At 45.1% G+C, this 72,089-nt stretch overlaps 1 protein-coding gene across 1 annotated transcript; it reads left to right on the top strand.

Annotated features, from left to right (window-relative positions):
• The first annotated feature begins 27,636 nt into the window (after positions 1 to 27,636).
• On the top strand, positions 27,637 to 67,130 carry LOC137539154 (chymotrypsinogen B-like). Its single transcript, XM_068261651.1, has 7 exons — positions 27,637 to 27,693; positions 39,296 to 39,399; positions 43,530 to 43,609; positions 47,338 to 47,416; positions 50,405 to 50,585; positions 60,887 to 61,020; positions 66,957 to 67,130. The coding sequence occupies exons 1-7, from the start codon at positions 27,642 to 27,644 to the stop codon at positions 67,116 to 67,118; spliced, it is 792 nt and encodes a 263-aa protein (XP_068117752.1). The 5' UTR covers positions 27,637 to 27,641; the 3' UTR covers positions 67,119 to 67,130.
• Positions 67,131 to 72,089: the final 4,959 nt, after the last annotated feature.

Here is a 72,089-nt window from a genome sequence, read left to right as displayed (position 1 = left end):
GCAGCGCTCGGACAGCACGCTGGAAGGGGGGCAGGACAGCACTTCCAGGGCGTACTGCGCCAGCTCGCTCCAGATCTCCATGCGCTTGACCCAATACTCCATGGGATCAACAGGGGCATCGCTGTCAAGCCCGCTGTACGACCCCATGTAGTCAGCCACCATGCGGGTCAGGCGCTGGCTGTGACCGGAGGAGGATGCTGCTGCATGCATCTCCTCTCTAGTCACTGCTGCCGGAGCCTCTACAGTCCTGTAGAGCTCGTGGCTGAGAGACAGCAGGTCTGTGGGGCGCTTGCTGCTGCTGGATGCAGGCACCTGCTGCTGCCTCTGTGCTGGCTGCTGGACAGTGGGGGTGGAAGGCTGGGGGAAGGCTTCCTCCAAGCGCTCAACAAGGGCCTGCTGCAAGCTCCTTATTTGTTGCGCTGGGTCTCCTCCTGCAGGCGGCAGGAACTGGCTCAACTTCCCCTTGAGGCGTGGGTCCAACATCATGCTGATCCAGATGTCCTCCCTCTGCTTCATCTGGATCACCCTGGGGTCCCTGCGCAGGCACGTCAGCATGTGCGCTGCCATTGGGAAGAGGCGGGCCACGTCTGCTGGCACATCGACGTCAGTGCTGTCCTCATCCTCCTCCTCTGCCGCCTCATCCTCTCTCCACCCCCGCACCAACTCAGCTGCGCTGTGCTGATCCCCCTCATCAGCAGCCAGGTCAGGGACCTCCACCAAGTCCTCCTCCTCCTCCCCCTCAGAGGTGGACTGCGCAGCTGGTTGCCGCTCCTGCTGGTCCAAGGCTGCCGCTCCCTGTTCCAGCAAAGCATCGAGGGCCCTGTTCAGCAGAGAAACCAGGGGCACCCACTCGCAGACCATAGCATGGTCCCTGCTCACCATGTTTGTGGCCTGCAGGAAGGGAGCCAGCACTAAGCACACCTGCTGCATGTGCCTCCAGTCATCATCGGGGACGATGGACGGGAAGTTGCTGGTCTTGTCCCTTCTCAGAGCTGCGGAAACAGTGGCCAGGGCAAGGTACTGTTTGACAGCGCGCCTCTGTTCAACCAGACGCTCCAACATCGCCAGGGTGGAGTTCCAGCGAGTCGGAACGTCAAGGATCAGCCGATGGCGTGGCAGATCCAGCTCCTTTTGCACGTCTTCCAGGCTCGCACAGGCTGCAGCCGAGCGCCGGAAGTGACGCACAACATTCCTTGCCGTTTCCAGCAGTTCGCCCATCCCCTGGTAGGTGCGCAGGAACTTCTGCACCACCAGGTTCAGCACGTGGGCAAGACAGGGGATGTGGGTCAGGTTTCCCCTGTCTATTGCGGCAACCAGATTGGCCCCATTGTCGGCCACCACCTCTCCGACTCTGAGGCCTCTGGGGGTCAGCCAAATCCTCTCCTGCTCCTGGAGTTTGGCCAACACATGGGTTGCCGTCAGCTTGGTCTTCCCAAGGCTGACCAAGTGCAGCAGCGCTTGGCAGTGGCGGGCCTTCACGCTGCTGCTGAGGCGGGGGGTTTGGCCAGGTGTGCCGGAGGATGGCAGAGGATCGGAGGAACCTGCTGCAGTTCCCCTGAGCCTGCGGGGTGGCACCACCCACTGTGTTGCTGCTGCTGCTGTGCCCGCTGCTGCTCTCCCATCCTCACCCCCTTCCACCAAGCTGACCCAGTGGACAGTGAAGGACAGGTAGCGGCCTGTCCCGAAGCGGCTGCTCCAGGAGTCCATGGTGACGTGGACCGTTTCACCAACCGCGTGCTCCAGCCCTCGCTCCACATTGGCCATCACAAAGCGGTGCAGTGCAGGAATGGCCTTGCGGGCAAAGAAGTGTCTGCTGGGGAGCTGCCAGTCTGGGGCTGCGCAAGCAAGCAGCGCACGAATGTCGCTCCCCTCCTGCACGAGCGTGTACGGCAGGAGTTGGGAGCACATGGCCCGTGCCAGCAAGCCGTTCAGCTGCCGCACGTGACGGCTGCTGGGAGGCAGAGCCCTAACCACCCCCTGGAAGGACTCGCTCAAAAGGCTCTGGCGTGGCCTTTTGCTGACACGGGAATCAGCAGACACAGCAGAGGAGGCCACTGAGGACTGGCTGCCAGAACAGGCCTCAGTGTCGGCGGCAGGAGTTGCAGAGGGGGGAGGAGCAGTGCGTTTCCGCACTCCTGCTGGTGCTGCTGGAGGAGCAGGAGGGCGGGTGGCTGCTGTTGCTGCTGCTGCTGCTGAAGGCTGTGCAGTGATGGGTGTGGTGCCACTGCCAGCAGCAGATGCCTTCAGCCTCTGGAACTCCTCATGCTGGTGGAAATGTTTAGCCGCAAGGTGGTTGATGAGCGAGCTGGTGCTGAACTTTAAGGGGTCTGCACCTCTGCTCAACTTCCGCTGACAGTGGTTGCAAGTGGCGTACTTGCTGTACACAGTGGGCATGGTGAAAAACTGCCAGATTGGTGACAGAAACTTCCCCCTATGGCATGGAAGCGCTGCTGCCTGTCTCCCTGTGGTGGTTGGGGGGGGGGGGCTTGGGTGCGGCTGGGGGTGGTACTGGCTGATGCTGCTGCTGCTGCTGCTGAGCCTGAGACACCAGCAGGCTGTGGGACGCTGCCAATGCTTGCAATGATGCGCCTCCTTGCAAGGCCCACAAGCGCATCCTCCTCCTCCTCCTCAGAGCTGCTGAGGACGACATCCCCTGGAGGTGGTGGCACCCAGTCTCTGTCTGTCACCGGGTCATCATCATCCTCCCCCTCCTGAAACATGTCCTGCTGGGATGAGGACCCCCCAAACTCCTCTCCTGATGCATGGATGGGCTGCTTGACTGTCGCCACAGTCTTGCTGTCCAATCCCTCATCCCCCAAAGTGCCCATCAGCATCTCCTCCTCAAGATCGCCAACAACAGCAGACAATTTACTCATGATGCCTGGGGTCAAAAGACTGCTGAATGACAGGTCGGCGAGTGACGGTGAACTGGCCTCCTCCCCAGACCCTGCTGGGCGGCTGCTGCGAACAGGGGTGGTGGTGGTGGTGAGGGTGGAGGCCTCGGATGCAGAGCTGATGGCGGGCTGCTCATCCTCCGTCATGAGTTGCACCACAGTGTCTGCATCCTTTTCCTCAATGGGACGTTTCCGACCCGGCTGGAGGAAAATGGGAGCAGGTGCTACACGCTGCTGCTGCTGTGTCTCTGCAGCGTGAGTTGCAGATGCTCCTGCTGGGCGGCGCCCAAGGCGTCCACGGCCAGTGGCTATGGGAGGAATGTTAGCCACTGACGCTGCTGCTGCTGCTGCGGAACTGTGCATGGTGGCGCGCCCGCGGCCGCGGCTTGCCACAATGCTGCTCCCTCTCCTCCTGATTCCCTTGCTGCCCTTCCCCTTGCCCAAACCGCGCTGGCTGCCACTTCCAGACATCTTAAATGTTTTGGGCGTATAGACAAAAGTTTTGTAAAAGGGCGGGTGAAAAGTGGGGTACTTTAATGGAGTGGGTTGGTTGGTGAGGTGACTGAGTGAGTGTCCCCTAGTACAGTAAGTAAGTAGTAACAGTCAGGAAGTACAACTAGCAGTTACAATAATCAGTAGTAATCACAAGTAAATTTAGTGTGTGTACACTCAGACAGTGAGTGCACGCACGCAGGAGCTAGTAGCCTATGAACACAGTGACTGAGTGTCCTAGACTCCTAGTACAGTAAGAGTAAGTAGTAACAGTAAGTAGAACTAACTAATTACAATAATCAATCAGCGATCAGAAGGAAATGGAGTGTGGGTGTGTGTACACTCAGACAGTGAGTGCACGCACGCAGGAGCTAGTAGCCTATGAACACAGTGACTGAGTGTCCTAGACTCCTAGTACAGTAAGAGTAAGTAGTAACAGTAAGTAGAACTAACTAATTACAATAATCAATCAGCGATCAGAAGGAAATGGAGTGTGGGTGGTGTGTGTACACTCAGACAGTGAGTGACCGCACGCAGGAGCTAGTAGCCTATGGACAGTGACTGAGTGTCCTAGACTCCTAGTACAGTAAGAGTAAGTAGTAACAGTAAGTAGAACTAACTAATTACAATAATCAATCAGCGATCAGAAGGAAATGGAGTGTGGGTGGTGTGTGTACACTCAGACAGTGAGTGCACGCACGCAGGAGCTAGTAGCCTATGAACACAGTGACTGAGTGTCCTAGACTCCTAGTACAGTAAGAGTAAGTAGTAACAGTAAGTACAACTAACTAATTACGATAATCAATCAGCGATCAGAAGGAAATAGAGTGTGGGTGGTGTGTGTACACTCAGACAGTGAGTGACCGCACGCAGGAGCTAGTAGCCTATGGACAGTGACTGAGTGTCCTAGACTCCTAGTACAGTAAGAGTAAGTAGTAACAGTAAGTAGAACTAACTAATTACAATAATCAATCAGCGATCAGAAGGAAATGGAGTGTGGGTGGTGTGTGTACACTCAGACAGTGAGTGACCGCACGCAGGAGCTAGTAGCTTATGGACAGTGACTGAGTGTCCTAGACTCCTAGTACAGTAAGAGTAAGTAGTAACAGTAAGTAGAACTAACTAATTACAATAATCAATCAGCGATCAGAAGGAAATGGAGTGTGGGTGGTGTGTGTACACTCAGACAGTGAGTGACCGCACGCAGGAGCTAGTAGCCTATGGACAGTGACTGAGTGTCCTAGACTCCTAGTACAGTAAGAGTAAGTAGTAACAGTAAGTAGAACTAACTAATTACAATAATCAATCAGCGATCAGAAGGAAATGGGGTGTGGGTGTGTGTACACTCAGACAGTGAGTGCACGCACGCAGGAGCTAGTAGCCTATGGACAGTGACTGAGTGTCCTAGACTCCTAGTACAGTAAGAGTAAGTAGTAACAGTAAGTAGAACTAACTAATTACGATAATCAATCAGCGATCAGAAGGAAATAGAGTGTGTGTTGTGTGTGTACACTCAGACAGTGAGTGCAGTGCGCACACGCAGGAGCTAGTAGCCTATATGAACAGTGACAGTGAGTGTCCCTACGGGTACAGTAAGAGTAAGTAGTAAGTAAGTACAACTAACTAACAATAATCTATCAGTAATCAGAAGGAAATAGAGTGTGTGTACACACAGACAGTGAGTGAGTGCACACACGCAGGAGCTAGCTAGTAGCCTATAAACAGTGACAGTCAGTGAGTGTCCTACTCCTAGTACAGTATAACTACAATACTATTAGTAAAGGACAGCAGAAATACTGGTATAGATGAGAGAAATAAACAGAGGACAGCTGCCCACAGAGGCAAGGCCCCCCTGAGGCCTAAACCTGTAAGCTTGCAGCAGCTGCCTGTCTCTAATGTAACACACAAGCTACTAACTAAAATACAATGTCTATCTAACTAACAACAATATAGGTGTATATGGCAGGTGTAGGTGAGCAAAAACGCTAGGTAAATGATCACAATAGAGCACTTGCTAAGCCAAAGCACAAAGGAGCAACTCTCTCTCTGTACAAGTCTCAGGCAAGCATGGAGAAACGGAACATGGCGGCCGCTATTTATAGGGTAGGGGCTGGCCAGGGTCCCCCTCTGTGATTGGCTGCCGTCAGAGGGCCTGGGAGCCCTCTGATTGGCTCTAAGGACATCAATCTGGGCTATGACGCTATTCGAGCTCGGTACCGAGCTCGAATAGCGCCGAGTTGCTCGAATAGCTCGAATAGTGAATGGGCTATTCGAGTGTACTCGGATAGCCCATTCGAATAGCTCCAGCTATTCGGAGCTCGAATACCGAGCTCGAATAGCTGAAAAAGAGCTCGAATATTCGAGCTACTCGAATATTCGAGCTCTGCTGAGCACCACTGTTCCTTTGTCATCGGTGGCTTTCAGGATAGCCGGGTATAATAAGGTGAATTTCCAATTTCGCTCTATACACTCGCTGCAGGCTGCGTTGAACTTTTGTCTGAGTTTTGATACTTCTAGCGAGTAATCGTTGAACAATCTGAGTTTTGCTCCTTTGTATTCCAGATTTAGCTTGTTCTGCCTGTATGCTCTTAAGATGTTTGTTTTGTCCATGTAGTCCAAGTATTTAATCATTACTACTCGCGGTTTGGCTTTACGGTCTGCGTCACTGGGGGGACCCACTCTGTGTGCTCTTTCTACTTTGCAGGGGGAGGGGAGCCCCAGGATTTGTGGTATTTCCTTGGAGCACAAGTTATGGAGCGAGTCTACTGCGAATGATTCGGGCAGGCCTACCAGCCTTAAGTTGCTACGTCTTGATCTGTTCTCTAGATCTTGTACTTTGGCATGTAATTCTTTGTTCTCCTTAAGAACTTGTTCTAGTTTTGTGTTCCGCTCTGTACAGCCATCTTCTAAGTCTGAGATTCGCTTTTCTGCTTGTGCTATGCGATGTGTATGGGCCTGCAGTTCTTTATGTACCTTCTTTAGTGTTTGCTGCACTGCCCCTTTAATCATCGACTCGAGGTCGGGTCTTAGCTGTCTCACCACCGCTGTAGCAATCTTATTGTAGTTTATGTTGCACTCACCCCCACTGTCTCCTTCTTCGTTGTCCGAGTCCCAGTTCTGCCGTTGCTGCTCCTCCTCGGCCCCCTCTGAAATTTGGGATGGCGTGGAAGAGTTGTCTCTTGCGCCTGCTGTTTTAGTTTTGGGCGCCATCTTGGCCTCGCGTTCATCATCTCCGCGTTTGCGGCCAGGGTGTGTAATATATTTGTCCATGGCTCTTCCGAACAGCTCTCGGAGGTGCTCTTTGTGTTCCCCTGTCTCTCTGTCATTCCCTGGGTAAAGTGGGCACTTTCTTTGGGTACGGACACGGCTGCAGTGGGATTGTGAGACGGAGCTCCGTGCTTAGCCTCCTCTCATCGCGGCGCCGGAACCGGAAGTCGCGTCTGCCTTGTATTGAGATTGTGTTATATATTGGTTTATCGCCAATATATACACATATTATATTGTCTTGATTTATCGTGTATGATTCTGTGCCTGTCTTGACTACTCCTCTGCTTCCTGATTTTGTACTTCGCCAGCCCGTACCGTTTTCGGCTATTGGCTTGGTATCCAACTATTCTCTTGTCTCACGTTTCTGTACTGCTGCCACCTGATCTGTTGCTGAACCTCATTTTGTCTGACCTTTCTCCCTTCAGTGGAACGTCTCCCACTGTAGGGTCTCTATCAGAGGCTTGCCTCTTTGAGACGACCGCCACTAGCAAACCCTTGCTGCTAGAGGCCGAGATTCCTCCACTCCGTCCTTTGGAGGATCTCACACACAGGGTTCCCATTCAGAGCTAACCACACCTCTGAGGAATTACTATGTGGTGGATTTTTCCACAGACTTGTATTTACGCTGTATATTATTGTTGTCCAGCTTGCCTGGAGGTGTTATCTCTGTGCCCTATAGAGATACTCGATTGTTGTACTGTGTCACGCTATACTTGCATTATTGGTGATTCTGCAGATCACCATATAATCAGGTATAGTATCTGCATTATTGGTGATACTGCAGATCACCAATAATCAGAATCTGTGCTTGTTGACACCAATCGTTACAGTTAGCTAGGTATTGGTGCCCCCCCTCTTGTAGGTGATGGAGGGGGGAGCTGCGGCTGCACTCAGACTCAGCCGCATGGAGGGGAGCCGATTCTCTCTCCCTCCCTCTCTCCTAGGCTCCCCTCCGTGCTTCCCCACCTTTGCAGAGTAAGTGCAGTGGGAAGCCTCGTTTGCGCAACTCACCATCCTTCCCACTCCAATCGCCGCACACTTGCCGCTGATACCCTTAGTGAGAGGTATATGGAGGCTGCCATATTGCCCTGCTGAGCTATCTGCCTGCAGAATCACACCAGAAACAAGCATTCAGCTAATCTTGTCAGATCTGACAAAAATGTCAGAAACACCTGATCTGCTGTATGCTTGTTCAGGGTCTAAGGCAAAAAGTATTGGAGACATAGGATCAGCAGGATAGCCAGGCAACTGGTATTGCTTAAAAGGAAATCAATATGGCAGCCTCTATATACCTCTCACTACAGTTCTCCTTTAAGCGGAAAGTAGAGCGTGTATCAGTGGCTATGCAAATGGAGATCAGCAGCAAGGGAGCGGTGATTGGAATGAGCAGGGTGGTGAGTTGCGCAATCGAGGCTTCTCACTACGCTTACTCTGCAAAGAGGGGGGAGCATGGAGGGGGGCCTGGGGAGAGGGAGAGAGAAGTCAGGCTTTCCTCCACAAGTCTCAGTGTGGCCGCGGCTCTCCCTCCATCACTGTGCCCCCCAATCACTGCGCCCCCCTCCCTCACAGCACTCAAGGCGGTCACCCGTCTGGCCCGCTCATAGAAATGGGGATGCTGTGATCCTATCAAGAGATTAAAAATCATTTAAAAAAAATATGCAGCTACTTCATCACAGCTGAAATATACTTTAATGGATAAAAGAGGAACATTACTGTATATAACTTAACTAATAAAAATGCTCATTTTTTACAGTATTCTTTTACAAATTTTTTGTCACTGTTTGCCCATTGTAATATTTTTTCTTACTCTGATTTACATTCTTAAATTTATCAGTGATGCTGACATTTTTACTGCTGGCAAGGTGAATAACTATGGGATAGTTATGAGGCTATGATGTCACGCAAAGCTGTGTGACATCATAGCCTAGGCTAAGTATTACTGCAAGGGTAGGGTTCCATACCAATATACAGCAATGTAGAGACAGAAGAAGCATTTCTGATACTGAAACCAGAATAATTAGTGCAAAAATAGGTATCCTGAATATTTTTTTTATGTTCTGTCATGAGTCATTACCGGTTCTCTTTAAGAATCTGTCAAGGTGCATAAAGATGTTTCTCACCTGGGCTTGGGCTTTAACCACGTCTGACTTTACAACAATATATTCATGTCAGCTGAGACTTCATTATAGCCTCAGGGCTGTGAATATATAGTAGTTCTGCGGTTTCAGATGTGTGCACAGGCTCTCAGTGGAACCTCGCATCCGCAATGATGGCTAGATGTAAACGTGTTCACAAAGCCAATCAAAGTGCCCCCTGCTGGCATGATCACTACTATTGCTCAGTGCAGTGAAACCTCGTCAATATTTATAAAGTCTCACTTGCAGCAGCTGTTTTACATCACATCACTGTCATTCCGTGACAGAAGTGGCCGCAGTTATATTATTTTAAAAATATACATATTTTAAAGTTGTTGAACCTACATCTGATACTTACAGGCCTATTTATAAAGCGTTCTGAATTGATTTCATATTGCTACATTCTTGTTTCCATTTTTTTTAAAATCAGATCGCCTCTTTAGAATGCCATATTGAGCTATCTGGATATCTCTTATTACTATTCCAAGCCCTATAGAGCCATATCATTCCCTGCCATGCACTGATGAGGACCAAATCAGGCTGTCTGCATGTTGGGTTGATGTGGCTCTGTAAATTTAATTAGCCACAGGCTCGCCATACACCAGGGGTTCTGGGTGTGCAGCCTTGCATTCAAGGGCATAGAGATGGTTTGCATATTTAGGAGTGATGCATCATGGGAATCCACAGTCTCTCACTTAAAGCTGATTTATTGTAAATACCTTCTGTTTTAAAGGACCACTCCAGCAAAAAAGCAAGCAGTTATCGGACAAAACTAACAGGTTTTGGACTAGTCCATCTTCTCATGGGGGATTCTAATGGTTTTCTTTGTTTTCAAAAGCATTTCCTGAACAGCAGTTTAAAGCGGATGCGAGATGAAAAACTAACTATAACAAGTAACTTGCCTATATATCTTATGTAAAGTTTAGATAGCTTACACAGAAAATCTAGCTGCAAACAGCTTCAACTGTTTATGATTTTTTATTCCTGTGATACAATGAGAGCGGCCATGTTCTGTTTGTCACATTACACACAGGCAAGCTAATAGCATCTCCAGCCCTCAGCCTGTAAAAACTTCACTCCCCTCTCCTCTGAAATCTCTGGCTAGTAACCTCCTCCTCCTCCTGCCCAGACTGAGCTCACATAAGCCCTTGCTACTAAGGCTCAAAGTGCCAAGGCACTCTTGAGAAGCTGTGGGCGAGGCTTGTTTAGTTTATAGGGAATTAGAGTATTAAAACAAAACAAGTATTTGGTTTGAGGTATGCCGTATAAACTATATGAAAGGAACACAATTATGCAATGAATTTATCTCGGATTCACTTTAACTGCCAAAATAGTAAAGGTGGCCACTACTGGTCCAATTTCTAGCGAAAAATCGTTTGAGCGATCAGAAATTCTGATCGGATAGGTGGTAAATAATCTCCATTGGTGGACACAATCGATTATGAACGAGTGAAAAAATGTCGTCCGAATGAATTTTCGTCGAACCAGAATTTGGATTTTCTTGTTGGTTGTGATAGATAGGAAGCAAAGATTGGTTTGTTGATGGTGTAGTGAAGGATGCATTACAATATTTCCCTTTGATCAGAATTTCTGATCACTCGAACGATTTGTCGCTAGAAATTGGACCGTTAGTGGCCAGCTTAAGATACCAGCCAGCCTCCCTACTTACTTGCACACTATTTTGGCAGTTAGACTTAACAACTGACGTTCAGGAAATACTTTTGAAAACAAAAAACTCCCCATGAGGAGCTGGACTAGTTCAAAACCTGTCGGTTCTGTCAGATTTTAACTGCTCGCTTTTTTTTTGCTGGAGAGGTCCTTTAACCATTTATGCCGCTTGGAGGTGTATGTCACGTAGCGCTGCTGCGCACGTCCGCGCATGCCCATGCGCGCACATGTTGTCCCCCGTTAGCCCGGCGATCAATAAATGGGAACATAGTTCCCACTGATTGATCTAAATCCCCTGTAGAAAGACCAATGGCTTCTTATAAAAAAACACCATTTTTCTGATAAGAAAAAAGTTTCCCGGAAGCGAGAGCATCTTGTGGCCAAATACTAAAACTACATCTACATACATTTTTCAATGAAATAAACATACATTATTACATTTAAAATTAACTGTTTACCTCCCACACCAAAAATTACTCAAATAACATTTTTAATGGAAAAAAAATTACAATAAAAAAAAAACAACATAAATATTTACCTAAGGGTCTGAACTTTTTTAATTTGCACGTGAAGAGGGTATATTACAAACATTTTTTAAATTATAAGCTTATAAATAGTGATGGACGCAAAACTGAAAAAATGCACCTTTATTTCCAAATAAAAAAAAAAAAAAAGGCGCCATACATTGTGATAGGAACATAATTTAAATGGTGTAATAACCGGGACAAATGGGCAAATAAAATACATAGGTTTTAATCATGGTAGCATGTATTATTTTATAGCTATAAGGGCCGAAAACTGAGAAATAATGATTTTTTTTCAATTTTTTCTTAATATTCCTGTAAAAAATGCATTTAGAAAAAAATAATTCTTAGCAAAATGTACCACCCAAAGAAAGCCTAATTGGTGGCGGAAAAAACAAGATATAGATCAATTAATTGCGATAATTAGTGATAACGTTATTGGCGAATGAATGGGAGGTGAAAATTGCTCTGATGCATAAGGTGAAAAATACCCTCGGGCTGAAATGGTTAAGAAGGCAAATTACATATTTCAAGAAAGGCAATCACATTTCCGCCGACTGGTGATCGGAATTTGTGGTTAACCTAAGTTGGAAACCTATAGTTTTGTTTTTTCAAACTAGATGAAGGTAGCAGACAACTTTCTGGAAGAACCTGGTAACTTATTTATTTTTGTGTATGTTATGTATGTACAGGGCTGGATTTCTGGCAAGGCCACATAAGCCAAATTTAGGGGCGGATCAGTGAGGGGTAGTAAAGCTGTTCTGTGCAGCCATCCCTATCTACAAGGACATCTTTAACCCTTCGTACTCTGTGTCCTGTACTTTTGTCGTCCCTGCAAGACCTGTAAGCTCTATCCCTGCAGGTACACATCAGACTAATTCTCATAGTGACACAGTGGGTCCATCATTAACAAGATAGCAAGCATAACATAAAGTTCTTAAGGAAAACACAACTTATAAACTATATGCGTATTACTACAATACTTATTGTCTGTGACATCCAATGATGGAAAGTAAGTAAAATTCTCATTGGGGCACACAGAGAAAACAACCATACAGACAGTATAGTTGGCCTTGGGCGGTAAAAAGTACAAATCCGGCCCTGTGTATGTACCTTTCTGATGCCTAAAATAAACAGAGTTTATAGTTAAATTGGCATTCCACAGCTTCATTCGCTTGAATAGAGTAACAGATTGACAGCTGTGGCAGTTACTTGTCCCAAGAAGTAGTGTTGTGTGCCCATTGGCCTCTATTTTACCTATGCGTGACCAGCTACTTCTAAACTGGGGATCTGCAGCGCAAGTGGAGCCAAAAACACCATTGTTACCTATGGCCGATAATTACTGGCTATAGTGGTGATAAAAATAATTTCACCCAATCAGAGAACGTCTGTTATTTGTGCAGAAATCTGGTGATCTTTATATATATATATATATATATATATATATATATCTTTATAAATAGGCTCCCTAGACTACCAACTCGCTATCTCTATTAACCCCAAACTAAGTTATAAAAGGGGATTCCTTGTAAATGGGAACAGTGGGAACTCTATGGAGTGTTAATTTAAAACAGTGCCAACCCTGACTAAATATAGTGGTCGATGCAACCATAGATTGCGTAATCAAAAAGTGAGAAATAGTGACCTCGGTATAACACAACGCACTGCACATGTAATTACACAAAAATACTTTACCAAAACCATGACACAGGGAAGCATGCACCAAATTCAATAGGATAATCACCGGCGACACATACATTGAGCCACATTTATGTAAGAAAAGCATGACGTATCCATTTGTTACATTAAGGTGGCTCAATGCATGTGTCCCTGATAAGCATCCTATTCTATTTGAATTCAGTGCATCCTTCCCTGTGTCATGTCAAGTACTTTTTGTGTGATTACAAGTGCATTGCGTTGTGTTGATTAACTCTAAACCGACTAATTAATTTCCCCTTAACAAATCCCACCATTGCAAGAGTGGTTATCCAGTGAACACTCTTATTAAGTTTTCTCCTTTTCTTAGCATTTTATATTTTTGTATTACTTTTTATTAGATGCTGAATAATACATTAATTTAAAAATCAAATACACTCCCCATACATTTGGCAAGCAACGTCTTTGAAGTGTTCTAAAGCCTAGGTTCTTAACACATGATACTTTAGTTGGACTCGGGGGTACTTAAACTTGTCATAATAAATCCAATACAGTAAGTTTTGAGCTGAAAACAATGCTAAATGCATACATTAACTAACCCGCATAAAGTATTTATACTTACTTAAATGCATCAATGAATGTTACAAACCCACTTATTTATAATTATGGAGAACTCCTTACAAGTGTGTATGAATCAAGGGCTACTTGAGATGCTGTTACTTACAATAGGGGCTACTTGACCAATACAGCTATTAACAGTATACATGAATACATACTATAACCATGTTGAGGAACACTGCTGTAAATGGCAGGATACGTAGCTGATCACAACTGTTTTTTTTTAACTTCTTGTAACACTGTTTTAAAACTATAATGGTTGAAAACTGGAAAAAAATTGTATTGTTCTCTTTTTTCCATCACCCATTCTTTAAAGGGAACCTAAAGTGAGAAGTACATGGAAGCTGCCATATGTATTTCCTTCTAAACAATACCAATGTCCCGGCAGTCCTGCTGATCTTTTTGGCTGCAGTAGTATCACACATCTTAGTATCATGAGACAGTGATTACAACAACAACAACAACAACAAATAACATTTGTAAAGTGTTTTTCTCCTGTAGGACTCAAAGTGCATAAGCATGGCTCAGACCAATAATTGGTTGATTGGTAAATCGTGGAACAGAGGAAGAATAAATTTGAGTGTAAGATTCCAAAGACAGTTAGTGACTTTACGCAGGGATACGGGTTCAGAGTATTTTTATTTGGGGGTGTGGTTTATGTGGAGAGGCGGAGATTAGGGCACCAGAATTCCTTTGCCTACAGGCTCCTCCTGAATTGTAAATCCTGTCCTGGTCAGGGTTCAGGTTCAGGGTCTATTGCTAAAAGTATTGGAAGCACATGATCAGCTGGACAATTTGCATTGTTTAAATTATTATTATTATTAATTATTATTTAGTATTTATATAGCGCCGACATATTACGCAGCGCTGTACAGTATATATATTGTCTTGTCACTAACTGTCCCTCAAAGGAGCTCACAATCTAATCCCTACTATTATCATATGTCTATGTTTGTATTATGTAGTGTAAGTACTGTAGTCTAGGGCCAATTTAGGGATGAACCAATTAACTTATCTGTATGTCTTTGGGATGTGGGAGGAAAAAGGAGTACCCGGAGGAAACCCACGCAGACACGGGGAGAACATACAAACTCCTTGCAGATGGTGCCCTGGCTGGGATTCGAACCGGGGACCCAGCGCTGCAAGGCGAGAGAGCTAACCACTATGCCACCGTGCTGCCCGGAAATAAATATGTCAGCTTGCATATCTCTCTCGGAGATGGAAATAAATATGTCAGCTTGCATATCTCTCTCGCTTCAGATGTGCTTTAAAATGCATAGAAAATAAATTCATTCTTGATTTACAAAATAACATTAAAAAATAGTCCTATACAGGTATGTCCTCCACTCCCCACAAAAAAAAATTATAAATACAATTCAATATAGATATATTACTTAGGTTTAAAAAAAATCAGGTTTGTTCATACCAGAAGGGATCAGTTTTAAAGCCAATGGCTACTGCTTCTGATACACATATGCAAATAAGGCAACTGCTCAAGTAAGTTATTTGCATTAAAGTGAATGGGAATCAGAATTAAAAAAACAGATGCTTATGGTACCTAATGAGTGATAAGGCTCTGGGTCCTATAGAGCCTTCCTGCATCTCTCACAGTCCCATCGCTCCTGCACTGGCTCCCCCGTAATTGCAGTATAGTGCTCCTGAAGACGGGCCACTCTGTACTGCACATGCACGAGCATGCTCTCTTGCGGTCACGCATGCGCAGTACAGAGCCATCCGTCTTCAGGAGTACTTGGGCTCCCTAAGGCTTCTGAAGCCTCCGCAGCGAGGGGATTCAAATGGAGGAGCCGCCGCTGGAATGAGCGGACCGAGAGAAGTGTGGGAATTCTCTATAAGACCCAGAGCCTTCTCTCTCCTTAGGTAAGCCTCATTTTTTTTTTATTCCCATTAGCTTTAAAGTGTACCTGAACTCTTGCACAGGATAGAAGGAAAACCTAGAGAGATGCACTCTGTATGTATTTAGAGAGTTTACCTTGTCTAATTCCCCCTCATTGGTGCCTAATCACAAATTGTAATTTGATCTCTCCCCTGTGTCACATGGCTGCCAATGGCATAGATGGCAGATAAGCCCATTTGAAAGCACAGGGTGTTAACAATATGTCTGCTTCCATGAAGACTGAAGTAGACACACTGCAGATTTATTGCAGGATTTGTATCAGCTGTAACAAAGAAATGTTATTGTTTGTTTTTTTTAACAATGAATCTTTATTGAGACTTTTAACATTGCAGGAAAAATAATCAATTACATAGAACATCAATAGACCATCCTCGTTGTTACAAGGGTTAGAAAAAATCTTATTGTCACAAAGGTGCCAAATGATAATAGGCTGTAACCCCTTGGCAAAGTCACTAGGTGAGATAGTATAGAGCAGGCCTGGGCAAACTCGGCCCTCCAGCTGTTAAGGAACTACAAGTCTCACAATGCATTTGCCTTTATAAGTCAAGACTGGGGCTGTCAGACTCCTGCAATGCATTGTGGGACTTGTAGTTCCTTAAGAGCTGGAGGGCCAAGTTTGTCCAGGCCTGGTATAGAGTATAAAGCACATTGCTGGACCAGAATGCAGGTACAGAAAGGACCAAACCATATGGATCTAGAGAGAGATCCATTTTGACTCTCAATTTACATGATCACTCCGGGGAGAGAGTGCAAAAGAGAATCTCATCTCTAGCATAAAAAGACCAACAAAGTATAGAAAAACTACAACAGAAACAAAAACAGGATAAAAAGTTTAGGAATACGAATGAATCAGTCTGTTAATATACAGCATTCTATCTGAAGTAGAAGACCAACTAGTCTAAACAGCTCTATTGTAAACGTTGGCAATAAGGAGACATATGGTAAATGATTGTAAGTGTTATTTAGTGCACTCTCAGAGAGGAGGTCGAAAATATATCAAATTGACCATGTTTGCGGGAACTCAAACAGTTTACTGTTTTTGAGGGATCTAATCCTAATATTTCGTTCTTTATCTAGGTTACTCCCTAATAAGGCTAACATATGTTTTAACAGTATAGGATCTTAGGATTTCCAGTTGGAGGTGATTAAGTGTAGAGTTGCTTGGATCAGATGACATATTATTGGTTGAAGATTGCGTGGAAACTTGTTTAAGTCTATTAGTAACAGGGCTAAGAAGGGGAGGAGAATGAAATTAGGAGCTAGTAAGGATTGAAGTAAGGATTCCACTTGAGACCATAGGATTTTAACATGTGAGCAATCCCACAGCATATGAATGAGAGACCCGGTTTGATTGACATTTCCAACAGGAGGGATCAGAGTTAGCAGTAAAATTAGCAATCTTATAGGGAGTCATGTACCAGGGAGATTAGTGTTTGCACTGCTTTTGGGCTTGGTATATCGTAATGGATTATTTAAGGTCTAATGACCATTTTTTACAGATCCTTGTTTATCTGAAGGGAAGGACGAGAAAATAAAGATTGGTCCCAGGTTGAGATTGCCCCTTGCACTGGTAACTTGCTCTTCAGCATGGCTAAAATTGTTGTAGGTAGTTCTGGTGGAGAGAATGTTGCTGAGGAAAGAATAGATGCAATTCACGATTGCGTCCAACCGAAGCCTCCCACCTGAATGCTAATTTACGTAATTCCTGCTAGATTTGGTACAGTAGACAAAGGGTGTATGACAGTACACCTGATTGGCTGACTGGCGTCTGCTGGCCAGATAGAGGCAGGATATTGCTCTAGCTGGAAGTCTCTTTAGAGGTGGTGGGGTAAGTTCCCTGGAGGTGAGAGGTCCAGGGCTTGCCCACACTTCCCTCTAGGTGTCACATGGTGGTTTGGGGGCCCCAGCGAGTGAGAGAGACCTGGGGCCCCTGGGCTGTCATGTGGACCAGTGTTTGTGATTTTAAATTTCTTTTTTGCAGCTTCTAGGATGCAGTTGACAGGTGAGTGGTTAGGGAGGGGACCGTGTGGGAGATGTGCCTACACGGGGCGTCCCTGTAAACGATGCAATTCACGATTGCGTCCAACCGAAGCCTCCCACCTGAATGCTAATTTAGGTAATTCCTGCTAGATTTGGAACAGCAGACAAGGGGTGTATGACAGTACACCTGATTGGCTGACTGGCGTCTGCTGGCCAGATAGAGGCAGGATATTGCTCTGGCTGGAAGTTAGCAATTGTGTTTGTTGCTGTTGGCATTCAGTTTAGAGGTGGTGGGGTAAGTTCCCTGGAGGTGAGAGGTCCAGGGCTTGCCCACACTTACCTCTAGGTGTCGCATGGTTGTTTTGGGGGCCCCAGTGAGTGAGAGAGACCTGGGGCCCCTGGGCTGTCATGTGAACCAGTGTTTGCAATCTTATAGGGAGTCAGGTACCAGGGAGATTAGTGTTTGCACTGCTTTTGGGCTTGGCATATCGTAATGGATTATTTAAGGTCTAATGACCATTTTTACAGATGCTTGTTTATCTGAAGGGAAGGACGAGGAAATAAAGATTGGTACCAGGTTGAGATTGCCCCTTGCACTAGTAACTTGCTCTTCAGCATGGCTAAAATTGTTGTAGGTAGTTCTGGTGGAGAGAATGTTGCTGAGGAAAGAAATGATCGAATGCTACGAAGGGGTAAAAGAAAAGAGTTAGGAAGCCTGAATTTAGCACATATTTTGGCAGCAGGGAGGATTTGTTTTTTTTTGACTAGTTGATCAACAAAAAGGATATCTTTTTGCATTAGTTTTTATGGTCTAGTTGCTGATTTATAATGCTTAGTGTACTTATTGGAATCCTTGGTCTTGCTCTATCTTGGTCGTTGGGTGGATACTTGATAACGTATTCCTAAGCTTTTAGTAAGGTCTGAATGGTTGGGTAAGGTGAGGAGCTATATTTATGGCCACTAGCTATGGCCAGTAACAAGTCTCTAGGGTGACACTTTAAAAGTTTGTGTTCAAGTTCTACCCATCTTTTATCCGCTGGCGCTGAGTCATTCCACCAGGCTTTGATGTTTTCTAATATGGATGCATAATAATAAGATTTAATGCAAGGAAGCCCCATTCCTCCCTGACGTTTAGGTATGGTTACGAAAGACTGTGAAACTCTTGTTTTTTTCCGGCCATATATAATCAGAAATAATGCCCTGTAGTTTTCTTAGATAATTTGGTTACAAATTAATCCGTACTGTCCTAAAAATATACACGATTTTTGGAAGAACGAACATCTTTATGGCTGCTATTCTGCCAGACCAGGTGAACTTTTGCTTAGCTAGAGAGCTACAGTTTTCTTTTATTTGAGTGAGTGGTGGGATTTAGTTCAGGGGAAATAAGTCTGAGGATTTATGTGAGAGCTTGATTCCTAAATACTTTATTGATCTTTTAGCCCATGACAAGGGAAATTTAGTTTAAATTTGTTGTCTGATATCTATAGGGGGAAATGTTATTGTTTAAAGGTTATTATGCTGATGTGTATCTTTTAGAGCAGAGAGGACGTTCTGAGTTCAGGTCTGCTTTAAGAACCCAGAGCCCTATCTGTCCATGACTGGGTCAAATGAGAGACAGGACCTTCATGCACTGAGCATTACTCTGGAACTTTTGTGCCTCTCCCCAATCTTGTGAATAGGAAGATCATAGCATACATGATTTGGTTTTAAAGTGAACCAGAGATGAAAATAAACTAATGAGATAAAGAATTGGATCTGTCCTTCTACTCCTGAAAATGACTCTTTTAGATATTTCAAGATTTTATTTTATGTATAAACATTTACACAGCAGATTTAATGTTTCATAGTCTCTGCTCAATTGCAGTGTCTCAAGAGTCCCAGAGTGAAAATACAGGAACTACTGACCTTTTTATCTTTTCCTCTCACAGTAAAAAACCCATGTATCTGCTTAGGAAAGCAAGCTTAGCAAATCAAGTCTATAAATAATACATATATTACCACCAAGGCAGAGATACTGTACCTCACTCATTGAACTCACATAAGAAACCCTTCCTATAATTGTTATGAGGGGTGTGTAACCACGTTATAAAAATACATTATATTGTATTTACAATGTATTATTACAAATACAAATTATATTGTATGTGAAGCTACCGGACCCGGCGGATCCAGTAGCTTCAAGGTACGAGATTCCTGCACTTTGATTGGCCCTGTAGGCTGCCTGTCACTCGAGGTCCGGGCAGGTTCAGTGGAGCACTCGTTAAGTGAAACGAAGCGCCCTTTACATTATCTAATCACAGTGTAATTTCACTGCGCACACTATGGCTGCATAGCGTGCGCAGGGCATTATAACACTGCTGTAGCAGTGCAGCTTAGTTAATCAAGTCCTGAGTCTTTAGTGGTTTTTATTTGTCTAATACAAATACAGCTTAATTAGCACATTACCATCCTTACTTCTCCTAATAAAACTACTAGTTGTGTACAAGAATTCCATAAAGCACAGTGTGCTAAAAATAGCTCCGTGGTGTCCCCTCCAGCAGGTGACACCCCAGGCAACTGCCTGGTTTGCTTGTGCCTAAATATGACCCTGCGCACCCAGGGCTGTGTAGTTTCCACTATCTACAATACTGACTGTTCCGTAACTCAATCATTCGCCTTTAACTGCCTGGAATAGATTTCAAGTAGAGAGACATCCAAAGGGGTTTATTGTAAATTACATTTTTTCCCAAATGATTAAAAAAAACAACGAAAAAAAAACCTTGTTGCAAGAGACATCCATACAGTACATAGGATACAGTTCGGAAAGACTGTTTATATTCAGCCGTATTATACTGTCTAATTTATGCTAAAATAAAACCATGAACGAGTAACAAATAAATGAGTGTAACAAGCATGAATAAAATGAGATATTGTCAGGAACATAATAATAATGATGATGATGATAACAATGGCGGAATTGATCATCACAAAATGTTCTATTTTGGAGCTTATGAGAGTGTTCTGTGTTAGAGAGATGGCTTTGAATGTTCTGTGTTGGAGCAATGCCTTTTAGCGAATAATAAGAATAAATGAATAATGTTTTTACCAGTATAGAGAAACCACTTATGTTCCATGATCATTAAGAATTTTAGTTCGACCTGTGATGTTCTTTTAGTCTATATCTGCATAGTAATCTCTATTCTCAATATTTCCCTGAGGCGGGGAACACACTAGGCAGAAACGCTAGTGTTGCGGAAAATGCACCTAATGCAAGTCAATAGGCCACATGAAAAAAAAACCGCATATGTTTGCATTCTTGCATTTTTAAATTTGCAGGTTTTGTTGCATATTTTTCTAAAACGCATCAAAAACGCACATAATGAAAGATAATGGTGACGCTGAGGTATTATAGTTTTAGTGCGTTCTGCATGCCCTTTGCATGCGTTTTTATATGCATTTTTAAAAAATACACATGCTTGCTGATGTATTTCTGCTTCCTGTTGACTTCCTAGTGATTTGCAAAACGCATAAAAAAAACATGCAAAACGCAAGAAAACCGCATGGAAAAAAGGCAAAACGCCCAAATGCATTGGCAGCAAAACGCGACCTTTCATGCCTACCCTGAGAGTGTTTGAGTGTTTATGAGTTTTAGGGGTTATTCACACTAGTAAGTGTTTTGAAATGCATTAAAATGCATGAATAAAAACTCATGAATTGGTCAGTGAGTTTTTGTGCAATTCTATGAGTTTCTATGAGTTTTACTGCATTGTCAAACCACTGTGAAGTGAAGTAGAGAGAAAGGAAACCAGCTGATTCAGCTGGTTTTATCTACATAATCCATGTGCTGAAACTCACATAGCATGCATTTCTATGATTTTTAATCACTCCCGACAAAGCACTGCACATCAACTCACTGTTGTAGTGTGAATGTTAAAATGAAAGTCTATGGACTTTTATGCAGTGCTGCTCGGATACCCCTTTTCAAAATCCGGATCAGATTCGGATCCGGATACCCCGCTTTCCAATCCGGGTCGGATATTCGAGTTCAAAATTTCCCGATATCCGACCCTAGTATCCGGCGGATTTGGATATCTGGATAGAAAATCGGAAGTGGTCTTTAAATTGCTTTAAAAACGTTGTTTAGGCGGCATTGGGAAGCCTCCCCGTGGCGTTCCTGGATAGTGCTATTGTAGCATGAACTAATTCCCGCAGGGCGACCGCTTTGCGGCATTGGCTTTTGACCCTGCATAAGTCGGCATGCGAAAGCGAATGCATATTTGCATGAGCATTGCCTCATGAAAAGCCAATTAGGCCAAATTTGCTTAGCCAGTTATGTCAGGTGTTCACTTGGTGTTTAATGCACACATTTAATTCTCTGTGTAGTGTTTTTTTAGGGTATATGAGGCATGTAGCATCATTATTTTGTAAAGGGGAACAGAATCAACGATTGATAATGTGGGGACTTAACCCCCCCCCCCCCCCCAAATGGCTGTCAATTAACATTAGGCCTAGGTTCCAGACAGCGGTCATTCAGCCCACATTGGTCTTGATTCACTAACCGGCACTAAGCCGGTTAGTGTGCCTTATCACTTAGTTGGCACAAACTACAGCGCTAACCTTATCTGAGGTTAGTGTGCCTTATCTGAGGTTAGTGTGCCTTATCTGAACTTAGTGCCCCTTAAGTAGCTTTGTGCACACTAAAAGATGCACAAAGCTACATCGCGCACTGCACCGCGCACAGCGTGCACAGTGTAATGTGTCGATCTTTGTGCGTGGTGCGACGATAACGTCGCACCCGCTATACTGTATATGATGCGAACATAAGGTCGCATAGGATGCAACAATAACGGTGCACTAATGCGCCGTTTAGGTCGCATCCTATGTGACCTTAAGGTCGCATCATGTACAGTATAGCGGGTGCGATGTTATCGTGCAGTGTGCGATGTAGCTTTGTGCATCTTTTAGTGTGCACTAAGCTACTTAAGGAGCACTAAGTTCAGATAAAGCACACTAACCTCAGATAAGGCACACTAACTCAGATAAGGCACACTAACTCAGATAAGGCACACTAACCTCACATAAGGCACACTAACCTCAGATAAGGCACACTAACCTCAGATAAGGCACACTAACTCAGATAAGGCACACTAACCTCAGATAAGGTACACTAACCTCAGATAAGGCACACTAACCTCAGATAAGGTACACTAACTCAGATAAGGCACAGTAACCTCAGATAAGGCACACTAACTCAGATAAGGCACACTAACCTCAGATAAGGCACACTAACTCAGATAAGGCACACTAACCTCAGATAAGGCATACTAACTCAGATAAGGCACACTAACTCACATAAGGCACACTAACCTCAGATAAGGCACACTAACCTCAGATAAGGCACACTAACCTCAGATAAGGTACACTAACCTCAGATAAGGCACACTAACCTCAGATAAGGCACACTAACTCAGATAAGACACAGTAACCTCAGATAAGGCACACTAACTCAGATAAGGCACACTAACTCATATAAGGCACACTAACCTCAGATAAGGCATACTAACTGGCTTAGCGCTGGTTAGTGAATCAAGCCCCTTGTGTCCAAAGTCTAACCGCACAACTGGGACATGGCAGTTTTCAGCCAAGACACCTCCAAAAAATTATTCAGCAATTGTGTTTTGGGTTAAATATAGGTGGTATCAGTGGCATGTGGCACCCTGACCTTGTGGAGGGAGCTGCACAGCAGGAGCAGGGCAATGCAGCAGCAGCAGCAGGTGTAATGTGTGCCAGGAGCATGCCGGACATGGCACGTTGCAATTGGCACTTAGCACGTGCCACGTGGCACTTGGCACGTGTCACGTGGCCCCCCTGTGAAACTTTGGATGGGGCCCCCTCCCGTGAAACTTTGAATGCCCCCACCACCTCCCTCGCTTTCTGCACAGGAAAACTGAGGACCAATGTGTTTTCCCCATGTAGATAAAAACACTTAGACTTAAAGATAACGTCAGGCAATCTATGCTACCCCCAGATCTACTTACCTGGGGCTTCCTCCAGCCCCTTGCAGCCGACAAGTCCCTCGTTGCAGCTCTGCTCCCAATACATACATACACACACAGCCATATTATTTTACTACATGAGAGAACATGCTATATGGAGGAACAACAATGACATGCTGAACATAAAATATAGTATTTACGGTAACTTTGGCAAAACATTCAGGATGTTACTGATTGATACTGTCATTACGGGATCTTGAACTCAGTATGAGACAACAAGCTCTCAATGAGGCAGTGACAGTCAGACATCAATCTTACCCACTCCATTGTGTTGTAAAAGTAATCAGACACCATAAGGTCACTAGCCTGTGTGTGATAAGAATCTAGGAATCTCTTTGCTGAATAAGGGACAGTCTACAACTTTTTTCAAAATGTGACTCCTTTGTTTGTAAGGTTGTACATAAAGTCATCAGAACTTTGCAGCAGTGAGAGACAGATGTTTTTTTACGAACCCTAGGTTCAGCAGGGACAGTGCACAAATTCCAAAGTGTGTATGATTCCTTATCTGTGTGGTGGACACATGCAGTCAATATAACAATGGTACGAGAGCAGAATAGGTTTTTTCTCTCCATGCCCTCAGTTGTCAGTCTCTCAAACTTTTCGCCCACGGGCCCCCTGTGGCTTCTGGGCCCCCTGCGGAGGCATCCCTTGCAGGTCTATTGTTACGTCCCTGAAAAGCTCTACTGGTGGGAAGAAAATGAGCTAAAATTCAATTGTGTTCTAAGTTGTATTGGCGAGAAATAAACCGTAAAAGCTGCGCTCAGTGCTGAATTGTAAAAAATTGCCTGTCACTAAGGGGGTTTAAACCACTGGTTCTCAAGAGGTTAAGTTTCCATTATAAGAAGTATAGCCATTAAGGTACCGGAATGTAATCACCATGTCTTAATCCCCATAACAAGTGCAGTCATCATGTCACCCATACAAGTGCAAATATTATGCCCTCTTTAGTGATGTTTGTAATCTTTTAATTACAATTACGCAAAATTTCATCAAAATTTTCGCAATTACAGCTAAACATAATTCCGATTTGGAAATTCAATTGATTTTGTGTAATCCATTTGTAATTTCATATAATTTTCACATAATTTTGTGCTGATTTTAGCAGTTAATGTAACGATCGGTGTCAGCAACCAGAGAGAGAATCTGATCCTTGGCGATCCGCAGTATCCCCAAGAATACAGATATACCCGATTATTGAGGATCTGCGGAATCGTCAGTAATCAAATATGTCTAACCTCTAGACACCGGAGAGAGTGTAAGTGTTTGGTGCAACAGTAACAACTCTGAGTAAAGACCACCAGAGGAGCTGGTGGCCTATACTCCTGAGGAATTCACCCCTGAGCGGTGGGTGATATTCCTGTAGCCTGTGGACCCCTGAGCGAGGGACCAAGGCTGGGATGCAGGAAGCCCTGCTGCTAATATGTAAGGTTTTGCCCTGAACTGGGCTAACGTAACACAGTAATAACACAAACCTTGTCTGGGGTGTGAGGTCCGTATTTACAACACCCTGGAACTAGTCTGGAGCATAACATCAATGATAATACAATTCCCTAGTCTTGGGTGTGAGTTCCGTGATCATCAACACCCTGCAACTAGTCTGGAGTATAACATAAATGATAATACAGTTCCCTAGTCTTGGATGTGAGGGCCTTGATCTCAACACCCTGGAACTATGCTAGAGAATACACAGAAGATACACAGTATTCCTAGTCTGTGGTGTGAGGGCCTTGATCTCAACACCCTGGAACTGGTCTAACAAATAATACAATTCAATTAGTACTTTAAGCTATCAAGAATCTGACTCAGTGTGGATTCCCAGCTCCAGCCGGTTCTGGCACACTGTCGGGTCTAGCTAAGGTCTGAGTGCCTTCACGCAAGTGTTAGCAATGGCAGACAACCAGCAACTGACAAGCAGCAGAATATATAGTTGCTGGACTCTGCTGCCCCGCCCGAACCATTCAGCCAATCATGAGTCCTACAGGAGTCAGCTGACCTTCCTGATCAGCTGACACTTCCCCTGCTGGTATAAAGGTCCTGAGTTCAGGCCCGCGCGCGCGTAGCTCTCCATCTGCCTATGTGCACTAACAGACCCAGCCACACCAAGCGCATGCTGCTGCATGCAAACCGCCGCGTTGGACGCGGAAACAGCCGCTTTGCTGTCAGGACATGCGGCGGCTTTTCCACATTCCACCATACTACCAGACGTGTGTCCAACCGCCGCTTTGGACGCGGAGTCAGCCGCCTCGCTCTTGGCATATGCGGCGGCTTTTCCGCGTTTTCTCACAGTTAATAGCAAAACAAAATTTATTTAAAAATGGGAAAGAAATGTTTTTGTTTTTTTTTAACTCGGAAAAATGGCAGTTTTAGAACCAGTTTTTCTTTGCATTTTTAAAAGCAATTTTCTCAATACTACAAGGTCTTTTTGATTTTTTTTTGACTTTCTCTCACTATTTCCCTTAAAGGACCACTATCGCGAAAAAAGTAAGCAGTTCAAATCTGACAGAACCAACAGGTTTTGGGCCAGTACATCTCCTCATGGGGGATTCTCAGGGTTTTCTTTGTTTTCAACAGCATTTCCTGAACAACAGTTTAACTGCAAACATAGTACGATACCAGCCAGCCTCCTTACTCACACACTATTTTGTCAGTTAGACTTTGCAACTGCTGTTCAGGAAATGCTGTTGAAAACAAAGAAAGCCCTGAGAAGCCTACATGAGGAGATGGGCTGGCCCAAAACCTGTCAATTCTGTCAGATTTATCTGCCTACCTTTTTTGCGGTAGTGGTCCTTTAACATAGGTAGCAATTTTAGACAAGATAGCATGTATGGGGTCTTTGCTATTAACCGCTAAAGTTGGCACAAAGTTATGCAAAAATTATGCAAAATTGTAAAATTACGGTTTCTGATTACGGTTGCAAGCAAAATTAATGACTATTTTTCCTAAAATTTTGCATTACAAATTTGCATTGTAATTGCAAATTCGAATGCCAAATTACAGTTATGCCAAATTTGTGCTCATCTCTAGCCCTCTTACATAAAACATATGCAGCCCCCCATAAGTCCAGCCGACATGTTGTGTTGGGACAAGTGCTGCGATCATGTGTTCCATATAGGTACAGGCACATCGCATTTGGACGTCGCCATGTGAATTATGGCTATAGTGGCACTCAGTCAGTAATTGTGGCGCTGGGAAAATATGGAGCACAAATTACAATAAAAACAGTAATACCTTTTAATGGCTAACTGATAAAGTTAAATTATGCAAGCTTTCTGGGATCTAGACCCTTCTTCAGGCATATTTCCAGATGTAAGCTGAAGTAAAACACTGATGCAGGTAAATAGTAAACACGAAGATGGCAGTTGTGCTGGTTACTGTTTATCCGTTAGGTGTCAGGTGATCAACAGGCTGGAACCAGTGAGCTCATGCAAGTAAACATGAAATCTAGCAGGTTTATGAAGATCATGAAGCCAAGTCAATCATGTTGCATAAGGAGTCATAAACCCCATTCCGCAATTTAAACCCTCTGTTAATGTCTCAATTAAACATCTTCATAAATTTGTACTCAGAAATCTTTCTTGCTTGTTCTTTTTTGAAGTTGCCCTTAAGAATAAGTACTTTGAGATCTTGCATGCTGTGTCCTGGTTCACAGAAGTGTTGGCCCACTGGTGTGTCCATCTTACAGTTTTTGTCCTGTTTCTCCTATATAGATTCCTTTTGAGGGGCATTTCATGCAGCGTATCATGTATACAACATTGGATGACTCACAGGAAAATTGGTCTAATATTTGATATTTCTGTGAGTTTGGTATTTGTATTTGGCTTGTGCATAAGATATAAGGGCAGGTCTCACACCTTGTGTTATTACAGGGTAATGTGCCTGGAGTTTCTGGTGTAGATAATGCACTTCTGATAATCATTTTTTAAATCTTTTAAATCTTTGTTTTTTTCTACCTACATAATTTGTTTGGCTAACACAGTACAGAAACATTTTTACTACTAATAAAAACAGTGCAATCCCCACCAGCGATAGCTGGAAGCTAAATTGCGTCTTACCCTCACTGTACTGCGCCTCGGAGGGGGAATCGTAATTCACGCCGCCGGGATATTTGCCCCAGCAGGGAGAGACTGTGCACAAATTTCTCTGCGCCCTTTTTACATGCACGGCAGCCATTATGCCCTTCTATGGTAAGGTCTGCTAACATGTCAGTATCACATATAAAAGTACATAAAATATCAGGACTTTTATCAAATGAGCGTAATACATCAGCGCTTGTTCCATGGACAGCTTTCCTATATCTAAATGTGGACTTCATCACCATTGCAGTTGAGCTGTGGCACACATGTGGGGTTTTCTCTCTCCTTGAACTAGCTTATCTTTTCTGGTCAACATCTTATCACCTCTGACTCTACTGCTATATAAACTCAAACTAACACCAAGGCAGCCGTCCATTTGCAGCAATGGCTTTCCTGTGGCTTGTCTCTTGTCTGGCTCTCATTAGTGCAGCTTATGGTAAGTTATAATTTGCAATATTACATACTGTTTGGCAAGCTAACATCAAAATTAATAGAAGCCTTAACAAATAAAATTATATATGAGCTGAGAAGGTTATGATGAAGGCGCTAATGGAGCTATTGAAATGTTATGTCCAAAAATGTGATGTTTTTAAATATGCCTTTTAGCCTGTAGGCTCATAAGGTTTTCTCTGTCCAGCTGATCAAGAGCAGCATGTGGCTCTCTATGTCTTCTAAGGTTGCTTTTAGGAACTTTTTAGCACTCGCCGTCCTGTACATTTCTTTTATTATACAGCTTTCCAAGTATGGATCCTGTCTGCATTAACACAATTAACTATTTCTGCTAGTTTTGAATAGAGAGGGGTTTATGACTTTTGTCAGGTTGGTCATGCTGTTTATGTCCTCACTTGATAGGTTGTCTTTTACTTCCTGTCCTAAGGACCTCTATGGCTTTGTTATAAACCTAGGTGGTCCCAGGAACCAGACATGAGTAGCAAACTATATGGCTATAGGTGTTAATGTAAACCGGAAATAAGAAAACTAATTTCAGGTTTGATACTAAGAGGGAAGGCTCTGGCCCGCCATACCAGCTCTGCTTGGTCAAACAGTTCTTTAGAACGAGTAGTACTAGGAGTATCGAGGACGAGTGCATCACTACTCAGAAGAGCTATTTGACTGCGCAGCTTTACCATTTAACAACTTTGGAATGACGGGCCAAACAGTGGAATGGAAAGGCTCTATACCATCCAGAGCCTCCCCTCTACTCAGGTAATTATATCAAACAAGACGTGAATTTTCTCACTTCAGGTTTGCTTCAAAGTTTATAATAGTTCTAGTTAAGGTTTGAGAGAACAGCAGAAATTATAGTAGTAATTTATTATCCTAATAATGTCCCATGACATTAAATACAGGTATACAAGATATCTCTTCAACATTTAGTGTTGCTGTAGAACAGCTATTCTCAACCGGGGGGCCGAGAGCCCTTCAGGGGTTCTGTCCGTGTCATTTTGTGACATTTACATGGGACAAAATAGTCCCACTTTCCCTAATGCACAGGCAGGCCAATACAATCCCAACGCCGGATTTCTCAACGCCACTTGCAAAGTTCTGGCTTGGAGCATTAGTGTGATTATGGTGGCTTTATTTTTTAGTTCCCCTAGAGATCAGCAGGGAGCATTGGAGTGGAGGGGCGGCAGCCTAGCTGGACAGGCAAGCTGTTTGTGGGGGCACGAGGAGAAGTGCCTACGGGGGCAGAGTTATAAAGAGGAGCAGCATTTTGGGAGGCACAATTACACCAGCAGTGTTTATTGCCAGAGCAATACGGGGGAGCAATGTTTACAGTGTGTTATGATCGCTTCTGCAGCGTTTACTGCTGACTGCACTGGTATTGCAAACCAAGCAGTTCTAATGTCATTACATGCATTTGCTTGCATAGTTTGGTTTGCACTTAAACTAGTTGCTGATTCCATCTGCAGTCGCTCTGAAGTTTATGACAGTTTAATATGCTTTTGTGTAAACAAACATTGTCTGCTGCAGTGGAGGGGCGGTCCCTTTCCTGCAGGCTGCATATCATTGTCTGCCTTTTCCTGCTATCAGCCTGTAATTAATTATAGGGTTGCCAGGTGTCCGGTTTTACACCGGACAGTCCGGTTTTTGGCCCCTGTGTCCGGTGTAAAAAAACATGCTAAACCGGACAATTAAGTTGTCCGGTTTTAGCGCCCCCCGCAGCGCAGGAGGAGAACAGCGCAGCAGAGAGAGAGCTGGGAGCAGCGGTGGAGAAGGGGGGCAATCTCCCCCCCCTTCCCTCACCTTAGGGTGCTCTCTCTCCCCCGCTGTCTCCTCCAATATGATGAAGTGCAAGCTGGCGGGTGGCTGCGGGCGGAACTTACCTCTGTGTCGCTCCAGCGCCGGAAGTTCGGGTCCCGCAGCCGCTGAGAGAGATTTGACTCAAAAAAGATCCGGATCAAAGATCCGAATCATTCATGAGCCGGACAACACTATCAGTCTGAATAGTGTTGTCCGGCTCATGAATGTTTCGGATCTTTGATCCGGATCTTTTTTGAGTCAAATCTCTCTCAGCGGCTGCGGGACCCGAACTTCCGGCGCCTGCGACAGAGGTAAGTTCCGCCCGCCACCCGCCAGCCTGCTGCACATGATGGAGGAGACAGCAGGGGAGAGAGACAGCACCCTAAGGTGAGGGAAGGCAAGGGGGGGGAGATTGCCCCCCTTCTCCACCGCTGCTCCCAGCTCTCTCTCTGCACTGTTCTCCTCCTGCGGGGGGCGGGGGGCACCTGGCTACCTATTCTGGGCACATATAGCCCCTGGCTACCTATTCCGGGCACATATACCCCCTGGCTACCTATTCTGGGCACAAATAGCCCCTGGCTACCTATTCTCTGGGCACATATAGCCCCTGGCTACCTATTCTGGGCACATATAGCCCCTGGCTACCTATTCTCTTGGCACATATAGCCCCTGGCTACCTATTCTGGGCACATATAGCCCCTGGCTACCTATTCTGGGCACATATAGCTCCTGGCTACTTATTCCGGGCACATATAGCCCCTGGCTACCTATTCCGGGCACATATACCCCCTGGCTACCTATTCCGGGCACATATAGCCCCTGGCTACCTATTCTGGGCACATATAGCCCCTGGCTACCTATTCTGGGCACATATAGCCCCTGGCTACCTATTCTGGGCACATATAGCCCCTGGCTACCTATTCTGGGCACATATAGCTCCTGGCTACCTATTCTGGGCACATATACCCCCTGGCTACCTATTCTGGGCACATATACCCCCTGGCTACATATACTGGGACATTTACACCCCTGCCTACATATACTGGGACATATATACCCCCTGGCTACATATACTGGGCACAATTATCCCTGGCTACATATACTGGGAACACTGGCTGTTTGTCATTATGTGCATTTAGTGGTGAAAAGCTGTCTCTTTTGTGCATTTACTGGTGAAAAGCTGTCTCTTATTATGTGCATTTACTGGTGAAAAGCTGTGTCTTATTATGTGCATTTACTGGTGAAAAGCTGTCTCTTGTGCATTTACTGGGGAAAAGCTGTCTCTTATTATGTGCATTTACTGGCGAAAAGGTGTCTCTTATGTGCATTTACTGGTGAAAAGCTGTCTCTTATGTGCAGTTACTGGTGAAAAACTGTCTCTTATGTGCACTGGACCAGTACTACTGGTGAGGACAGTTAGTGACATGGCTATGTACTCTGTAATGTGCTGCAGAAGATGTCAGTGCGATATAAATACTATAAATTTTTTTTTTTTAAAAAGCCCATTGCTTAGCCCCACTCTACATAAAAGTGCGCTTCTGACTCCGCCCCTAACTCCACCCCTAACTCCACCCCCTGTCCGGTTTTCTCCATCAGCCGACCTGGCAACCCTAATTAATTACCATTCACTTGTGTGGGAATCTGCAGGTCTGCTCCCATTGGATGACCTCAGTATAAAGAACTGCTTCCTGCAATGCCTCATGGGCTATCATAGTTTCAGACTCTATCTGTTACTCTGCTCGTGCCCCACCTCGTTCCTGGTCCGTGTGGACTGCGCTGACTCCTGCGAAGGGGTCAGCGAGTCCTCCTAGTTCTGCTCTTGTTCTAGAAGTTGCTACTTGCTTGTCTTGTGTCATATATTGGTTCATCGCCAATATATACGCATACTTGCGCATTTTGTTATTTTCCTTGTATTCGTGTTACGTTAATATATTAGTGTCGCTGATATATACGTACACGAACTGTTTATTTCCTGTGTTCAGTTAGTCAGTTTTCCAGCACGTTTTGGTAGTTTGCGCGTATCGTGAACACCCGTGCTGAGCTAGTTATCCTGTTCCTGGTCCTGTTTGTGGATTGCGTTCATCTCTGCGAAGAGATAACGAATCCTTCTGAATCCTGTTCCTGGTCCTGTTTGTGGATTGCGTTCATCTCTGCGAAGAGATAGCGAATCCTTCTGAGTCCTGTTCCCTGTATTACTTCAGTCTTAGTCAGAGTTCCTGCTTATGTCATATATCGGTTCATTGCCAATATATACATATGTTAGTCAGACGTTACGAATAGTTTCATTGATAGCTGTAATTGTAATACGCTAGGAAAACATACTTATTGTATATTTATCTGTGTTACGTTCATCTATCTCGATCCTGCTATTTCCTGTCTCTCCTGTCCTGTCTTTGTGAGGCTCGCCATCGCCGCAACGCATTGGCTGCCTCATTCCAGTCTGTCTGGTTTGGACGCTTGCTGTCGCCAAGTAATCGCTAGCTAGCAAGCGTTCATTCTGTCTACCTGTCCTGATCTCCTCATTCCTGGTTTATGCGCTCAGCGCTACTTTGCGCTGAGACGTTATTACGAAAGTGTTTGTGGCTGTTCAGATCTGCACCGGCTCTGTGCACCACAATCTCCTATTGGAGTCAGTCCTCTCCTCCACTAAACTGGGGATATCCTGATCCCTTGTGCTGGTGTGTGTACCTCCTTCACGTCAGCTTATGTGTTGTATGCTGACTGTGGAGATTACACCCCCAAGCTTAACATTATGATAGCCCCATTACCAATCCCCATTGTGGGGGGGGGGGGGGTTCCCAGCAAAAATGACACTGTTTGTTATGGTTCCTGTTCCTTTAAGAAATTTGAGAAGCTCAATTCTGAAACAGAAAATGAGTTTTTTTCTGAATGTACCAGGTTCCTGGCTAATCCCGAGCTCCAGGCTACTCCTGTTTCAACGTGGGCCTCCCAGCTAGTTTATGTTTTATTTAAGGGAAGATTGTTTCAGTGGGCCTACGATGTCTTAGATCATACCAATTTAAAAGAAAGACCACTGGAATTTCTAGCGTTTGTGATCCATAACTGGCTGCGCAAAACCGATTTGCCTAGCCCTTTTGATAAGCTCCTGGCAGCTTGTCAATCAGCTGCTCCTTCTACTGCCTACAAAAATAATCAGCAAGCAGATAATTGTTCTGATAACTTTTCTTCTGCTAAGGCAGCAGGGTCTAAAGCCAAACGTAAACGCTCCAAAAGAAAGGCGTTACAATCAGCGGAGTCGTTGCCCTTAGCGACTGCGCATCAGATCTGTAATGAGACTCCGCCAGTAGCAGATAATGAAATTCAGTCACCATTCAGGGGAGTCAAATGGACCTATGAAACTACTAATGAACTTTCATTGCTAGCCAGGGAAAATAAAAGTTCTTGTTTAAATGAATTATCTGAATATGATTATGAAGATATATTACAGAGTATTGAACAGATCAATTTATTCGTGCAGCAAGGGAAATTTGCATACACTACAGTTCAACGCTTGCTACAGGTATTGGAGATCCTTAGGAATAAGAAATCGGCCAATCACCTGCTAAATAACCCAATGTATGTTTCTGCCACTAACACATTTGCAAACTATGATCAGCCGGAATGCTCAGCTGTTAAATATGCATGGGATCCTCCATTTGAGAAAGGAGAGATGGAAGCCCTGGTCTATGAATGGAAGAAAGATGCAAGTTCATTTTGTCAGTTTTACAGTGCAAAAAGTGAATTAGTATTGAATGCATGCATTAAGTCTGCCTATAACCTAATAAAAACTGGTGTGTGTGGGTATGACTTTGTGGCTCCATTGATCGATGTGTGGAGAATGATTCTGGATGATTTTTATGCGATTCAATCAGTTGATACTAGGGAAGACACACTGTCAAGTGGAGATTGTTCCACTTCCTCAGTTCCTGAGGACTCGCCTGCTTCAGCACCTTTGGCTGATTCAGCGAGTGATTCAGAGCTCCTTTTGTGTGAAATCGAAGTTCCTGTAATTCCACCCTGTACCATGGATAACTCAGTGTTACTTCCCAGTAAGACAGAAATTACTAATACTTCCTTAATCTTGCCCTGCACAAATTTCTCAGCAGAGGACCCAGAGGTCCTGCTGACTTCTGAGTCCAGCCTAGCCAGTACTCATGAATCTTTGTTCAGTGAAACAGACACCAGAAAAATCTTACCTGTCTCTGCAAACACTTCTGCAGAAATTACCTGTGTTAATAAAGTTCAACTCCTGTCTGATCCAGCAGATGCCAATAGATGCACTACATCAGTTTCTGAGTCCCAACAATCCTGTCCAGAAATCTCAGAACCCCAGCATCTGAATTTTCCAATTTCACAATTGAATGGTGATTTAGATGCGCAAACATTGTGTTTTGATCTTCCTGTTTCTACACCTCACTCTAGTTTCATGAATAACTCAGAGCGTCTGCTATGTGAGTCCGAAATCGCAGAATTATTACCGTGTTCAGAAAATGTTCCAGTGAACTTGCCCTGTACCATGAATTGTGCAGTAGATCTCTCCAATGAAACTCAGGTCACAGAATCATTATGCTGTCCAGCAGGTGCTTCCATGGTTTTGCCCTGCAGTGTGGACTGTTCGGTGATCCTGTCCAGTGAAGCTGTGGTCACAGAGTCTTATGCTTCACCCAGTACTTTGGATACTTCAAACCCTCTAGCAGAACAGTCTGAGGCACTGCTTACCTCAGTTGGTGTTGCAGTAATATTCACTTGTCTAGCAGCTGTTTGGGAATTACAGTCTGCTCTAATAAAACTTGATGAATTTCTGCCCAGCGAAGCAGAGGTCATTGAAATATTGTCCTTGTCAGCAAGTGTGTTAGATACCTTGCCCTGTACACAGTCTGATTTAACCAATGTTGTTGAGTCCCTCTCCAGTGTTGTAACAGCCGAGGAACTCCAGCCCTGTCCTCTGAATGTTTCAAAAGTCTTGCCCTGTAACATGGATAATTCTGACTCGCTGGAAAAAATAATAGAAATCTCAGAATTTCAGTCCGGGTTAATGAGTGTTTCTGAAACCCAGCCCTGTATCCTGGAAAATTCTGGTTCTCTGGCCGGTGTGGCAGAAGTTCCAGAGCCCCCTTCCTGTCCAGTGAGTTACTCAGTTTTGCCTAGTTCAGTGGGGATTGCTGCAATATTGACTTGTTTTGCAGCCCTTCATGAGCTCCAGTCCAGTGTATTTGATGAGTCTCTGTCTAGTCCAGAAGAAGCTATGGGAACCCTGTCTAGTTCAGTGCATACATCAGAAGATTTGCCCTGTCTTGTAAATGCCCCTGAACATGATTTGTTAATAACCCTGCTGGAATCAGCGACATCTAAGTCTGATCCTGCAGTTTTTAGTGAGAATCCAGTAACTATGAAGTCTAGTCATGATGAATTTTTTTTGCCCAGTTCTGGTTTCGGTCCTGTCTTGACTGACTTTGAGGTTCGCAGTTCCTTGACATGCCCAGAGGTTTCTCTTGTGCCGGTGTGCCCAGATGTGCTTCGTATGCCAGACTGCCCAGATGTGTCTGTGTTAGCGTGCTCACGTGCTTCCCTAGTGGAGACATGTTCTGATGTTGCCGGTTGGCCTGCATGCCCGGAGATGGTTCTGGTCCCTAAAAGCCCTGATCTTGATGTTTGTCCTTGTGACCCTGACTCTGGAGTTGCCCTGGGTTCCATAGGGGTTCTTGATAGTTCTCCATGTGAGCCTAAGGGGCGTTCTGACCTGTGGGGATCTCTTTGGAGCTTCCAAGTGTTCTGGGAGATCTCTGAGGAAACTTGTCCTGGTACCTTGGACTGGTTCAACGGTGGGTTTTGTGTTGGTAGGGACAGTTCCGGTGGGCATTGCAAAGGCTTTGGCGTTTTTGGACAGTCCTTGGAAGGCGGTGGGTATCGCGCAGAGAGTTTCTTGGGGTTGTTTTCTGGAAGTCGTGGTTCTGATGGGTGTCACACTGAGGCTTGTAGTGCTGACGGGCATGGTTCGGTAGGTTCTGGTTCCAATTGGTCTAGTTTTGGTGAGACTGATTCGGGAATTTGGTTTTGTCGGACGGATCCGACCTTCATGAATTTTCAGTCAGATCAGTTTGCTGGATTTCCCACTTCTGATTTTTTGGTTTGGGTGGTTCAGGAGAAATATGTCAGTTTTCATAGGCGTCCAGAGGCCGCGTTTAAGGGAGGGGGTACTGTTATGATCGCTTCTGCAGCGTTTACTGCTGACTGCACTGGTATTGCAAACCAAGCAGTTCTAATGTCATTACATGCATTTGCTTGCATAGTTTGGTTTGCACTTAAACTAGTTGCTGATTCCATCTGCAGTCGCTCTGAAGTTTATGACAGTTTAATATGCTTTTGTGTAAACAAACATTGTCTGCTGCAGTGGAGGGGCGGTCCCTTTCCTGCAGGCTGCATATCATTGTCTGCCTTTTCCTGCTATCAGCCTGTGATTAATAACCATTCACTTGTGTGGGAATCTGCAGGTCTGCTCCCATTGGATGACCTCAGTATAAAGAACTGCTTCCTGCAATGCCTCATGGGCTATCATAGTTTCAGACTCTATCTGTTACTCTGCTCGTGCCCCACCTCGTTCCTGGTCCGTGTGGACTGCGCTGACTCCTGCGAAGGGGTCAGCGAGTCCTCCTAGTTCTGCTCTTGTTCTAGAAGTTGCTACTTGCTTGTCTTGTGTCATATATTGGTTCATCGCCAATATATACGCATACTTGCGCATTTTGTTATTTTCCTTGTATTCGTGTTACGTTAATATATCAGTGTCGCTGATATATACGTACACGAACTGTTTATTTCCTGTGTTCAGTTAGTCAGTTTTCCAGCACGTTTTGGTAGTTTGCGCGTATCGTGAACACCCGTGCTGAGCTAGTTATCCTGTTCCTGGTCCTGTTTGTGGATTGCGTTCATCTCTGCGAAGAGATAACGAATCCTTCTGAATCCTGTTCCTGGTCCTGTTTGTGGATTGCGTTCATCTCTGCGAAGAGATAGCGAATCCTTCTGAGTCCTGTTCCCTGTATTACTTCAGTCTTAGTCAGAGTTCCTGCTTATGTCATATATCGGTTCATTGCCAATATATACATATGTTAGTCAGACGTTACGAATAGTTTCATTGATAGCTGTAATTGTAATACGCTAGGAAAACATACTTATTGTATATTTATCTGTGTTACGTTCATCTATCTCGATCCTGCTATTTCCTGTCTCTCCTGTCCTGTCTTTGTGAGGCTCGCCATCGCCGCAACGCATTGGCTGCCTCATTCCAGTCTGTCTGGTTTGGACGCTTGCTGTCGCCAAGTAATCGCTAGCTAGCAAGCGTTCATTCTGTCTACCTGTCCTGATCTCCTCATTCCTGGTTTATGCGCTCAGCGCTACTTTGCGCTGAGACGTTATTACGAAAGTGTTTGTGGCTGTTCAGATCTGCACCGGCTCTGTGCACCACAATCTCCTATTGGAGTCAGTCCTCTCCTCCACTAAACTGGGGATATCCTGATCCCTTGTGCTGGTGTGTGTACCTCCTTCACGTCAGCTTATGTGTTGTATGCTGACTGTGGAGATTACACCCCCAAGCTTAACACAGTGTAGAATCATAAACATTATTGTATATTTACATAACTGATATGAGCAGGATCGGAACAAGGTCCACCAGCACAAGGCAGAAATGCTAAAGTGTGCTGTGCCCCCTCCTATCTGACTAGCATTGCTTGCTTAGGACTTTCTAGATTCAAGGTACCACTTGGAGTTCAGGTGCTCACTCAGTTCATCTGTGTCGGACAGCAGTTTTCTGTCTCCACAAGGCAAGAGTGTTATTGTACAGTATTTGCTGAAATCATTTCAATATAAACAATGGTCCCACGGCAGATCTTTACTTATGTTTTACAAATATTTCCTTTAAGTAGTCCACTCCACTGTGAATGTCCTGTTTATTTTTAACTACTGTGCACTGCAGACATTTTGGAGTTAGTTATTACGATAAACATCTTCTATTCGGTAGCAGAGCTGGTAAACCTTCTAGGCATGATTTGATTTTTTTTTGAGTGACAGAGAAAGGCCGCTATGGCATGCTGCATTATCTTATGTGCACATATATCCTAATCATGGGACAAGTACTGTATTTATACACTGGTAATAAGAGCAACAGTAGCTGCCAGCAGAACCTAGGGGAACAGCTCTATACCTGGGCTCATAGTGTGATCACTTGGGTAACAGGGGATTAGGTGAAACGCGTATTACCACAGAATTATTCAGAGGCTCTGACTTTATTCCACTAAACCTTGGTATAAATCCCCTGCATGGAGCTGTACTTTGTCAGCTGTTGATGGCTTACGCACACAGTAAAGCAGTGCTTAGAACACAGGGAAGGGGAGAGGTGTATAGCCAAGGGGGGCATGCTTTATCATTAGGTGTACACTGTGTATCCCACTCCCATAGATTAGATAATGCTGCTCTAACTAACTTCATTATGCCAAGTAAACGAACCTCCCGGGTATGCAGGCAAAATTTGTAATAAAGGCAATTACACTGTGTAACCTGCTGCAAATACATCATTGCTGTTATAATTTATATTTTGGCTCCCTAGACTAGGTCTATATTGCCATTCCGTAATTTCATATTTGCTTACTGTAGAATGGCGTTCCAAAGGACTATGCATCACTGTACACAAATGCTGAACCTACAAGATTCTTATACAAGTAGAAAGAATAAGATATAGCTTGCATAGTCTGCAGTGCAGCAACAAGCAGTAAAAATAGCCCTGGGTGGGTTGTACTTTTCTCCGTGGATTCATTGGTTTGCATTCTACCATGTGAATGCTTGAAAGGTGGTACTCTATTAACTAGCGTTTGAAAACCCCACACCCCTCGTAATTTAAGCAGCGGAAGTCTGTTTTGCTGGAGTATAAAATAGCCAATATGAAAAATGGGCTGTGCAAAAGCTGTCTAGGCTGTATTACCTTTAAAGTGTATCCGAGGCGACATGTGACATGATGAGATAAACATGTTAAAGTACAGTGCAAAACCAATTAATAACTAGAGTAGTAGGGGTGTCTCAGCACCCTACAGAAAAAGACACAGGAGACAAAAAAAGAGAGGCTCCATTTGTTGTTTGGCTATTTGCAATTGGCACTGTTATTGGCCTGAGGAAGCAGGCTTAGACCCGTGAAACGTGTTGCCTGTGCTAAATAAATATTTCTTTGTCTACACAAAGACCTCGTCATTGAGGTAAGCCACCTAATTTTTTAAAATGTTATCTTGTTTTGAATCCAATTTTATTCACACTGGGGCGCCTCTTTACCCAAATTGTGCTATATTAATAACTAGGCTGTTTTACTTGTTTTATTTTGCTGCCTGAAACGGTACATTTTTAGGCATGGAAGTCACAGCTTCGGTACCTAGTCGGGATTATAGTAAACCTCTCTTATAAGCTAAGTATAGGCATAAAAGTTTCCCTGTCAGAATACAACTTCCGAGAGCAAAGGGAGATAGAAAAAGGTCAATAGTTCATGTGTTTTCATGGGGACACTTCATTTAGGGGCACTTAATAGGCCACTGCTGAGCAGAGACAAAAAAAATGTTTAAATGTTTAAATATAAAACCAAACCGTGGGATACCTAAAAGGTCATTTTTAGGAGTAGGAGGTTAAATACAATTGTTTATCTCATCAGTTTCTTTTCTCCTCGGGTTCACTTTAACCTCTGACATCATTTTACATTTTGGATGATGTAAGCCTTCACAGTTTTAAATGCTTCTTACTAATAAAATGAAATGATATTCCTATAGGCTGCGGAGTTCCTCGCATCCCCCCTGTGGTGACTGGTTATGCCAGGATTGTGAATGGTGAGGAAGCCATCCCCGGATCTTGGCCATGGCAGGTGTCTCTGCAGGTAATGAAACATAATAGTTTCCATTGTTTAAAAGGTGATACTAAAGGCACATCTGCATACAAACAAGGCAAGTATGGTTACAGGTGTCAGTAGTAGGTTTTAGGACTGGTTTATAAAGAGGATCAGAAGTGAGCATCTGGCAGTGGCGCAACTGCAAAAAATGCCCCCCCCCACCCCCAAAAAAACTTGGATGGGGTCCTCCAATGTCCAAGTCCCTTCTCTTTCCTTACCCTTAGTGTCCCTCTTAGCCTTGTGGCCCAACTTGCATGGGCCATAAAAGAAGTGTGGCCATCATGATTGTGGTACCCATAATAAGCGTAGCCACAAAACAGCTGATCTGGAGGAAGGACCTCTGTATAAGAGGGAGCCCCGCCCCCCTGCAGTTACATGGGCTTCTCCCCTATAGTAACGCCCCTGGTATCAGGTAAAAATGGCAACTTACGAGATCAGTTGTGTACTGGAGAGTAAAGAGGGGCAGAGCTCATTTTCATTTTATTATCAGATATGATTTTGCAAATGCCCTGTATGACTGTGGGGCTGCAGCCCTCCTGGATCAATATGCTGGTGTGGGATACCAAAAAATAGGAAGTCCTTAACCACTCCAGCCCTCAGTCGTTTGTACTTTATGCATCCAAGCAATGTTCACCTCCCATTCATTAGCCTATAACTTTATCACTACTTATCACAATGAACTGATCTATATCCTGTTTTTTCCACCACCAATTAGGCTTCATTTCGTTGATACATTTTGCTAAGACCTACCTTACTGTAAATGCATTTTAACAGTAAAAATAAGAAAAAAAAAACGGAAAAAAATCATTATTTCTTAGTTTTCGGCCATTATAGTTTTAAAATAATACATACCTCCATAATTAAAACCCACGTATTGTATTTGCCCATTTGTCCCGGTTATTACACCATTTAAATTATGTCCCTATCACAATGTATTACGACAATATTTTATTTGGAAATAAAAGTGCATTTTTTCGTTTTGTATCCATCACTATTTACAAGCTTATAATAAAAAAAAGAAGAAATATTTCATCTTTACATGCATATTTAAAAAGTTTAGACCCTTAGGTAAATATTTGTGTTTTTTTTATTGTAATTTTTTTATTTTTTATTATTAAACATTTTGATTGGGTATTTTTGGGAGGGTGGGATGTGAATAGTAATTTTTTAATGTAAATATATGTTTATTTTATTTTTTTTTAATGTAGATGTAGTTTTACTATTTGGCCACAAGATGGCAACCTTAGGTTTGTTTTCATGACGTCACTCTAAGCGTAACATGTACGCTTAGAGGGACGTAGGGGGACGTAGGAGGCAGAAAAGGCAAGGCTTCCAAAAGAAGCCGTTGCTTTTTCTGCGGGGGAGAGAAATCAGTGATCAGGCACCATGGGCCGATTCATTGATTCCTGGGCTAACGATCCACGGCCGGGAGCGCGTGGGAGCACACATGGCCTCCTGGACGTAGCTTCTACGTCCAGGAGGTGAAAGTGGTAAAGCAGGCCCGGATTTACATCACAGGAGCCTATAGGCACAGATGTCCTGGTACCCTGGCCGTCCATGAACCTACAAACCCCCTCCAAACATTTGGCTGTCCCAGCTGTCACTTCTCCCTTACTTTCCTTGCCTGTCATAGGTAGCTACAGTTGCCCCTTAGTATTAGGTAGCCAGAGGTACCCTTAATATTAAGTAGCTGGAGGTGCCCCCGGCTGAAGGGAGATCTCACCAGTGGAATGCCAAGTGCTGTGTGAGTAACCTCTCATTTACACTTTCATTAGGACTCTGAATAGGGAAGGAGGGAGGGCGGCACTAGGGGAGGGAAGCAAGCTACCTTTCCATCATCAGGCACCTGTAGGCACATGCCTACAGTGCCTTATGGTAAATCCGTCCCTGTCCTTAAGTTTCATGCACACGCTCAATCAATGTAGCCCTTAATGATTGCTGCTCAATGGTTAGGGCAACTTTTAGAGTATAAGTTGTGTACAGAGTTGCTGCTCAGCTATAGCCCAGCAGGATATGGAGCAGGGAGGAGGGCCAACTTGGTGATCCACAAGTGAGCATGATCCGACATGGTGGATCAGTACAAGCACAATGATTTTTTCATTGCTTGTCATTTAGCAACCCACAACACGGTGGAACAGCTGTACACATGCTAAATTCTTGCCAAAGATGGCACTGAACGACTGATAACAACTACAGACCACCCAGCATGTGAACATGGCTTTAGAAACATCCCATCTGAGTTTCAGGGAAAATATCCGGGATGATTAGTGATGCACAAGGGTGTAATTGTAGGGTTAGCTGCTCCTTCAATTACGGGGGGGGGGGGGGGGGGGGGATTATGGTGATTATGATAGCTACGCTTGTTTTTGGCACATGGCCCTCCAGGCTGTAGGGGTTGCCAAAGAGACTCATGGAAAGGAGTTTGAACATTGAGTCCCATCAAAGTTTTGCAGGGAAGCTTCATGATTTGCAGTCATACCATTGCTGGTGCAGGTTTCTATGGCTTACGGGTCCATCATGTATTGGGAGAAGGGTGGACCTTACATACCATTCCTTCATATGTCGGCAGTGTCAGTATGTTTTTACACATTGTATACAGCAAAACTAGTTTCCCGTTATCAAAAAACACATATTTCTAAATTGAATAAAGCAAGCTACCTTCATTAAAGCAAACCTGAAGGGAAAAAATGTATGATATAATGAATTGTATGTGTAGTACGGATAACGAATAGACCATTAGTAGCAAAGAAAAGAGCCTCATATTTTTATTTTCAGTTATATAGCTTTTTTATAACATTGCATCATTCTCTAATATTTGCAGTTTAGAAACCTCACTCTGTCTTTTAAGCCAAAGAACAAAGTAGAAACAATGACCCTTTAAACTTTTCTGCAATAAATATTTATCTAAAGCTGTCTCTCGCTGTTTCTTGGCTGTTTAAGTGCTTCAGAAAACAGGACCGAATCGGACCCAGTGGGTCGAACAGCTCAGAGAAGCTCTTTTGCATAGATAACAACTAAAGATTTTTTAACTCTTCTTTTACTGGAAAACAACACGGGACTTTTTTCTTTGCTACTAGTATTCCATTCTTAGCTGTACTAATAATTCATTATCTCATAAGCTTATTTTCGCTTCAGGTTTGCTATAAACAAGTGCCTTTAATATAATGTGTTTCTGGTACTTCAATTCTGTCTTGAACACATTATTTATTTACAGAACAGAAACACACATTTTATTTTACAGATTTCCCCCCTTGTAGTGAGACAATAGAAACATGTCCTAGAAAAGGCAAAAAAACAAACAAACAAAAAAACAACTCTAACATGTCACTAGCAATCATTCACCTAGCCAGAAAACCTATAGAACCACATAGCCTAAGGATAGGCTTTAGCGAGCACAAAAACATACAACACTACTGGCAATCATGCTGTGATACCTGGGCACCAAAGGCTTTTGTATGTGCTATCAAAGCAAAGTCCTTTTTAGATTCAAGACATGGATATCCAGGAGTACAGCGGGGAAATCTCATATTACATACATGTACTAAGTCAAGGCTAGGAAATATGGCCTTGGGTAGAAAAATATTATACCAAAGTGTTTCTGCTTAATAACTCAACGTTTTATTTACTGAAAAAATCAAATGCCAAAATAAAAAATAGCCATTCTGTAGTGCTTTTAACAACAAAATGCCTATTTATGTTTCAGTTTGATAATTAATCTAGGTGATTATTCTAGAGCCGCAATGCTTTCTGCTTTGTGCATGTGATTACTCATATAGGAAAAGGGGAGTTACCAGGGCAATACTGGGGAGGTTATATATATTGTATTTGAGAGTGCACTGCAATGTACTGACTTTGTGAGTGAAAGAAAACTGCAGTTTGGGCTGGCTAAAAAAGAAAATGTTTAGCAACGTTACATTATAAAAGGAAGTACTGACATGTTATAGCATATTTAGTTGAAGGTTTGGTTTCATATGATGTTTGTATACTGTTTTCGTTGTTGGAGAGTCTAGTGGAACATTTCATTATTACACAATGCATAAAAACAATGTCGTTTGTTGGTAGTTGCCGTATATAGTGCTCAGAGTTCTGCTGAATTGAGTTATGTTTTTGTATTGCAGGACAGGACTGGATGGCACTATTGTGGTGGTTCCCTCATTAACAGCAACTGGGTGGTCACTGCTGCTCACTGTGGTGTAGCGTAAGTTTCAAACATTCATGATTCCTTGAAGCCTGTAGTAGGGCTTCTAAAAGCAATTAATAAACAGCGCTGCGTAATATGTTGGCGCTTTATAAGTACAATAAATAAATAAAAATAAATAAGCATTGAAAAAGTGTTTTACTTCCAATTTAGCTTGGCAATTTTAAAGAGAAACCGTAACCTAGAATTGAACTTCATCCCAATCAGTAGCTGATACCCCCTTTCCCATGAGAAATCTTTTCCTTTTCTCTAACGGATCATCAGGGGGGTCTGTATGGCTAATATTGTGGTGAAACTCCTCCCACAGTGTGATGTCAGTCCTGACAGTTTTCTGTCTGTGAACCTCATTGCATTGTGGGAAATAGCTGTTTACAGCTGTTTCCAACTGCCAAAAAAGCAAGCAGCATCTCCTTCCACTGACATCACCTGCCAGCAGTAAAAATGTCACCATGTGATAAATGTCAGAATGTAAATCAGGGAGAGGAAAGATTTTACAATGGGCAAACACTGACTAAATCATTTATACATAATTATCATAAAAATGAAGCACTTTTTTATTACATTATTTTACTGGAGCTACTCTTTAAAGGACTTACGAGGTGAACACACAAAAAAAAAGTTAATTACATTATGGCCATTGCAGTGGTCATAGCAGACTATCAGCGCCTGGCCTGTCACTGTGTGGCCCTCTTTTAGCATTATCCAAGCTGTAGTTCAGGCCCCGACCCTGCCCAGGGTCGCCCTATCAATTTGCGATCAAAATCGCCGCTTTAAAAAAATCCTACGTCTGCGCAGTTCTTAGCCGCTAGTGGGGCTGCGCAGGTTCTCTGGCCTGTCCCCGACCCGTCCTCGCTCCCTTCACTCAGCTTTGTACGTCATGTGGGCGTGCCCGCACGGCCGCCCACATGACTGATTGAGGGACAAGTCAGCCACGCCCCCTCAGCCGAGACAAGCAGCGCTGAGCGTGGGGAGACGTGACTTGTCCCTCAATCAGTCATGTGGGCGGCCGTGCGGGCATGCCCACATGACGTACAGAGCTAAGTGAAGGGAGCGAGGACGGGCCGGGGACAGGCCAGAGAACCTGAGCAGCCGCACTAGCGGCTAAGAACTGCGCAGACGTAGGATTTTTTTAAAGCGGCGATTTTGATCGCAAATTGATAGGGCGACCCTGGGCAGAGTCGGGGCCTGAACTACAGCTTGGATAATGCTAACAGAGGGCCACACAGTGACAGGCGAGGCGCTGATAGTCTGCTATGACCACTGCAATGGCCATAAGGTAATTAACTTTTTTTCGTGTGTTCGCCTCGTAAGTCCTTTAAGGACCACTATGAGAAAAAATGCAAAATTAAAAACAAATGTACACATACATGTAAGATATAAATTTTTGCCAGAATAAAATGCACTGTAAGTTACTTTCTTCCTAAGTCACTGCCACTTATAATAGGTAATAAGAATCTGGCAGATCTGACAGGTTTTTGACTTTTCCATTTACAAGAGCCCTTCTTGCGTGAAGATCCTGGCTGGCCTCCCTACTGTTTGCATATTGTTTTGGCAGTTGGACTGAGCAACTGCTGTTCCAGAAGGGCTTTTGAAAATAAAAACAATCCTGAGAATCCCCAATGAGGAAATGGACTAGTCCAAAATCTACTGTAAGGTTTACATTTAAAATTTGCATGCGTTTTGCTAATGTGCAAAATGCATTCTCTGCATATCTAATGAAAGGTACAGGAGAATCCCACTTCTGCAAACATTTCTCCTGCATGGAAAAAAACATGCTTCTTGCGGCATAAATTCACACATGGCATGAAAATTCTTATTGACCTAAGTTACCTGCTGTAAAAGAAAAAATCGCACATGAAAATTTGCATATGAATGCAGATTTTAATGCGAAAACTTGCATGCAAAAACTATTCTGTTTATCACAATGACAAGCGTAAATCCTGCCCAAGTGACAGCAAAATAGGAAAAATACATTTATAGGGATTTTTTTTTTCTGGAACAAATGTATTTTGTACAAATCCATACACATAGATTTTTTTATTTTACAATTTTTCATGAATGAGGTCCTTGAATATTTTTTTAAGGTTATTTAATGGTCAAGTACAACGCTTACTGGCATATTTGCTTTATTGGGCTTACCATAATATTTTAACTGGAAACTTATACCATAATGGAAATTTTCGTTAATGTTCTACGACACTTAGGGGTGTACTCATTTTTTGTTGCCAGCGGTTTAGACATTAATGGCTGTGTGTTGGGTTATTTTGATGGGACATCACATTTACACTGTTATACAAACTGTATACTGACTACAGTACAATGTATCATTATGTCATATCTACCATGTTGTCCCATGAAAAGATATAATAAAATATTTACAAAAATGCGAGAGGTGTACTCACTTTTATGAGTTACTGTACCTTGTGCAAGTCACAGCAACCTCTTCAGGGGCAAACCCAGGATTTTCAAGTGGGGGATTCCTAAAAGGTCTCCCTCAGCGGCGCACAATACAGTATAACAATATGGTAGGACATCATGCTGGATACACATAATGCAATTTCCAGTCTGACTGAAAGGATCTGACAATCATTTACTACAGTGGCTGGATAGTGTACTGGTTAAGGGCACCGCTTTTGACATGGGAGACCAGGGTTCAAATCCTGGCTAGGGTCAGTACCTATTCAGTACGGAGTTCAAGGCAAGACTCCCTAACACTGTCGGGTGGCCTCCTGAGCGCGTCCCAGTGGCTGCAGCTCTTGAGCGCTTTGAGTCCAACAGGAGAAAAGCGCTATACAAATGTTCGGAGTATTATTATTATTAAATGTTCCATCAGTTCCTGATCGACAATGGGATCGATCAGGAGCAGTTTGGCTTTTGGATGCAGATAATAATGAGGACAACCAACATCTGTAATGAATGGGAAAGTGAAGCATTCGCACAGCAGGGTACAGGGCTGTGCTCATACCTGACTCTAAGTTCCCCAGAGCTGCTCCATGCTCTGTACACATGCTGCTGCCCCATAAAAAGTCAACTGTAGCAGGGAAAGAAATGGGGTAGTGCTGTGAGCTGCAGGTTGCCTGCAGATATTCTGGTATCTCAACTTTTACCTGTCCCCAGACACTGCACCAGCCCTGGTCTGAGGGGGGATTCTGGGCAGCTGTAATCCCCCTCTGTGTTTGCCTATGCTCTTATTTTGTTTAAATGTAGGTTCCCATTTAAAGCAATCCTGAACTGAAAATGAAAAGTAAAAATGAACACTCACACACATCATACTTACTTCCCATGTAGTCTGCTATCAATCTCTTTCTCCTCTCCTGCATCTTGTTTATCCACTGTGATTACTGGAATTCTCCATCCTCTATTTTGAAAATGGCCTCTACCCTGTAACAGCTTCCGGGTCACAGCACACTGTTAAACTGTAATATCACCCACTTGAGCCATAGGGAAATATGGACATTGCCTTGCTTATCTATGATACTTTCAGTTATAACTGACAGCAACTGATATGTAACTGACAGCAACTGATATATTTCAGTTCTGACAAAATCTTGTCAGAACTGGAAGGAATCTTTGTAAGAAGAAAATAGCGAGCTTCTGAGAGGAACTGACGGCGAGGTAAGTATGTGATATTCATTTTCAGGAACTTCATGTGTTTATTTTAAATAATATTAGTTTTTCAGGTTCTCTTTAAAGTAAAATGAGCAATGTCTTTGTGTCCTTCCCTACAGGAGCACTGACCGTGTTGTTCTTGGAGAACACGACAGAAGCTCCAGCGTTGAAGTAGTCCAGTCTCTGGCTGTCGGAAAGGTGAGTTCTTAGATTACAAGATTTACATCACATCTTTCTTCATGCTAAACTAAACGTAACATTTCAGCAGGAGTCGCTCTCTGGTCCATATGCAATTCACCTTTTCTCCTCCATTTTCTCCTAAGCCCCACACACACTCAACAGCGATCTTTTAGGCTCTCACAGCTTTTCTTGTGAAACACCTAAAAAAAATCTCTTGCAATTGTTCAAGCAGTTAAAAGTGGACATACACTGGTCGATTTGCCATCAGATTCGACCAACTCTGATCAGAAAGGGATCATATGGCTGCCTTTACTGCAAACAGATTGTGAATCGATTGCATGAAACCGATCACAATCTGTGGTGGTGCTGCAGCTGCCCCCCCCCCCCCCGCCCCCACATACTTTACCTGCTCCGCTGAGTCCGCCGGCACGTATCCCCACTGTCACCACTGCTCCGTCTCCGTGCTGGGCTCCAGGTTCCGGCAGGCTTCACTTCTTTCTGTCCGGGGAAGTTTAAACAGTGGAGGGCGCTCTATTGTTTAAACTTCCTGTCGGGACAGGAAGAAGTGAAGCCTGCTGGACTCGGAGCCCAGCGGAGAAGGAGCAGTGGTGACAGTGGGGATACGCGCCGGCCGGATCAGGTAATGTATTGCCGCTGTATTGCGTCAGTCGTCGGGCATTCGAACGCCGCTATCGACGCACTCCCCACCCGCCGGCGATCGGGAAAAATCTTCCACACGGACGGCTCGACGGGAATCGACGGGAACGATTGATTTCGAATGGAAATCAATCCGCTTGCGTTTGCGCAAAGATTTCACTGCAGATTCGATCACAGTGATTGAATCTGCTGTATATCGGCGGGAAAATTGTTAGGTGTATGGGCCCCTTTAGACTGATAAGAAATCAATTCAACATTTGGATTGACTTCTTATCAGTCTTATCAGCTGCTTGAACAATAGCAAGAGATATTTTTAGGTGTTTCACAAGAAAGGTTGTGAGAGCCTAAAAGCTGTTGAGTATGTGTATATGGGGCTTAGGAGATCATTTTTCATCTTCTATTTTAAATAACTTTCCAGCACTCTGCAAATGAAAAAGTACCAAAAAGTAGGTGAATGAGCACCATCAAAATTACTTTGATTATTTTCTTCATTGCTAGTGCTTTAAAGGGCATTTTATTGGCAAGTTTAAAAATATCACCTAGGAGAAAACAGAGGAGAAAAAGTTAAAGGACAAGTGAAGATAGAAGTATATGGTGGCTGCCATATTTATTTTCTTTTAAGCAGTACCAGTTGCCTGGCAGCCTTGCTGGTCTATTTGGCTGCAGTAGTGTCTAAATCACACCAGAAACAAGCATGCAGCTGATCTTGTCAGATCTGACATTAATGTCAGAAACACCTGATCTGCTGCATGCTTGTTCAGGGACTATGAACAAACAAACGTATTAGAGGCAGAGGATCAGCAGGACAGCCAGGCAACTGGTATTGCTTAAAAGGAAATAAATATGGCAACCTCCATATACCTCTCGCTTCAGCTGTCCTTGAATTGCATATGGCCCTATGAATCTGAAAGGGTGGCTGGGAGAATTTAGTACAAATATCAATTCCTCCATATAGCTTACTATATGGCCCATATGCAATTCACTTTTCATCCTTAATTTTCTCCTAGGTGATATTTTCTCTCCTTGTTAATAAAAGACCCTTTAATCCCCCAGCAAGCAAGAAAATACACAAAATCATAGTGATAGTACTTTTTCTACTACTCTTGGTACTTTTTTAATTGTGAAATGATGTTATTTTAAACAGAAGATGAAAAATTATCTCCCCGGAGAAAGCTTAGGAGAAAAAAGGGAACTGCATATGTGTGAAACCACAGGGTTTGCTTTATAGACAGAACCCCCCCCCCCCCCCCCCCCTTGTGAATGGTGTCTTCCAAAAAACAGAGGTGTTTTCAAGTATTCAGTTTCACATGTGCGAGAAATAACACTTATATTGCAGCACTTTAGGGCTTAGGTTCTCAACACATGTGTACCCCAGGGGAACCTTCAGACAAGCTCAACAGCAGGAGTACCTAAACCTGTCATAGTCAATCCATCATAGTACATTTTGAGATAAAAAAAACAGAATAATAAATAAATATAATCAAACCTGGTTAAAGGTACTTTTAAATGGAGGTGAGCAGTACAGGCATACCTGGGACCCGCAAACTACACCACAAAAGGGTTCAGGTAGCCCCCCAATTGCCCTCACCATCAGGAAGGACACCCACACCTACCCTCTAAAATGCAAAACGCATGTAACAGCTAAATTATCCAGGTGCTGCCTGAGCACACGCACTCTTTGTGTTTTATATTTTGGAGGGTAGGTGTGGGTGATGAAAGCACTCGCTGTGCCCTTAAACTTACCTCTCTCCGCTCCCTCCAAGACAGCCTCTTCTCCCTGCTGGCCCGCAGCAACTGATCCCCATGGTGTCAGGTATGTGCTGTACCAGCGCCACATCACTCACCCACTCTAAGCAGATTAGCAATTAGATCACCAGCCACATGTGAAGTCCTGCTTCTCCTCTGGCTACAACAGCACCTCATGTGACGCACGTAACAGATCACATGAGCTACCACTGTAGCCATGGATACAGGACGCTGGACAGGGAGATGGAGATCCTGTCTCTTGAACACTGAGAGCATGTGGAGGGGTAAGTGGGGAGTGTAAAGAGGGGGAGGGGAGCCGCCTTTTGCTGCCCTCTATTTGTTGCCGCCCTGAAGCATGTGATTCACGTTGCTTCATAGGAGAACCGCCCCTAAAAGGCAGTACCTGTGGTAGATCAACGGCCTTTAGCGTTGCACTGAATCATTGGGGATATAAAAGAGCAATACAATTACTTTTTGTTGCAAGGATGAGAACATTTTAGGATTTCTGCAGGAAAGTTTGAGTCCTATTTCGTTTATGATAAATTTGTTTCAATAATGATCAACTAATACTATCAAATACATTTGTTTATTTTTATATGTAAGGTTTTCACTCACCCCAACTGGAACTCCAACACCATCAATAATGACATTTCCCTGGTTAGACTTGCCACTCCCGCTTCGTTTACTTCCACCGTATCCCCAGTGTGCCTCGCCAACCCTGGCGAGCTGTACGATGATGGCCGCACCTGTGTCACCAGCGGATGGGGAAAGACCAGATACAATGGTAAGTCGTTTATAATGATGTGGTGTGACTGCGCTCTCTGCTGAAATCCCATCTCCCTTCTGATTGGATGACCGACTGAGTTGTGGAAGGAAAGGGGGGTTGTAAATGAGCAGATGCTTGCTTGTGGGGTGGAGACTACATTATTATTATTTAGTATTTATATAGTGCTAACATCTTCCGCAGGACTTTACAGAGTACATAGTCATGTCACTGACTGTCCTGAGAGGAGCTCACACTCTAATCCTAGCATAGGAGGAGGAGGACGTGTGTTGAGAGAGCTCCTGGACTTCCAGGGGAGGTCTTTTTGCCTGTAGAGCCGGATCCAGCCTTGGAGCATCTTTTCTGGGCACAGCTTTCACCTGAAGTCCCTGCTCCGGGCCTTGCCGGGCAGGGGCTTACCCTAAGCTAACTGGCCGCTCCAGCCATGGAGCGGCCAGCTCATTCCCCCCCTACGGCTTCATCAACTTACCTAGGGGATGATGAGGTTTCCTCAGGAGGGGATATCGCCAACAACGCTATAGCCTGGGTCAAAGCCGCGAAGACCTGCGAAGAGACCCTGAGCCAGCTGAGGTATAACTTTGCAAGGGCGAGATTCCGTTATGGCATCAAGTGGAAACCTGAAATGCTGTGGCAGGACGAAGAGATGTTAGAGCTGAGGAAACAGATAAAACAGCAGAAATCAAGGTTGGTAGAACTTGAAAAAGTTGGCGGTCCCTTTGCCGAGCAATTGGGATACAGGAAGCGATTTAAAAAAATGTTGTTACCTGAGCAGTATGTCGATGACAGCGACACGGATGATGAGTGCGTGATTGTAGAGGAGGAATGCACCCCCCCGGAGAGACCACTTTGGGTGAAGGAGGAAGTGTCCCAGTCTCCCATCCCACCCGGGCAGAGGGTATGTGATGAAGACCCCATGGAGGGCAGCTGTGCGAGTGAGGTGCAAGGGATGCCGGTACCGGGCTCTGTGGCGAGTGCCCAGGTGAGTGCTGATGGTGCTGGTGCCGCTACCCCTGCTGCTGGGGGTCCTGGTAGCATGGGTGCTGCTGGGGCCCTCGGTGGGGTAGTGGGTGGCGGTGCCGGTGCTGTCCCCGCTGTGGCTGTGGCTGGCATGCCCCCCTCTAACTTACCTGGAGGTGGTGGTGTGGCTACAGCTGCAGGGGCCTCCCTGGGTGCTCGCATGGTCTCTGCTCCTGGTGGACCCCTGGTCCTTGCATCAGGGTCACCTATGGTGGCCGGTGTAGGGTCTGGGGTAAAGCTGGGAGCGGGGCTGTGCGCCCAGGGTCAGTGGGAAAGCTCCCCACCTGGCATTACATTCAAGCAAGATGGCGCCGGCTCGCCGCGAGGTGCCCCGTCCACGCCGAGCCAGCTTCCGGTCGGCGGGGCGGATGTGACGTCAGCGGCTGCCGTTCTGTCTGAATACGGAACCACCATTGAAAGCAATGAAGAGGAACGCGGAAAGTTTGTATGCGTTGACGCGGCGGTATTTCCGCGTCAAGGCGAAGTTTGTATGGCGGTTGACGCGACTGAGAAGCCGCATGGAGGCGAAATTGTCAGTAATGTCAATGCGGTTGACGCGACCGAGAAGCCGCATGAAGGTGGAATCATCAGTAAGGCCAATGCGGTTGACGCAGCCGGGAGTCCGCATAGAAACGGAATCACCAGCACTGTGGATGGAGATGGATGCGGAAACTGCCGTGATGACGGAATCTCCATAGGGATGAATGAGGAAGAAGGCGGAATGCAGCAAAGGGATGCAGGGGATGCATCTACACCACTGTTGGAGGCAGGGGATGCAGGAAGTCAATTGCCAAGCGGTGAAGTGCAAGCTGAGACGGCTGCTGTGGGCGGCGATGATGCAAATGAGGAGGAGGATGGTATTAGAGCCCAGAGAAGACAACCTGGAGCTGCACTGGCAACCACGACCACAATGCTGCGGGAGGACCTGGACGAGAGCGGGACAGCTTTCCTAGGTCTGATAAACTCATCCCTCAGCAAAGAGCAAAGCAGAGAAGTCTTGTGTATGGCCATGCAACCAAGTCTGGAAATGGACTTGACCGTGGAGGAGTTTATGGACGAGGATGTTCTTCAGAATGACAGATCAGAGCAGCTTGAGCCTGCTGGAATAATTGAGAGCGACGCTGATCAGCTAGCTCAGGAATTCTTCCAGACCTCTGCTGAGGAGGGCAACTCCAGCTTTTCTGAAGCGCAGAGTGGGGACGAGGACACTGAGCACCGGATAGGTGAGATGAAATCCTCTTTACCTGATAAACTGCCTAAGAAAAAGATTAAGAAAAAAGGGAAAAATAGAGTAAGCAAAGTTAAGAAATTACGCATTGATGTTGGTGGGAGGAGGGGGAAAAGTGGGAAAGTGTCAGTGGTGGAGGAGACTGATATATCTTCTCAGGGTTCTCAAGGTGGAGAAGGTGCTCAGGGTGAAGAGGGTCCCCCCGCCTTTGTGCAGGAGAATGAGGGTGGGGAGATTCTAATGGTGCAGAAAAAAGGGGGAAGTGTCTCCGGGAAGAGAGGTGATGGATATAGGGATCTTGATTCCCTTTTTGAGAGAAACCTCCTCTCAGACCTAATATCTGAGAGTAGTAAAAAAGGAGGGAAAAAGAAGCAAAAGACAGATAGATACCCAGAACCCCCCCCTGTTGTAAGTGGCGATGTTGTCACAGAATTTAAAACCACTAACATGACATACCGGTTAGAGAAAACCAGATTAATAGTCGTGAACGAACACTCTGGTGAGGCTGTTGTTATGGCGGTGGAGCCGGGGGGTTACTATGGGGGCCTGCACCTGGTAGGCTCGGGCGACCCCCAATGTGGCCTCCAGCTCGAGTTTCGAGCAGATGGAAAGAAATTTACGGTCCGTAATGATACGATTACGAGATTTTCCTTCTCAGGGGAGATGGAGTGGATGGAGGCCATATTCGGGCTCGGGCCGAATGCCCCCAGGTATAGGTCCCCCCCTCCCCCCGTCTCCACTGCAGCCAGCTTAAGCCAGACAGGTGTTGAAACCCCTACAGCCACAGTTGATGCTGGCAGGGAAGGTGTTAATGCGGATGTGCGTGTTGACACTGGTGATGATGTTGTGGTGGATGTTGGGAGGGATGTTGTGGCTGGACCGGGGCTGCCAGAGTTGGAAAGTGTGATAAGAGTTGGGTTCCCTGAGTTGGGTCCTGCCCAGAATCCTGGGGCGCTTGCTCCTCTGGCAGCCTCGGCCCAGGGTACTTCAGCGGCTCGGCCGGTGTCTTATTCAAGAGTGGTTAGGAGCGCTGCTCCTGGTAGGAGGGTGTTGGCTCCCCTGGAGACAGGATTGGAAGATGGCACCCCAGGTCGGAGGAACGTGATCCGCCTCAAGTGGGACCATACGCATACTCCTATCCCGAACAAAAAACAGTTCGTAAAGTACCTCCTTGATCTGGGGATAAGGCCGGCAGACCTCTTTGCGATCCTGGCTCCAGGGGACCCTCCGCCTTACTACGATGTGTCCTTTCTTTCCCAGCATGGCATGGAAGCCTTTCTCGAGGAGCGTTTAAGGCATTCAGATGGTAATGAATGGCATGGCTTTAAAGTAATTCCCTTATCCAGGCAAACGCTGGAAAGAAAGGCACACATCGTGGTGCAGAACGAAAGCATTCCGGTGCGGGACCTGATGACTTGGGTCCAACATTACTCGGACATAATGTCCCCGCCGCACAGGGTCCTGGATGAGCTCGGGATCTGGTGGGGGGAGTATGAGGTGGCGATCCGGCTCCGTACAAAGGAGGGGGTCGTCACCCATATTCCCCGTTCCGCCCTCATAGGGCGGGACAAAGTTATAACCTATTACCCGGGCCAACCCAGGACCTGCAACAGGTGCGGCAAGAGGGGACATTTGGCCAGTGGCTGCCCGGATCCGAGGTGCAGTCGCTGCCAGGAGTTCGGGCACTCTGCGTCGTCTTGCAAGAGAATTAAATGCAATTTTTGCTTTGAATTCGGTCATCCCTACACAGAGTGCCCGACCTCCTGGGCGACGATGCCCTCGGATCTGAAAGTCGCCATGTTGACTACTATGGTAGAGGACCAAGATGTCTCAGTGGCTGATCCTAGTGTGTGTGTTGAGTCTATCCCAGCTCCTACCGTGTCTACGTCTAGTGTGAATCCGTCCTCTGTAGTCCCTTCCCTTGGTCCTCTTTCAGTTGACATGGCTTCTGATAGGCAGCCTGGGCCTGAGTCATCGGCTCCCGCCCGGGGTGCTGTTCCAAAAGGCGGAGGTCACCCTCCTCCCAAGGAGCAGCGACTCAAACCCACAAGGAGTAGGAGAGATGGTGGCCTTCGGCCCCTCATTGCTGCTCCTCAGGGTCGCTCTCTAACGCCTAAGTCTCTCTCTCGGAAGACAAGGGCTCCCCCTGCCACCGCTCCTCCTGTTGGTGGCTCTACTTTGCCCCCTTCCACTCCTGCCCCTTCAGTTCCTGCCCCTCCAGTTTCTGCAGAGCCCCTTCCTTCTCCTGCCCCCTTGGTTCCTGCAGTGTCCCCCCTCCCTCCTAGTCCTGTCATTCCAACTGCCCCGGACCCCCCCGCCCCTCCTGTTGTTGTCTCGTTCACTCCCCCCCCCCCCCACCCGCCCCTCCGTGTCAGCCATTAGTAGTGGATTTACTATGGCTGGCCCTGTTCCTTCTGGATATGCCTTTTCGGCCCCTTGTCCTACAGATGCGGCCCTTGCCCCTTGGAAAAGGGAACACCTCTCGCAGGAAGATAAGTTCTACCTTGAGGAGCGATTTAAAACCAAAAAGAAAAGGGGTGTTAAACCCCTGTGTAGGGGTCTCCCTGAGGATCCGAGAGAGGCAAGCAGGACAGCTGCCTACCTAAGGAGACAAAGGGACAAGGAGATTAACCTGACCAACAGGTATGAGTTATTAGCCACTTCTCCTCTTGCTTCCGAAGAGGAGGAGATGGTGGTGGAAAGTCCTGTTTCCGTAGGGGCGGCATTGTGATTTGTGTTCTGTTTATTTTTGTAGACGTTGTCTTTTTGCTTTGGTTTTTGTCTTCGTCTAAAGAAGGATAAAGGGAAACTTTAATCACCCTGATGGCAGTTCCCCCACCACTTATATTGGCTACAATCAATGTTGCCGGTATCAAAATGACCAGAGCTCGAAAATTGGCTTTTTCGATTTTGGCTGCCCATGAGGCTGATGTGTTTTTCCTGCAGGAGACCAGACTCACCTCTGCAGCCGACCTCTGGTTGGCTGAGAGGGATTGGGTGTCCGGTCCGAGTTTTTGGTCCCTTGCGGGAGAGCCTGGTAGTGGTGTGGCGGTCCTCTTTAGGGCCGACATGGTAACTTGCCGGCGGGTAATTGAGGTGGAGATGGGTAGGTGTCTGGTCCTAGACGTCTGTGTGAGGGGGCAGGATCTCAGGCTTATTAACATCTATGCCAGCCCCAGATTTAAGGGGGAGAGAAAGCGCCTTCTTACACAGGTCAGGCCATACCTTTTTTCAGCCTATCCAGTGATCCTGGGTGGTGATTTTAACACCATCACTAGGGCCATGGACAGGGCAAGGGCCCAGGTCCGGATAGGTGTAGATAGCAGGTTTTTAGTGAAGATAGTTACTGAGTCCGACCTGGTGGATGTGCACGTTCGTCACTCCCCAGGTCTCACAGGTTTCACCTTTCAGAGAGGTAGTAGTAGGTCCAGGATAGATAGATTTTTTGTTTCAGAGGGCCTCATCACTTCAACTCCTAAGTTGTTGGCGGTGGAGTTCTCGGATCACCTTATTCTGTCGGTGGGCTTAAATGCTTCGGATGCTCCTCCCAGGGGTCGGGGTATCTGGAGAATGAATTCGTCCCTGTTGCTGGAAGATGAGGTGAGACAATCCTTTGAGGAGTTTTTTCAAGCACAAGTTTCCATCCTGGACTGCTTTGACAATAGGTCTGAGTGGTGGGAGGAGGTCAAAAAACGTGTTGTCAGATTTTTCAAGGGTCTAGCTACCCGTAGAGGTGTTGATAGAAACTTGGCTTACCAGGCTCTAAGGGAGAGGTTGACTATCCTTGTCTCTGAGGGCGGAGATCCGGGGGAGATCTCTGAGGTCAAACTTCGCCTTAAGCAGCAGCAATACGACCGGCTGGCTTCTTTGGCTTTGGAGAGGGATCATGGTAAGTACCACTCGCCTGACCCTTACCAGAGTTTTAAACAAAGTTCAGCGCTTAAGACGGTCATCGGTCTCAGGGATGGTTCGGGGTCTCTGGCAAAGTCCAGGTCGGAGATCCTAGCCATCGCTAGAGAGTTTTATGCTGATCTGCTTGGGGAGAAGCCACTTGACCAGACAAGGATGGAAGACTTCTTGGATTCCACACCGGGTCTGGGAGATATTGATATTTCTGCCATAGACTTGACAGCGGAGATTACTGCAGATGAAGTAGCAAGAGCCATTGGTGGCCTTGCGCCTAAAAAGACCCCGGGTCCAGATGGACTGACGGCTGAGTTTTACAAGGCTTTTGTGTCCATTCTGGCTCCTCAATTGGCTGGAGCTCTTAATGATTGCCTTGCTGAGGGTCGGTTACCACCCTCCATGAGGCAATCTGCGGTAATCCTGCTGTCAAAAGGTCGTGATCCGGAGATGATTGAGAACTGGCGTCCCATCAGCCTTCTCAACGTCGACAGGAAGATCCTGGCGAAAATTTTGTTCTGGCGGTTGTCCCAGGTGACAGATGTGCTTTCCTGCCATCAGCACTGCTCTGTTGTGGGAAGGAGCACGCTCTCAGCACTGTTAGCTGTCCGGGAGGTCCTGGAGCGATGCAGAGCTGAGGGTTGGGGAAAGTACCTGCTGACGTTGGATCAGTCCAAAGCTTTTGATCGGGTCAATCACAAGTATCTGTGGCGGCTACTTACTGTGTATGGTTTGCAGGGGAGGTTTGTAGATTGGTTGCGAACTTTATACAAGGAGGCTGAGAGTTTTATGCTGATCAATGGATGGATAGGCCAGCCTTTTGAGGTGAGCTCGGGGGTCCGCCAGGGTTGTCCGCTGAGTTCCCTGCTGTACGTGTTCGCCATCGACCCCTTCGTGAGAAGGCTAGAGGGCAGCATGCTTGGTGGGGTTCCGGTGGGCATCTCTGGGAACTCATCTTTGAAGGTGGTGGCATATGCTGATGATGTCACTGTGGTGGTCTCGGATGCAGAGGAGGCGCTGGTGGTTGCTGAAGAGATCACCCGGTACTCATTGGCATCTGGTTCCAAGATTAATCCGGATAAGTGTGAAACTCTCTGGATGGGCAAAGATGGAGAGTCCTTTAGTCTTCCCGGATCCTTTCCCGTGCCTCAGGATGAAATCAAGATTCTCGGCATCAAATTTGGCCCAGGCGATTATGGCCTGCGAAATTGGGTTAGCAAACTATCAGATGTCGACAGGAAAGTGGTTCGCTGGAAAGGTTGGAGTTTGACCTATAGAGAAAGGATTGACCTGATCAAGACTTACCTGATACCAATATTGTTGTATGTCAGTTACGTCACGATTTTGCCAGCATCCCTGTATACCAGGGTCAATGGCTTGTTTTTCCAGATGTTATGGGGAAACAAGCTAAACCATGTGCGTAGAAATATTACCTATAAAACTAGACGGGAGGGTGGCCTAGGCATGGTCAACCCGATTGTTTTCTTCTCCTTAATTTTTATTAAGTACAATATTGGTAGTATGTTAATGGAGAACCCGCCTGGTTGGGTAGGGATCTTTCAGATTTGGTGTGAGCCTTACCTTGGGGAATGGAAGAGCGGTGGCCCAGTGAAAAATCTGAGGAGGCGTCATGGCTACCTCCCGGCCTATGTCTTGCCGTGTTTGAAGAAACTGTTGCAGTGGGGATTGACAGTGGAGGACATCAAATCGGTCGACAGGAAAGCCCTGTCGGCATGGGTGGTGGACTCCTACTTTCCTGACTCACTGGCCTTGAGGGATTGCCCAGGCACAATTTTGGAGGAGGGATTGCGTTTGTTGAACTCGCCGCGGATTCCGAACAAATTGTGGGACATCGCCTGGCTTACCTTCCAGGGCAAGCTTTACGTTAGAGGGCTCATGAAGTATCGGGATGTGGAGGAACGTGGTTGTCCTCGGCAGGGGTGTGCTGTTGAGGAGACCATGGACCATTTCTTGATGTCATGTCCCTTTAATGTAGAAGTTTATAATCAGGTGGGGAGGGTTCTGAATATCCCGTTTCTGGCGCATCTTGGTTATGCCGAGTGGGCCTATGGAGCTTTTAATCAGCGCCAGGGTTATGATTTGTGCACTTTGTATATAGTTAGTCTAGTGGTCAGGAGACACTTATGGTTAGCACGGTGTGATTTAGCTATTAGGAAGAAAGACTTGCCCGTCCAGGTGGTGGTGAGCACTATTCTCGGTGAGGTGGGAACCATTCGGTACTTGGAGAGGAAGAAGCTGGGGAGAGGGGCTTGGATTCTGGCGTGGCAGAATATCAAGCCTCCTTGACTTGGTGGAAATCTCTCCTGGGTGCAGCTTACTGTCTCTTTCTCTTTTTTCACCCTAGATTTTGATTTTTCTTGATTTTTGAAGTATTGGCCGCAGGCACACAGGGAGCATCCCTTTGTGTTTCTCTTTATGTGTAGGTGAGGTGTTGTCTTGTCTTTAGGTATTATTTTAGTTTCTGTCTTGTCCTGTGTCTTGTCCTCAGTCTTATGTTGCTGGGTATTCTTGGGCGTAAAAGTCCCATGGTATGTGTGAGGTGTGTATGGTGTTTTGTTGGTGCTGTCTTTCACTTTTTTGGAGTGGGATATGTTGTATTTTTTGTGGTTATGTTGGTTATGTTAGTATGGATGGTAGTGAATGGTGTCTCCCCTAATACGGTACATTGTGTTGTTTTCTTTTATTGCTTATGGTACAGTGCAAGTGTTGTTCTGTTTCCTTTCTATATATATACATGGAATATACATGGGATAAAGCTTGTCCTTGATTTGTTGTGTTTTATTGCATACCTTATTTTTTATATTATGTGCATTGGAGTTATCCTTTCAGCCTTATGATGGCATACCTTTTAACCTTATTTATTATTTGTGTATGCTTCGATTTACTTTAATAAAAATTCACACTCTAATCCTACCATAGTCATATTATAATCATTGTAGTCTAGGGTTAATTTTTAGGGGGAAGCCAGTTAATGAATACGTATGTTTTTGGGATGTGGGGGGAAACTGCAGTGGCTGGAGGAACCCCCCCCCCCACACACACGGGGTAAACATATAAAGTCCGTGCAGACAGTGCACTTGCTGGGATTTGAACCGGGGACCCAGAGCACCATCAACTCATTGATTTGCTGTACCAAGAAGTATGTTATATATATATTTTTTTTTCAAGTTTAATAGTAGATTTACATCCCCTGAAATGATCATTTATGATTAATTTGGGTGATAGTCTAACATAAATACAAAATTCCCTGGAAGTCCGCAAGCTCCACTTCAGCAATCCCCCAAGCTAGGCCCCATTTGGCCATTCACTGTTGAAGGCCCAGTGCACACCAATCTCTAGCAGATCTGCAAAACGCTAGAGGTTTTTGAAGCAGATTTTCAGAGGGATTCTAGGCATGTTTAGAGAGGTTTTCTAAACATGCCTAGCATTTTTGGAGCATTTTTGTGTAGCAGATTTCTTAAATTGTTACAGTAAAGCTGTTACTGAACAGCTACTGTAGCAAAAATACCTGGAAAACCGCTCTGATCTGGCTTTTTTCAGAGTGGTTTGAGCTTTTCCTATACTTTACATTGAGGCAGAAACGCTTCTGCAAACCACAAAAACGCTGCATGAGCCACGTTTGCGGTTTGCTAAAAACTTCAAACCACTGGTGTGCACCATCCCATAGAGATACATTAGCCAAGCGTTTTCTGAAGCGGCAGCATTTTTGAAAATGCTACCAAAACCGCTCGGTGATTATTAGGCCGTATTCCCCGCAGTAAGCTAAGGCAGGCGACCCCCTGTTTGTTTTCCCCATCTCCCTTCCTCCATAGGATTCAACAGCTGCTTAATCAAGCAGCTCATTTATACACTCATAGGTGGAAAACTGTCACCCAAAGCAATCACAAAAGTTTACTTTTTACTCACACATGTCCATAGCATTAGTCTAGATAATGAATTCAGAAAGTAATGGTAAGCCATCAGTATTACAGCCAGGTAACTAGCATTTTTCAGAAAATCAGGAGCAGGGGCGTCTGTGTTTCTGTATAAGTGTACTGTAGGATGCTATGACAGTCCCTATTCATTTTTGCAGATTGTATTTGCAGTGTTACTGGTAGCTGCTACAGATTTATTGATGATTGTTAAATTACAGCCTTGAGCACCCCAAGCAAGCTGCAGCAGACTGCTCTGCCTGTGATCACCGAGGCTCAGTGCAAGACCTACTGGGGAAGCAACATCAGTGATGTCATGATCTGCGCAGGTGCTTCTGGAGCCTCATCTTGCATGGTTTGTATAAACGTCTTTTCCAAAACAGCATTTGTGCCACCTATGACCATTGCAGAGTGTGACTGTAAAATTACTGGGCCCCAAACCTAAGGCAATAGTGGTGATGATATTGTTGTGAGGGAACCTTAACTGTGGACCCCTAAAAAAATTCACTTACCTGGGGCTTTCCCAAGCCTCCTGCAGCCGTCCTGTGCCCACACCGGTCCTTTAGTGCCCTCCGGTCTCCCTCCGCGGCTAAGTTTCGTTTTCGGACGACTGCCAGTCGTCCTCCGGCAAAGCGTCCTCTTCTTCCGCATTCCACGTCGTAAAGAGCCGTAAAGCGCACCAGAATGACGCAAGACGCGTCATGCGGGACGCGCTTTACGGCTCTTTACGACGGGGAATGCGGAAGAAGAGGACGCTTTGCCGGAGGACGACTGGCAGTCGTCCGAAAACGAAACTTAGCCGCGTAGGGAGACCAGAGGGCACCGAAGGATCGGCGCGGGCACAGGACGGCTGCAGGAGGCTTGGGAAAGCCCCAGGTAAGTGAATTTTTTTTGGGCCCACAGTTGAGGTTCCCTTTAAAGGCAACCAAGCAACATGGCACCTCAACAGCATATTAAAAATGCACGCTAACAATGTAGTTCATTACTAAAAAAAGATATAATTTCACCTCATCTTTTCACATTTAAAATTTCATTACAGGCTGTGATTTCCTACTTACACTGGATGGTAGAGCCGGGGGAAATTATAGACAGATAAGGATTGTTGTAATTAGTATTTATTGCACAGTAGCAGAGAGCAAATAACAGCTTTTATCACCAGAGGGGAAGGGGACAGGACACTGTGCTTCAAACAGTTAAGGTGGTTATAGACTTATAGATGGCCATAAGATCGACCATTAGAAAGATTCCATTGTGATTGAATCTGATCAAAGAGGGATGTATTGGCTGCCCACACACTGCACACATATTTTGAATCAATTTCAGCATGAAATCGAGTCAAAATCTGTGGAGCCGCCGCCTTCCTCATCCACCCCCCCCCCCCCCCGGCCTCCCCCCATCTGTGCCCCCCGGCCAGCAGTAATCTCACCTGTTCGGGTGATGCTTGTCCTCCCTTGTCCAGTGCTTTAACCTCATGGGGTGGGTCTCCTCCTCCAGTGTCCCTCTTCTTTTCCTGGTCATGTGACTTAAGCGAAAGTACAAACACTAGAGGACCGACGTGTATGCTGCTGGAGCTCTAGTGTTTGAACTTCAGTGTGTCACACGAGGCGGAAGAGAAGACGACACAAGTAGGAGGAGTCCGGCCGCATGAAGCACCGGACTTGGGAGGACACACACCAGCTGGACAGGTGGGAGTACTGCAGCTATTATGCATTGGTGGTTGCCAAATTGAGTGCAGCCCTCAACATGCTTTCACCGCTCGGAGGGAAATTGATCGATCGTTTGCATTACCGGTTTCACAGCAGATTTGATTACAGTGATCAAATCTGCTGTATATCAATGGTAAAATCGAGTAGTGTATGGTCTGCCATAGAGAAGTCCCACATGCTTAACCGTTACCTCATACCCTGCCGCTGGTTGGGGCAGTGAGCTGGTGAGGGGGGTTAACTTCTCCTACCTCCTAGAACATGGCGGGTCCTACAACTATTTGAAACCAGGAGAAATGGGAGGAAAATAAAGCTGAAATAATCCAGGGCACTGCTGAAGATTGCTATTAACATACTCTGGGTGAAGCATTGTGTCTGCCACTGATTTTCAACTTTGTTTGGTATTGGCTGCTGAGATTAGTGATGTCGCGAACCTCCGATTTTCGGTTCGCGAACCCTGTTCGTGAACTTCCGCGGAAGGTTCAGTTCGCGGAAAAGTTTGTGAACCGCAATAGACTTCAATGGGGAGGCGAACTTCAAAATTTAGAAAAATTTCTACTGGCTGTAAAAATGATAGAAAACATGTTTCAAGGATTCTAATACCTGGAGGAAGACATGATTGAGTGAAATACACGTCAAAAGTCCCAGGCAAACATCTAGATTTCACATAAACCCCTATTTTAATGTCACAAATCTCATGCAATGTTCAATTACAGGCCTACATTGCTACAACATCAGGCAGTGTACTCCTCCCTCTCCTCCCTTCCTCCCTCCTCCCTGAGGGGGAGGGTCTCATCTTCCAGGGAATTGTAGAAGTTCAAAAGCCAGCTTATATACCTTGGCCGGGAATTGAACCCAGGTCTTGGCTGGGAATTGAACCCAAGTCTGAGTGCTTGGTAGTCAGCTCTCTTAACCGCTATACCACCACCAAGACTACATGCTGAAGGCAGCCTAGCATGCACCATTATGATATATCCTAGAGAAAAATGAGCTTGCTTAAAGATTTGTAGGCTTTTAAAAGCCAGCTTACATACCTTGGCCAGGAATTGAACCCAGGTCTGAGTGCATGGTAGATAGCTCTCTTAAGCGCTATACCACCACCAGCACTACATTCTGAAACCAGCCTAGCATGTACCATTATGATATATCCTAGAGAAAAATGAGCTTTCATAAGGATGTGTAGTATGTCAAAAGCCAACTCACATTGGCCAGAAATAGAACATAGCTGTGACACAATTGGTTAGCATGTTTGGCTGTTAACTAAAAGGTTGGTGGTTCAACCCCACCCAGGCATGGCCTTGCCTTATGTGTTCAACAGTTGTCCGAAGAGAACTCCAGATAACCATGTAGATTCATCTCTCTCTCTCTCTCTCTAGTAGAAATGGTCACCGCTTTCCGTGGAATTGTATTTTCCGCAATTTTGGGCGGAAATTGGTCATTCCATTCCGTTTGGTCGGAACGGAATAGCTTTTTCAATCCGGCAGAATTCCGAAATTGCCTGTGAAATTCTGCTGGTATCCGTTGATGCCATTGAAGTGAATTTTCAGCTTAAAACCATCAAGTCCTAGAGAGAGAGAGAGAGAGAGAGAGCAAGCTCATTTTTCTCTTGGATATATCACAATGGTACATGCTAGGCTGCCTTCAGCATGTAGTCTTGGTGGTGGTATAGCGGTTAAGAGAGCTGACTACCAGGCACTCAGACCTGGGTTAAATTCCCGGCCAGGACCTGGGTTAAGTTCCCGGCCAAGGTATGTAAGCTGGCTTTTAAAAGCCTACAAATCTTTAAGCAAGCTAATTTTTCTCTAGGATATATCATAATGGTACATGCTAGGCTGCCTTCAGCATGTAGTCTTGGTGGTGGTATAGCGGTTAAGAGAGCTGACTACCAAGCACTCAGACCTGGGTTCAATTCCCGGCCAAGACCTGGGTTCAATTCCCGGCCAAGGTATGTAAGCTGGCTTTTAAAAGCCTACAAATCTTTAAGCAAGCTCATTTTTCTCTAGGATATATCATAATGGTACATGCTAGGCTGCCTTCAGCTTGTAGTCTTGGTGGTGGTATAGCGGTTAAGAGAGCTGACTACCAAGCACTCAGTCCTGGGTTCAATTCCCGTCCAAGACCTGGGTTCAATTCCCGGCCAAAGTATGTAAGCTGGCTTTTAAAAGCCTACAAATCTTTAAGCAAGCTCATTTTTCTGTAGGATATATCATAATGGTACATGCTAGGCTGCCTTCAGCTTGTAGTCTTGGTGGTGGTATAGCGGTTAAGAGAACTGACTACCAATCACTCAGACCTGGGTTCAATTCCCGGCCAAGACCTGGGTTCAATTCCCGGCCAAGGTATGTAAGCTGGCTTTTGAAACTCTCCCTAGCAGAGTCTGTCAGCAGCTGTCCCTTAACTAATTAGTGTAGGCAGACTAGTGAGTAAAACGGCACAAGGACCTTGCCTTTTATAAGGGGGGGGGGGGTGGGGCTCTAGGAGTGAGAGCAGTCTGATTGGTGACAATGTGCCTGCTGACTGTGATGTAGAGGGTCAAAGTTTTGCTCAATAGAGCATTATGGGGCGAATCGAACTTCCACAAAAGTTCGCCTGCTCTTGGCGAACGCGAACCGCCGAAGTTCGCCTAGAACCGTTCGCCAGCGAACCGTTCGCTACATCTCTAGCTGAGATCCCTTAAACTACTACGACTATGATGCACCGAGCTTTGATCATGACCTATCTGTTCTTATTAATTTCTCTTATTTGCCTCAATTCAATCATTTCAAAACCCACACATTTGCAGTACCACTGGTGTCCCCTGGTGGGAGCTAGAATAGTAGGAGACTTGCTAATATGAAAACATGCAGCTCTCTCAAAGCTTCATATAGAGGAAATGCTATAAAGACTGAACAGAGGAGAGAGAAAGTGCAGGAGTCAATGTTCCCTTGTAGTTAATTGGCAAAGTAATACATGGAGGTGCTCATCTTGAAAATATACGGTAATGCTTATGTATGCAGATCCTCAGCAATGACACTAGTGCCCATTATATAGCTGAAACGAGTGTATCCACAATGAACGATCTTCCACAAAGGGGATCATTTTAGTTCAGTGCACTGTGTAAGGGAATGGGTTGTATGTCATCAACGTTTCTCACTAGCAGAGAACTATGGATCGTTGAGGTGTAAAACGCCACTCTATCTGAAGGTGGCCACTAATGATCCAATTTCTAGAGAAAAATAGAGCGATCAGACAGTTCTGATTGGTAGAAAAATCGTTCGCTATACCATCAAAGAGCCAATCTTTGCTTCCTATCTATCACAACCAACAAGAAAAAAATCAAATTCGGACGTGCCCATCAACGGAGATTATTTACAACCAATCCGCTCGAGCGATTTTTCCTTAAAAATTGGATTGTTAGTGGCCACCTTTAGGTAAGAATTCCAATAGTTATCAAGCTTTCCCCCTAGTTCACTAGATTAAGTAACACATAAATATTAACAGAGACAGTTACTGGAAAAGCCTTGTTTCACTCTCTCTTTGAAAAACATATATTTGGCTTTTCAAGTTCCTGAAGATGGTTAATAATTCAGATTTCCCCTTCACTTAGAGGCTAATTGATAAGCTTGCCATTGCAAGTCAAAATAATCTGCATGTGTTAAGGAGTACAGAGCTGTGTAAGCAATGCAGAAAAGCTTCTGCTGTATCCAGGGGGAAGTAAAAAAACTTTTGTGCACAGAAATTAGTTAATTACAAGACAATCTGATAATTTGTCCTGCAATCAGACAATGTTTTCAGTTAGTTTCAGTGTACAGTCAACTGTAAGTATGCCTTCAAATTACATTAGAACATTCTTTTTATGTTTTAATTTTTTTTTGCTGTGTTTAATGTTTTAGAGCACAAATGTAATTTTGAATTTCTTGCCATGTTATTATTATTTAGTATTTATAGAGCACCGACATCTTCCACAGCGCTGTACAGAGTAAATTGTCTCATCACTAACTGTCCCTTGGAGGAGCTCACAATCTAGTCCCTACCATAGTCATATGTCTATGTGGGTATTGCGTAGCGTATGTTTCGCAGTCTAGGGTCTAATTTAGAGTGAAGCCAATTAACTTATCTGCATGTTTTTGGGATGTGGGTGGAAACTGGAGTGCTTGCAGGAAACCCACGCAGACACAGGGAGAACATACAAACTCCTTGCAGAGGTTGACATGGCTGGAATTCGAACTGGGGACCCAGCGCTGCAAGGCGAGAGCGCTAACCACTACGCCACCGTGCTGCCCACATCACCCATAAATATCAAATAATTAGCTTGGGAATCAAAGGAGCTAAAAAAGTTTTAAGATTTATGGCCCTTGTAACTATGACTTCCTGTCAATGATACATTCATGCAGGTGATCGCTTCTTGCCCATAGAGTGATGGTTTTTTTTCTGCCTTTGTGTCCATCTTTTTGGGCAGTGCAGATCAGTACCGCAGCATACTGATGAGGTCATTGTTCTGTTCTGTATTTTAAATTGCATTCAATTGCTGCCTATTGACTCAAGCACACTACTTGTAGTTTCTATTTAATATCCGCATTTTAAGCTCTTCATTTCTCTTTCCCTGCAGGGTGATTCCGGTGGACCCCTCGTCTGTCAGAGCGCCGGTGCTTGGACTCTGGTCGGCATTGTCTCCTGGGGCAGCAGCCTTTGCTCCACTTCCACTCCAGCTGTCTATGCCCGTGTCACTGAGCTCCGCAACTGGGTGGACCAGACTGTAGCAGCCAATTAAATGTGTGCTATTCCTGGATGATCTTTAGAAATAAAAATATTTTACACTATATCAGAGATCTGCTCATTTATTTAGTTTTTTTTTCTCAATAATGCATGTTTAGTGCTTTGCTAGAAAATTGCTTGCAAAATGAGAACTCAGCTCTTCTATCGGAGCTTTCAGTAGCACAAATGGTACCTATAAACACAAGACAGACGACTTGTTAAAATAAATTGACAAAATAAGAAAGTAGTATTGTTCATAACTATGTTAAAAGAACTTAAAGTGTACTTAAGATGAGTAAAAGAAAAAAAATTATACCTACCTGGGGCTTCCACCTGCCCCCTTCAGGCTGACCAGTCTCTTGCCGTCTTCTCAAGTCACCTGGATCTTCCACTAGGCGGCCCGGTAATTCTGCCAGACGGCACCAGTCGGTGCAGATGCAATCCGACCTCCCATGCTCCCTCGTCATACTCCCATAGTCGGGAGAGTTCTGCGCAGTAGTGCTGAGCAGGCGTAGAACTCTCCCGCGACAGAAGCACGATAGTGCATGCCCCCGGCTGGGCCGCCCATGCGCAGTATGCCCTGACTGGTGGAATTACCGGGCTGCCTGGTAGAGGAACCAGGTGGTCTGGGAAGATGGCAAGGGACTGATCAGCCTGAAGGGGGCTGGAGGAAGCCCTGGGTATGTATACTTTTTTATTTTCCTTAGTCTCAGGTTTCCTTTAAAATGAGGTCTTAAAGGGATACTGTAGGGGGTCGGGGGAAAATCAGCTGAACTTACTTACCCGGGACTTCTAATGGTCCCCCGCAGACATCCTGTGTTGGCGCAGCCACTCCCCAATGCTCCGGCCCCGCCTCCGGTTCACTTCTGGAATTTCTGACTTTAAAGTCAGAAAACCACTGCGCCTGCGTTGCCGTGTCCTCGCTCCCGCTGATGTCACCAGGAGTGTACTGTGCAGATACAGACCATACTGGGCCTGCGCTGTGCGCTCTTGATGACATCAGCGGGATCGAGGACACGGCAACGCAGTGGTTTTCTGACTTTAAAGTCAGAAATTCCAGAAGTGAACCGGAGGCGGGGCCGGAGCATCGGTGAGCGGCTGCGCGGGCACAGGATGTCTGCGGGGGACCATTAGAAGCCCCGGGTAAGTTCAGCTCATTTTCCCCCGACCCCCCTACAGTATCCCTTTAATCAGTAGTGCAGTATATTGTACTTGCAGTATTCTAAAACTTTTAAAAAATCATGAATTTTGAGCCCAGCATGAACACTACAAATTGTTTTGCTACTGCTTATACCTATCAAACTACAGCCTGTGCTAGGAAAGTAGGAAAACTGAAAATGGGAAAAGTTGGAGAAAGATTACTAAAGCTGTCTCCAACTTTCCCTATGACCTCTACTGGGTTAAACTGACACTGTTCACTCATAGTTATTTTCTATTTAAGTGGCAATACACTCTGGGACAAGCATAGTTAAATTATTTTTTTTCCTATCTCCCTGGATTTGAGCTTTAACTTTACATGCACAGTGTGAAGGTACAACATGTCCTTTTTCACATTTTGCTCAGGTTTCCTCTATAATAACTGATGGAACAGAGGCGCTATACCCAGCTTTTGACCAGACAGTTTACCCTCCAAAAATCATTTGCCTGAAGAAGCGGAACAGTTACCCGTGAAACGCGTTGCACTTTTGGAGTTGTTAATAAATGTTACTGTAAGGCTTGGTGGTGTATTCTCCACAGTCAGCATGCGACGCATGAGCTGACGTGGAGGAGGTACACACACTAGCACCAGGAAACAGGCTATCCCTAGTATAGTGAAGGGGAGGACTGACTCCAATAGGAGATTGTGGCGCACAGAGCCGGTGCAGATCTGACAGCCACAAACAATGCTTTCGTTATAACGTCTCAGCGCAAAGTAGCGCTGAGCGCATAAACCAGAACTGAGGAGATCAGGACAGGTAGACAGAATGAACGCTTGCTAGCTAGCGGCTACTTAGCGACAGCAAGCGTCCAAAACCAGACAGACTGGAATGAGGCAGCCAATGCGTTGCGGCGATGGCGTGCCTCACAAAGACAGGACAGGATAGTCAGGAAATAGCAGGATCAAGATAGATGAACGTAACACAGATAAATATACAATAAGTATGTTTTCCTAGCGTATTACAATTACAGCTATCAATGAAACTATTTGTAACGTCTGACTAACATATGTATATATCGGCAATGAACCGATATATGACATAAGCAGGAACGTTGACTAGGACTGGAGTAATACAGGGAACAGGACTCAGAAGGATTCGCTATCTCTTCGCAGAGATGAACGCAATCCACAAACGGTAACAGAACAGGATTCAGAAGGATTCGTTATCTCTTCGCAGAGATGAACGCAATCCACAAACAGTAACAGAACAGGATTCAGAAGGATTCGTTATCTCTTCGCAGAGATGAACGCAATCCACAAACAGGACCAGGAACTGGATAACTAGCTCAGCACGGGTGCTCACGGTACGCGCAAACTACCAAAACGTGCTGGAAAGCTGACTAACTGAACACAGGAAATAAACAGTTCGTGTACGTATATATCAGCGACACTGATGTATCAACGTAACACGAATACAAGGAAAATAATAAACGTGCTGGTATGCATATATATTGGCAATGAACCAACATATGATGCAAAACCAGCAAAGTATCTTTAGAACAAGAAACACGATCGGGGGCTGAAGCGACAGCAAGACATGCTTAAACTGAAGCTATGAAAACCCAAGGAAACCCTGCAGGAAGCAGATCTTTATACTGAGGTCATCCAATGGGAGCAGACATGCAGATTCCCACACAGGTGAATGATAATCAGTCACAAGCTGACAGCAGGGAAAGGCAGACAAAGCTATGCAGCTTGCATGTAAAGAGATGAGAACTACCTGAGCTGCAGCACTACTACTTCCAGCAATGCCTGCTGCAGCAGCGATCATTACAGTACCCCCGCCCTTAAAAGCGGATTCCAGACGCTTTTCAAAACTGAAATTCCCAACAAAACAGTCTGACTGATAATTCATGATGACCGGGACAGCCCGGCAAGACCGAATTCCAGAATCAGTCCCCACAAGACTGGACCCATCAGAACCAGAACCTACAGAACCATGCCCATCAGTACTACAAGCCCCAGTGTGACACCCATCAGAACCATGATTTCCAGAAGAAAGCCCTCCGAAACTCCCTGAGCGATACCCACCGCCTTCCAGGAACCGTTCAGAAACGCCAAAGCCTTTGCAATGCCCACCGGTACTGTCTTTACCAACACAAAACCCACTGTTGAACCAGTCCAAGGCACCAGGACAAGTTTTCTCAGAGACCTCCCAGAACACCTTGAAGCTCCAAAGAGATCCCCATAGGTCAGAATGCCCCTTAGGCTCACATGGAGAACTATCAAGAACCCCTATGGAACCTAGGGCAATTCCCGAGTCAGGGCCACAAGGACAAACATCAATATCAGGGCTTTCAGGGACCAGAACCATCTCTGGGCATGCAGGCAGACTGGCAACATCAGAACATGTTCCCACTAAGGAAGCATCAGAGCACGCTAACACCTTAGACACACTTGGGCATTCTGGCACACAAAGAACATCTGGGCACACTGGCACAAGAGAAACCTCTGGGCATGTCAAGGAACTGTGAGCCTCAGGGTCAGCCAAGACAGGACCAAAACCAGGACTGGCCAAAAAAATATCATCATGACTAGACTTCGCAACTACTGGACTTTTACACGAGAATGCAGGATCAGACTTAGATGTCGCTGATTCCAGCAAAGTCAGTAACAAATCAGATTCAGGGGCACTAACAAGACAGGACAAATCTTCTGATGTATGCACTGAACCAGATAGGGCCTCCACAACTACCTCTGGACTGGACAGAGACTCATTTAATACACTGGATTGAAGCTCATGAGGCGCTGCAGAACAAGTCAGTATTGCAGCAGCCCCCACTGGACTAGGCAAAACTGAGGAATTCCCTGGACAGGAAGGGGACTCTGGAACCTCTGCCACAGCGGCCAGAGAACCAGAATCTTTCAGGATACAGGGCTGGGTTTCAGGAACACTCATCAGACTGGACTGAAATTCTGAGATTTCTATTATTTTGACCAGAGACTCAGAAGTATCCATGTTACAGGGCAAAACTTTTGAAACATTCAGAGGACAGGGCTGGAGTTCCTTGGCTGTTACAACACTGGAGAGGGACTCAACAACATTGGTTAAATCAGACTGTGTACAGGGCAAGGTATCTAACACACTTGCTGATGAGGACAATATTTCAATGGCTTCTGCTTCGCTGGGCAGAAATTCATCAAGTTTTATTAGAGCAGACTGTAATTCCAAAACAGCTGCTAGACAAGTGAATATTACTGCAACACCAACTGAGGTAAGCAGTGCCTCAGACTCCTCTGCTAGAGGGTTTGAAGTATCCAAAGTACTGGGTGAAGCATAAGACTCTGCGACCACAGCTTCACTGGACAGGATCACTGAACAGTCCATATTGCAGGGCAAAACCATGGAAGCACCTGTTGGACAGCATAATGATTCTGTGACCTGAGTTTCATTGGAGAGATCTACTGCACAATTCATGGTACAGGGCAAATTTACTGAAACATTTTCTGAACACGGTAATAATTCTGCGATTTCGGATTCACATAGCAGACGCTCTGAGTTATTCACGAAACTAGAGTGAGGTGTAGAAACAGGAAGATCAAAACACAATGTTTGCGCATCTGAATCACCATTCAATTGTAAAATTGGAAAATTCAGATGCTGGGGTTCTGAGGTTTCTGGACAGGATTGCTGGGACTCGGAAACTGATGTAGTGCATCTATTGGCATCTGCTGGATCAGACAGAGGCCTCTTGCACACTGCAAGCAAATCAGATTCAGATTCAGATTTTTAATCTGTTTTTACATCCGATTCCGATTCAGATTTTTAATCTTAACTGCATGCTGCGT

The sequence above is a fragment of the Hyperolius riggenbachi genome, chromosome 11 (assembly GCF_040937935.1).
Source record: "Hyperolius riggenbachi isolate aHypRig1 chromosome 11, aHypRig1.pri, whole genome shotgun sequence".
Taxonomy (NCBI): Eukaryota; Metazoa; Chordata; class Amphibia; order Anura; family Hyperoliidae; genus Hyperolius; species Hyperolius riggenbachi.
The sequence above is the reverse complement of the archived record's forward strand: the minus strand, read 5'-3'. Positions and strand labels throughout refer to the sequence as shown.

What these genes read in the sequence shown, in the direction of transcription:
- LOC137539154 (XM_068261651.1), top strand. Translation starts at nt 27,642, where the DNA reads ATGGCTTTCCTGTGGCTTGTCTCTTGTCTGGCTCTCATTAGTGCAGCT. An exon ending in CATGGCAGGTGTCTCTGCAG is followed by an intron (nt 39,400 to 43,529) that starts GTAATGAAACAT and finishes TTTGTATTGCAG; the next exon opens with GACAGGACTGGATGGCACTA. An exon ending in GCTGCTCACTGTGGTGTAGC is followed by an intron (nt 43,610 to 47,337) that starts GTAAGTTTCAAA and finishes CCTTCCCTACAG; the next exon opens with GAGCACTGACCGTGTTGTTC.